Below are 72,089 nucleotides of genomic sequence, written 5' to 3'. Positions count from 1 at the left end.
CCACCTCCCCGCAGCTGCCACTGTGTGTGTACGGGTGGTATGCAGACTGCCCGCACACACTTACTGATAGACAGACAGACATATCTGTGCAGCACAACCAATATGATATGTCTGTGAACTACATGGTTCACAGACATATCGTCTATACACACTGGCTGACGGCCAGTAGATGAATTGGCCAATCAATTGATCGGCCAATATATCGGCCAGTGTGTACCCAGCATAACATTGTTATTAATCATCTCTACACTGGGAATATTATAATCCTCATCCTCAACACCCTCATCAGTGTTAACATCATCATCATATCTACTGTATAACCTGTATGGTCAGCTACGTCCTACCATCATTATCTATAACCAGTATGGTCAGCTACGTCCTACCATCATTATCTATAACCAGTATGGTCAGCTAGGTCCTACCATCATTATCTATAACCAGTATGGTCAGCTAGGTCCTACCATCATTATCTATAACCAGTATGGTCAGCTACGTCCTACCATCATTATCTATAACCAGTATGGTCAGCTAGGTCCTACCATCATTATCTATAACCAGTATGGTCAGCTAGGTCCTACCATCATTATCTATATCCTGTATGGTCAGCTCGGTCCTACCATCATTATCTATAACCTGTATGGTCAGCTAGGTGCTACCATCATTATCTTTAACCTGTGTGGTCAGCTGGGTCCTACCATCATTATCTACAGTGGCGGGCTGGGCCGGGAGGCAGGGTGCCATGTGCCTCCCGGGCCGCAGCACCATGCGGGCCGTGGGCAGTCTGTGTCACTGTGACACAGACTGCACCGCGGGTGTAGCGCTGACCGGACGGAGTTCAGAAAGCGCTGCACAGCTCAAACACACAGCCGCCGGAGCCGGCAGCTGAGTGTTTGCTTTAGCAGCTGATGAGAGTCAGACAGACTCATCGGCTGCTGCTCCCACTGCCAGAGCCGGACATCTTCCAGCTCCCGCAGTGGGTAATGGGAGTGACGCGTCACTCCCATAATGCAAAGCGGCGGACGGAGGAGCTGATCTCGGCGGCGGGACCAGGAGCAGGAGCGGGTGTCAGGTAAGTGTGTTTTTTTTTTTTATTATGTCTCTACTGTGGGGGGGACGGACTCCTGGGAGCACTACAAGGGGGGGACTCTTGGGGGCACTACAATGGGGGGAATCCTGGGAGCACTACAAGGGGGGGACTCCTGGGGGCACTACAATGGGGGGAATCCTGGGAGCACTACAAGGGGGGGACTCCTGGGGGCACTACAATGGGGGGACTACTGGGGGCACTACAAGGGGGGGACTACTGGGGGCACTACAAGGGGGGGACTCCTGGGGGCACTACAATGGGGGGACTACTGGGAGCACTACAAGGGGGGGAATACTACTGGGGCACTACAAGGGGGGGACTCCTGGGAGCACTACAAGGGGGGACTCTTGGGGGCACTACAAGGGGGGATCTCTTGGGGCCACTACAAGGGGGGGACTCCTGGGAGCACTACAAGGGGGGGACTCCTGGGGGCACTACAAGGGGGGGACTACTGGGGGCACTGCAAGGGAGGGACTCCTTAGGGCACTACAAGGGGGGGACTCCTGGGGGCACTACATTGCATAGGTGGGAGGGGACTACTACTAGGGGCACTACATAGGGGGGAGGGGACTACCACTGGGGGCACTGCATCGAGGGACCACTGCTGGGGGCTCTATATAAAGGGCAATAGTGGGAGTACTGCATAGGGGGAAGACTACAACTGGGGCCACTATTTAAGGGGCACTGCATAAGGGTTACCACTACTGGGGGCACTATATAAGGGGCTTACTACTGGGGGCACAAGGGGCACTGCATAGGGGGGATCACTACTGGGGGCACTACTGGAGGCCTGCATAAGGGTGTCCTCCTGTGGCACAGGGTGGCACTGCATATGAGCACTACGACAGGGGGCTGCCCCATATCTTTATTTTTACCTTACATTAATCTCATATGGACCCGCCTCCTCCCTAGAACACTTGAGGGGGGGGGGCGCCATAGCACGCACGTTCTTTCGGGCACCATGGCAACACACTACTCCTCTGCCAGGGCCGCCTGCATGCATTTGCCCCCCAGGCTAAAAGTTGCCAGCCAGCCCCTGGTTCTGTCCCAGCCACATGCAGAGGACAGCCTTGCACTGCAGCACTTACCTATGTCCTCCCCCAGCCTCATACAGAGGACAGCTTTGCACTGCAGCACTTACCTATGTCCTCCCCCAGCCTCATACAGAGGACAGCCTTGTACTGCAGCACTTACCTATGTCCTCTACCAGCCTCATACAGAGGACAGCCTTGTACTGCAGCACTTACCTATGTCCTGTCCCAGCCTCATACAGAGGACAGCCTTGTACTGCAGCACTTACCTATGTCCTGTCCCAGCCTCATACAGAGGACAGCCTTGTACTGCAGCACTTACCTATGTCCTCTCCCAGCCTCATACAGAGGACAGCCTTGTACTGCAGCACTTACCTATGTCCTGTCCCAGTCTCATACAGAGGACAGCCTTGTACTGCAGCACTTACCTATGTCCTCCCCCAGCCTCATGCAGAGGACAGCCTTGTACTGCAGCACTTACCTATGTCCTGTCCCAGCCTCATACAGAGGACAGCCTTGTACTGCAGCACTGACCTATGTCCTGTCCCAGCCTCATGCAGAGGACAGCCTTGTACTGCAGCACTTACCTATGTCCTGTCCCAGCCTCATGCAGAGGACAGCCTTGTACTGCAGCACTTACCTATGTCCTGTCCCAGCCTCATGCAGAGGACAGCCTTGTACTGCAGCACTTACCTATGTCCTGTCCCAGCCTCATGCAGAGGACAGCCTTGTACTGCAGCACTTACCTATGTCCTTTCCCATCCCAGCCTCATACAGAGGATAGCCTTGTACTGCAGCACTTACCTATGTCCTGCACCAGCCTCATGCAGAGGATAGCATTGTACTGCACCACTTACCTATGTCCTGCCCCAGCCTCATGCAGAGGACAGCCTTGTACTGCAGCACTTACCTATGTCCTCTCCCAGCCTCATGCAGAGGACAGCCTTGTACTGCAGCACTTACCTATGTCCTGTCCCATCCCAGCCTCATACAGAGGACAGCCTTGTACTGCAGCACTTACCTATGTCCTGCACCAGCCTCATGCAGAGAATAGCCTTGTACTGCAGCACTTACCTATGTCCTGCCCCAGCCTCATGCAGAGGACAGCCTTGTACTGCAGCACTTACCTATGTCCTGTCCCAGCCTCATGCAGAGGACAGCCTTGTACTGCAGCACTTACTTAAGTCCTGTCCCAGCCTCATACAGAGGACAGCCTTGTACTGCAGCACTTACCTATGTCCTGTCCCAGCCTCATTCAGAGGACAGCCTTGTACTGCAGCACTTACCTATGTCCTATACCAGCCTCATACTGAGGATAGCCTTGTACTGCAGCACTTACCTATGTCCTGTCCCAGCCTCATACAGAGGATAGCCTTGTACTGCAGCACTTACCTATGACCTGCCCCACCCTCATGCAGAGGACAGCCTTGTACTGCAGCACTTACCTATGTCCTGTCTCAGCCTCATGCAGAGGACAGCCTTGTACTGCAGCACTTACCTATGTCCTGTCCCAGCCTCATGCAGAGGACAGCCTTGTACTGCAGCACTTACCTATGTCCTGTCCCAGCCTCATGCAGAGGACAGCCTTGTACTGCAGCACTTACCTATGTCCTCTCCCAGCCTCATGCAGAGGACAGCCTTGTACTGCAGCACTTACCTATGTCCACTCCCAGCCTCATGCAGAGGACAACCTTGTACTGCAGCACTTACCTATGTCCTGTCCCAGCCTCATGCAGAGGACAGCCTTGTAATGCAGCAATTAGCTATGTCCTGTCCCAGCCTCATAGAGAGGACATCCTTGTAATGCAGCACTTACCTATGTCCTACCCCAGCCTCATGCAGAGGACAACCTTGTACTGCAACACTTACCTATGTCCTGTCCCAGCCTCATGCAGAGGACAGACTTGTAATGCAGCACTTACCTATGTCCTGCCTCAGCCTCATACAGAGGACAGCCTTGTAATGCAGCACTTACCTATGTCCTGCCCCAGCCTCATGCAGAGGACAGCCTTGTAATGCAGCACTTACCTATGTCCTGTCCCAGCCTCATGCAGAGGACAGCCTTGTAATGCAGCACTTACCTATGTCCTGCCTCAGCCTCATACAGAGGACAGCCTTGTAATGCAGCACTTACCTATGTCCTGTCCCAGTCTCATACAGAGGACAGCCTTGTACTGCAGCACTTACCTATGTCCTCCCCCAGCCTCATGCAGAGGACAGCCTTGTACTGCAGCACTTACCTATGTCCTGTCCCAGCCTCATACAGAGGACAGCCTTGTACTGCAGCACTGACCTATGTCCTGTCCCAGCCTCATGCAGAGGACAGCCTTGTACTGCAGCACTTACCTATGTCCTGTCCCAGCCTCATGCAGAGGACAGCCTTGTACTGCAGCACTTACCTATGTCCTGTCCCAGCCTCATGCAGAGGACAGCCTTGTACTGCAGCACTTACCTATGTCCTGTCCCAGCCTCATGCAGAGGACAGCCTTGTACTGCAGCACTTACCTATGTCCTTTCCCATCCCAGCCTCATACAGAGGATAGCCTTGTACTGCAGCACTTACCTATGTCCTGCACCAGCCTCATGCAGAGGATAGCATTGTACTGCACCACTTACCTATGTCCTGCCCCAGCCTCATGCAGAGGACAGCCTTGTACTGCAGCACTTACCTATGTCCTCTCCCAGCCTCATGCAGAGGACAGCCTTGTACTGCAGCACTTACCTATGTCCTGTCCCATCCCAGCCTCATACAGAGGACAGCCTTGTACTGCAGCACTTACCTATGTCCTGCACCAGCCTCATGCAGAGAATAGCCTTGTACTGCAGCACTTACCTATGTCCTGCCCCAGCCTCATGCAGAGGACAGCCTTGTACTGCAGCACTTACCTATGTCCTGTCCCAGCCTCATGCAGAGGACAGCCTTGTACTGCAGCACTTACTTAAGTCCTGTCCCAGCCTCATACAGAGGACAGCCTTGTACTGCAGCACTTACCTATGTCCTGTCCCAGCCTCATTCAGAGGACAGCCTTGTACTGCAGCACTTACCTATGTCCTATACCAGCCTCATACTGAGGATAGCCTTGTACTGCAGCACTTACCTATGTCCTGTCCCAGCCTCATACAGAGGATAGCCTTGTACTGCAGCACTTACCTATGACCTGCCCCACCCTCATGCAGAGGACAGCCTTGTACTGCAGCACTTACCTATGTCCTGTCTCAGCCTCATGCAGAGGACAGCCTTGTACTGCAGCACTTACCTATGTCCTGTCCCAGCCTCATGCAGAGGACAGCCTTGTACTGCAGCACTTACCTATGTCCTGTCCCAGCCTCATGCAGAGGACAGCCTTGTACTGCAGCACTTACCTATGTCCTCTCCCAGCCTCATGCAGAGGACAGCCTTGTACTGCAGCACTTACCTATGTCCACTCCCAGCCTCATGCAGAGGACAACCTTGTACTGCAGCACTTACCTATGTCCTGTCCCAGCCTCATGCAGAGGACAGCCTTGTAATGCAGCAATTAGCTATGTCCTGTCCCAGCCTCATAGAGAGGACATCCTTGTAATGCAGCACTTACCTATGTCCTACCCCAGCCTCATGCAGAGGACAACCTTGTACTGCAACACTTACCTATGTCCTGTCCCAGCCTCATGCAGAGGACAGCCTTGTAATGCAGCACTTACCTATGTCCTGCCTCAGCCTCATACAGAGGACAGCCTTGTAATGCAGCACTTACCTATGTCCTGCCCCAGCCTCATGCAGAGGACAGCCTTGTAATGCAGCACTTACCTATGTCCTGCCTCAGCCTCATACAGAGGACAGCCTTGTACTTCAGCACTTACCTATGTCCTGTCCCAGCCTCATGCAGAGGACAGCCTTGTACTGCAGCACTTACCTTTGTCCTGTCCCAGCCTCATGCAGAGGACAGCCTTTTACTGCAGCACATACCTATGTCCTCCCCCAGCCTCATGCAGAGGACAGCCTTGTACTGCAGCACGTACCTATGTCCTGTCCCAGCCTCATACAGAGGACAGCCTTGTACTGCAGCACTTAGCTATGTCCTCCCCCAGCCTCATGCAGAGGACAGCCTTGTAATGCAGCACTTACCTATGTCCTGCCTCAGCCTCATACAGAGGACAGCCTTGTACTGCAGCACTTACCTATGTCCTCCCCCAGCCTCATACAGAGGATAGCCTTGTACTGCAGCACTTACCTATGTCCTGCACCAGCCTCATGCAGAGGATAGCATTGTACTGCACCACTTACCTATGTCCTGCCCCAGCCTCATGCAGAGGACAGCCTTGTACTGCAGCACTTACCTATGTCCTCTCCCAGCCTCATGCAGAGGACAGCCTTGTACTGCAGCACTTACCTATGTCCTGTCCCATCCCAGCCTCATACAGAGGACAGCCTTGTACTGCAGCACTTACCTATGTCCTGCACCAGCCTCATGCAGAGAATAGCCTTGTACTGCAGCACTTACCTATGTCCTGCCCCTGCCTCATGCAGAGGACAGCCTTGTACTGCAGAACTTACCTATGTCCTGCACCAGCCTCATGCAGAGAATAGCCTTGTACTGCAGCACTTACCTATGTCCTGCCCCAGCCTCATGCAGAAGACAGCCTTGTACTGCAGCACTTACCTATGTCCTGTCCCAGCCTCATGCAGAGGACAGCCTTGTAATGCAGCAATTAGCTATGTCCTGTCCCAGCCTCATAGAGAGGACATCCTTGTAATGCAGCACTTACCTATGTCCTACCCCAGCCTCATGCAGAGGACAACCTTGTACTGCAACACTTACCTATGTCCTGTCCCAGCCTCATGCAGAGGACAGCCTTGTAATGCAGCACTTACCTATGTCCTGCCTCAGCCTCATGCAGAGGACAGCCTTGCACTGCAGCACTTACCTATGTCCCGTCCCAGCCTCATGCAGAGGACAGCCTTGTAATGCAGCACTTACCTATGTCCTGCCCCAGCCTCATGCAGAGGACAGCCTTGTAATGCAGCACTTACCTATGTCCTGCCCCAGCCTCATGCAGAGGACAGCCTTGTAATGCAGCACTTACCTATGTCCTGCCTCAGCCTCATACAGAGGACAGCCTTGTACTTCAGCACTTACCTATGTCCTGCCCCAGCCTCATGCAGAGGACAGCCTTGTACTGCAGCACTTACCTATGTCCTGTCCCAGCCTCATGCAGAGGACAGCCTTGTACTGCAGCACTTACCTATGTCCTGTCCCAGCCTCATGCAGAGGACAGCCTTGTACTGCAGCACTTACCTATGTCCTGCCTCAGCCTCATACAGAGGACAGCCTTGTACTGCAGCACTTACCTATGTCCTGTCCCAGCCTCATGCAGAGGACAGCCTTGTACTGCAGCACTTACCTATGTCCTGCCTTCGCCTCATACAGAGGACAGCCTTGTACTTCAGCACTTACCTATGTCCTGTCCCAGCCTCATGCAGAGGACAGCCTTGTACTGCAGCACTTACCTTTGTCCTCCCCCAGCCTCATGCAGAGAACAGCCTTGTACTGCAGCACTTACCTATGTCCTGTCCCAGCCTCATACAGAGGACAGCCTTGTACTGCAGCACTTACCTATGTCCTCCCCCAGCCTCATGCAGAGGACAGCCTTGTAATGCAGCACTTACCTATGTCCTGTCCCAGCCTCATGCAGAGGACAGCCTTGTACTGCAGCACTTACCTATGTCCTGTCCCATCCCAGCCACATACAGAGGACAGCCTTGTACTGCAGCACTTACCTATGTCCTCCCCCAGCCTCATACAGAGGACAGCCTTGTAATGCAGCACTTACCTATGTCCTCCCCCATCCTCATACAGAGGACAGCCTTGTACTGCAGCACTTACCTATGTCCTCCCCCAGCCTCATACAGAGGACAGCCTTGTACTGCAGCACTTACCTATGTCCTGTCCCAGCCTCATGCAGAGGACAGCCTTGTACTGCAGTACATACCTATGTTCTGTCCCCGCCTCATGCAGAGGACAGCCTTGTACTGCACCACTTACCTATGTCCTGTCCCAGCCTCATACAGAGGACAGCCTTGTACTGCAGCACTTATGTCTTGTCCCAGCCTCATGCAGAGGACAGCCTTGTACTGCAGCACTTACCTATGTCCTGTCCCAGCCTCATTCAGAGGACAGCCTTGCACTGCAGCACTTTCCTATGTCCTCTCCCAGCCTCATGCAGAGGACAGCCTTGTACTGCAGCACTTACCTATGTCCTGCACCAGCCTCATGCAGAGGATAGCCTTGTACTGCAGCACTTACCTATGTCCTGCCCCAGCCTCATGCAGAGGACAGCATTGTACTGCAGCACTTACCTATGTCCTGCCCCAGCCTCATGCAGAGGACAGCCTTGTACTGCAGCACTTACCTATGTCCTGTCCCAGCCTCATACAGAGGACAGCCTTGTACTGCAGCACTTACCTATGTCCTGTCCCAGCCTCATACAGAGGACAGCCTTGTACTGCAGCACTTACCTATGTCCTGTCCCAGCCTCATGCAGAGGACAGTCTTGTACTGCAGCACTTACCTATGTCCTGTCCCAGACTCATTCAGAGGACAGCCTTGTACTGCAGCACTTACCTATGTCCTGTACCAGCCTCATACAGAGGACAGCCTTGTACTGCAGCACTTAACTATGTCCTGTCCCAGCCTCATGCAGAGGACAGCCTTGTACTGCAGCACTTACCTATGTCCTGTCCCAGCCTCTTACAGAGGACAGCCTTATACTGCAGCACTTACCTATGTCCTCCCCCAGCCTCATGCAGAGGACAGCCTTGTAATGCAGCACTTACCTATGTCCTGTCCCAGCCTCATGCAGAGGACAGCCTTGTACTGCAGCACTTACCTATGTCCTGTCCCAGCCTCATACAGAGGACAGCCTTGTACTGCAGCACTTACCTATGTCCTGTCCCAGCCTCATACAGAGGACAGCCTTGTACTGCAGCACTTACCTATGTCCTCTCCCAGCCTCATACAGAGGACAGCCTTGTACTGCAGCACTTACCTATGTCCTGTCCCAGCCTCATTCAGAGGACAGCCTTGTACTACAGCACTTACCTATGTCCTATACCAGCCTCATACAGAGGACAGCCTTGTACTGCAGCACTTACCTATGTCCTGTCCCAGCCTCATACAGAGGATAGCCTTGTACTGCAGCACTTACCTATGTCCTGCCCCTGCCTCATGCAGAGGACAGCCTTGTACTGCAGCACTTACCTATGTCCTGTCTCAGCCTCATACAGAGGACAGCCCTGTACTGCAGCACTTACCTATGTCCTGTCCCAGCCTCATGCAGAGGACAGCCTTGTATTGCAGCACTTACCTATGTCCTGTCCCAGCCTCATGCAGAGGACAGCCTTGTACTGCAGCACTTACCTATGTCCTCTCCCAGCCTCATGCAGAGGACAGCCTTGTACTGCAGCACTTACCTATGTCCACTCCCAGCCTCATGCAGAGGACAGCCTTGTACTGCAGCACTTACCTATGTCCTGTCCCAGCCTCATGCAGAGGACAGCCTTGTAATGCAGCACTTACCTATGTCCTGTCCCAGCCTCATATAGAGGACATCCTTGTAATGCAGCACTTACCTATGTCCTACCCCAGCCACATGCAGAGGACAACCTTGTACTGCAACACTTACCTATGTCCTGTCCCAGCCTCATGCAGAGGACAGCCTTGTAATGCAGCACTTACCTATGTCCTGCCTCAGCCTCATACAGAGGACAGCCTTGCACTGCAGCACTTACCTATGTCCCGTCCCAGCCTCATGCAGAGGACAGCCTTGTAATGCAGCACTTACCTATGTCCTGCCCCAGCCTCATGCAGAGGACAGCCTTGTAATGCAGCACTTACCTATGTCCTGCCCCAGCCTCATGCAGAGGACAGCCTTGTAATGCAGCACTTACCTATGTCCTGCCTCAGCCTCATACAGAGGACAGCCTTGTACTTCAGCACTTACCTATGTCCTGTCCCAGCCTCATGCAGAGGACAGCCTTGTACTGCAGCACTTACCTTTGTCCTGTCCCAGCCTCATGCAGAGGACAGCCTTGTACTGCAGCACTTACCTATGTCCTGTCCCAGCCTCATACAGAGGACAGCCTTGTAATGCAGCACTTACCTATGTCCTCTCCCAGCCTCATGCAGAGGACAACCTTGTACTGCAGCACTTACCTATGTCCTGCCTCATCCTCATACAGAGGACAGCCTTGTACAGCAGCACTTACCTATGTCCTGTCCCATCCCAGCCACATACAGAAGACAGCCTTGTACTGCAGCACTTACCTATGTCCTCCCCCAGCCTCATACAGAGGACAGCCTTGTACTGCAGCACTTACCTATGTCCTGTCCCAGCCTCATGCAGAGGACAGCCTTGTAATGCAGCACTTACCTATGTCCTGTCCCAGCCTCATACAGAGGACAGCCTTGTACTGCAGCACTGACCTATGTCCTCCCCCAGCCTCATACAGAGGACAGCCTTGTACTGCAGCACTTACCTATGTCCTGTCCCAGCCTCATACAGAGGACAGCCTTGTACTGCAGCACTTACCTATGTCCTGTCCCAGCCTCATGCAGAGGACAGCCTTGTAATGCAGCACTTACCTATGTCCTCCCCCAGCCTCATACAGAAGACAGCCTTGTACTGCAGCACTTATCTATGTCCTCCCCCAGCCTCATACAGAGGACAGCCTTGTACTGCAGCACTTACCTATGTCCTGTCCCAGCCTCATGCAGAGGACAGCCTTGTACTGCAGCACTTACCTATGTCCTGTCCCAGCCTCATACAGAGGATAGCCTTGTACTGCAGCACTGACCTATGTCCTGTCCCAGCCTCATGCAGAGGACAGCCTTGTACTGCAGCACTTACCTATGTCCTGTCCCAGCCTCATGCAGAGGACAGCCTTGTACTGCAGCACTTACCTATGTCCTGTCCCAGCCTCATGCAGAGGACAGCCTTGTACTGCAGCACTTACCTATGTCCTGTCCCAGCCTCATGCAGAGGACAGCCTTGTACTGCAGCACTTACCTATGTCCTGTCCCATCCCAGCCTCATACAGAGGATAGCCTTGTACTGCAGCACTTACCTATGTCCTGCACCAGCCTCATGCAGAGAATAGCCTTGTACTGCAGCACTTACCTATGTCCTGCCCCAGCCTCATGCAGAGGACAGCCTTGTACTGCAGCACTTACCTATGTCCTGTCCCAGCCTCATGCAGAGGACAGCCTTGTACTGCAGCACTTACTTAAGTCCTGTCCCAGCCTCATACAGAGGACAGCCTTGTACTGCAGCACTTACCTATGTCCTGTCCCAGCCTCATTCAGAGGACAGCCTTGTACTGCAGCACTTACCTATGTCCTGTCCCAGCCTCATACAGAGGACAGCCTTGTACTGCAGCACTTACCTATGTCCTGCACCAGCCTCATGCAGAGAATAGCCTTGTACTGCAGCACTTACCTATGTCCTGCCCCAGCCTCATGCAGAGGACAGCCTTGTACTGCAGCACTTACCTATGTCCTGTCTCAGCCTCATGCAGAGGACAGCCTTGTACTGCAGCACTTACCTATGTCCTGTCCCAGCCTCATGCAGAGGACAGCCTTGTACTGCAGCACTTACCTATGTCCTGTCCCAGCCTCATGCAGAGGACAGCCTTGTACTGCAGCACTTACCTATGTCCTCTCCCAGCCTCATGCAGAGGACAGCCTTGTACTGCAGCACTTACCTATGTCCACTCCCAGCCTCATGCAGAGGACAACCTTGTACTGCAGCACTTACCTATGTCCTGTCCCAGCCTCATGCAGAGGACAGCCTTGTAATGCAGCAATTAGCTATGTCCTGTCCCAGCCTCATAGAGAGGACATCCTTGTAATGCAGCACTTACCTATGTCCTACCCCAGCCTCATGCAGAGGACAACCTTGTACTGCAACACTTACCTATGTCCTGTCCCAGCCTCATGCAGAGGACAGCCTTGTAATGCAGCACTTACCTATGTCCTGCCTCAGCCTCATACAGAGGACAGCCTTGTAATGCAGCACTTACCTATGTCCTGCCCAAGCCTCATGCAGAGGACAGCCTTGTAATGCAGCACTTACCTATGTCCTGCCTCAGCCTCATACAGAGGACAGCCTTGTACTTCAGCACTTACCTATGTCCTGTCCCAGCCTCATGCAGAGGACAGCCTTGTACTGCAGCACTTACCTTTGTCCTGTCCCAGCCTCATGCAGAGGACAGCCTTTTACTGCAGCACATACCTATGTCCTCCCCCAGCCTCATGCAGAGGACAGCCTTGTACTGCAGCACGTACCTATGTCCTGTCCCAGCCTCATACAGAGGACAGCCTTGTACTGCAGCACTTAGCTATGTCCTCCCCCAGCCTCATGCAGAGGACAGCCTTGTAATGCAGCACTTACCTATGTCCTGCCTCAGCCTCATACAGAGGACAGCCTTGTACTGCAGCACTTACCTATGTCCTCCCCCAGCCTCATACGGAGGATAGCCTTGTACTGCAGCACTTACCTATGTCCTGCACCAGCCTCATGCAGAGGATAGCATTGTACTGCACCACTTACCTATGTCCTGCCCCAGCCTCATGCAGAGGACAGCCTTGTACTGCAGCACTTACCTATGTCCTCTCCCAGCCTCATGCAGAGGACAGCCTTGTACTGCAGCACTTACCTATGTCCTGTCCCATCCCAGCCTCATACAGAGGACAGCCTTGTACTGCAGCACTTACCTATGTCCTGCACCAGCCTCATGCAGAGAATAGCCTTGTACTGCAGCACTTACCTATGTCCTGCCCCTGCCTCATGCAGAGGACAGCCTTGTACTGCAGCACTTACCTATGTCCTGCCCCAGCCTCATGCAGAGGACAGCCTTGTACTGCAGCACTTACCTATGTCCTGTCCCAGCCTCATGCAGAGGACAGCCTTGTACTGCAGCACTTACCTAAGTCCTGTCCCAGCCTCATACAGAGGACAGCCTTGTACTGCAGCACTTACCTATGTCCTGTCCCAGCCTCATTCAGAGGACAGCCTTGTACTGCAGCACTTACCTATGTCCTATACCAGCCTCATACAGAGGACAGCCTTGTACTGCAGAACTTACCTATGTCCTGTCCCAGCCTCATACAGAGGATCGCCTTGTACTGTAGCACTTACCTATGTCCTGCCCCAGCCTCATGCAGAGGACAGCCTTGTACTGCAGCACTCACCTATATCCTGTCTCAGCCTCATACAGAGGACAGCCCTGTACTGCAGCACTTACCTATGTCCTGTCCCAGCCTCATGCAGAGGACAGCCTTGTACTGCAGCACTTACCTATGTCCTGTCCCAGCCTCATGCAGAGGACAGCCTTGTACTGCAGCACTTACCTATGTCCTCTCCCAGCCTCATGCAGAGGACAGCCTTGTACTGCAGCACTTACCTATGTCCACTCCCAGCCTCATGCAGAGGACAGCCTTGTACTGCAGCACTTACCTATGTCCTGTCCCAGCCTCATGCAGAGGACAGCCTTGTAATGCAGCACTTACCTATGTCCTGTCCCTGCCTCATACAGAGGACATCCTTGTAATGCAGCACTTACCTATGTCCTACCCCTGCCTCATGCAGAGGACAACCTTGTACTGCAACACTTACCTATGTCCTGTCCCAGCCTCATGCAGAGGACAGCCTTGCACTGCAGCACTTACCTATGTCCCGTCCCAGCCTCATGCAGAGGACAGCCTTGTAATGCAGCACTTACCTATGTCCTGCCCCAGCCTCATGCAGAGGACAGCCTTGTAATGCAGCACTTACCTATGTCCTGCCCCAGCCTCATGCAGAGGACAACCTTGTAATGCAGCACTTACCTATGTCCTCCCTCAGCCTCATACAGAGGACAGCCTTGTACTTCAGCACTTACCTATGTCCTGTCCCAGCCTCATGCAGAGGACAGCCTTGTACTGCAGCACTTACCTTTGTCCTGTCCCAGCCTCATGCAGAGGACAGCCTTGTACTGCAGCACATACCTATGTCCTCCCCCAGCCTCATGCAGAGGACAGCCTTGTACTGCAGCACTTACCTATGTCCTGTCCCAGCCTCATACAGAGGACAGCCTTGTACTGCAGCACTTAGCTATGTCCTCCCCCAGCCTCATGCAGAGGACAGCCTTGTAATGCAGCACATACCTATTTCCTCCCCCAGCCTCATGCAGAGGACAGCCTTGTAATGCAGCACATACCTATGTCCTCCCCCAGCCTCATGCAGAGGACAGCCTTGTACTGCAGCACTTACCTATGTCCTGTCCCAGCCTCATACAGAGGACAGCCTTGTACTGCAGCACTTAGCTATGTCCTCCCCCAGCCTCATGCAGAGGACAGCCTTGTAATGCAGCACTTACCTATGTTCTGTCCCATCCCAGCCACATACAGAAGACAGCCTTGTACTGCAGCACTTACCTATGTCCTGTCCCATCCCAGCCACATACAGAGGACAGCCTTGTACTGCAGCACTTACCTATGTCCTGTCCCAGCCTCATGCAGAGGACAGCCTTGTACTGCAGCACTTACCTATGTCCTGTCCCAGCCTCATGCAGAGGACAGCCTTGTACTGCAGCACTTACCTATGTCCTCTCCCAGCCTCATGCAAAGGACAGCCTTGTACTGCAGCACTTGCCTATGTCCACTCCCAGCCTCATGCAGAGGACAGCCATGTACTGCAGCACTTACCTATGACCTGTCCCAGCCTCATGCAGAGGACAGCCTTGTAATGCAGCACTTACCTATGTCCTGTCCCAGCCTCATACAGAGGACATCCTTGTAATGCAGCACTTACCTATGTCCTACCCCAGCCTCATGCAGAGGACAACCTTGTACTGCAACACTTACCTATGTCTTGTCCCAGCCTCATTCAGAGGACAGCCTTGTAATGCAGCACTTACCTATGTCCTGCCTCAGCCTCATGCAGAGGACAGCCTTGCACTGCAGCACTTACCTATGTCCCGTCCCAGCCTCATGCAGAGGACAGCCTTGTAATGCAGCACTTACCTATGTCCTGCCCCAGCCTCATGCAGAGGACAGCCTTGTAATGCAGCACTTACCTATGTCCTGCCCCAGCCTCATGCAGAGGACAGCCTTGTAATGCAGCACTTACCTATGTCCTGCCTCAGCCTCATACAGAGGACAGCCTTGTACTTCAGCACTTACCTATGTCCTGCCCCAGCCTCATGCAGAGGACAGCCTTGTACTGCAGCACTTACCTATGTCCTGTCCCAGCCTCATGCAGAGGACAGCCTTGTACTGCAGCACTTACCTATGTCCTGTCCCAGCCTCATGCAGAGGACAGCCTTGTACTGCAGCACTTACCTATGTCCTGTCCCAGCCTCATGCAGAGGACAGCCTTGTACTGCAGCACTTACCTATGTCCTGCCTCAGCCTCATACAGAGGACAGCCTTGTACTGCAGCACTTACCTATGTCCTGTCCCAGCCTCATGCAGAGGACAGCCTTGTACTGCAGCACTTACCTATGTCCTGCCTTCGCCTCATACAGAGGACAGCCTTGTACTTCAGCACTTACCTATGTCCTGTCCCAGCCTCATGCAGAGGACAGCCTTGTACTGCAGCACTTACCTTTGTCCTCCCCCAGCCTCATGCAGAGAACAGCCTTGTACTGCAGCACTTACCTATGTCCTGTCCCAGCCTCATACAGAGGACAGCCTTGTACTGCAGCACTTACCTATGTCCTCCCCCAGCCTCATGCAGAGGACAGCCTTGTAATGCAGCACTTACCTATGTCCTGTCCCAGCCTCATGCAGAGGACAGCCTTGTACTGCAGCACTTACCTATGTCCTGTACCATCCCAGCCACATACAGAGGACAGCCTTGTACTGCAGCACTTACCTATGTCCTCCCCCAGCCTCATACAGAGGACAGCCTTGTAATGCAGCACTTACCTATGTCCTCCCCCATCCTCATACAGAGGACAGCCTTGTACTGCAGCACTTACCTATGTCCTCCCCCAGCCTCATACAGAGGACAACCTTGTACTGCAGCACTTACCTATGTCCTGTCCCAGCCTCATACAGAGGACAGCCTTGTACTGCAGCACTTACCTATGTCCTCTCCCAGCCTCATGCAGAGGACAGCCTTGTACTGCAGTACATACCTATGTCCTGTCCCATCCCAGCCACATACAGAGGACAGCCTTGTACTGCAGCACTTACCTATGTCCTCCCCAGCCTCATGCAGAGGACAGCCTTGTACTGCAGCACTTACCTATGTTCTGTCCCCGCCTCATGCAGAGGACAGCCTTGTACTGCAGCACTTACCTATGTCCTGTCCCAGCCTCATACAGAGGACAGCCTTGTACTGCAGCACTTACTTATGTCTTGTCCCAGCCTCATGCAGAGGACAGCCTTGTACTGCAGCACTTACCTATGTCCTGTCCCAGCCTCATTCAGAGGACAGCCTTGCACTGCAGCACTTACCTATGTCCTCTCCCAGCCTCATGCAGAGGACAGCCTTGTACTGCAGCACTTACCTATGTCCTGCACCAGCCTCATGCAGAGGATAGCCTTGTACTGCAGCACTTACCTATGTCCTGCCCCAGCCTCATGCAGAGGACAGCATTGTACTGCAGCACTTACCTATGTCCTGCCCCAGCCTCATGCAGAGGACAGCCTTGTACTGCAGCACTTACCTATGTCCTGTCCCAGCCTCATACAGAGGACAGCCTTGTACTGCAGCACTTACCTATGTCCTGTCCCAGCCTCATACAGAGGACAGCCTTGTACTGCAGCACTTACCTATGTCCTGTCCCAGCCTCATGCAGAGGACAGTCTTGTACTGCAGCACTTACCTATGTCCTGTCCCAGACTCATTCAGAGGACAGCCTTGTACTGCAGCACTTACCTATGTCCTGTACCAGCCTCATACAGAGGACAGCCTTGTACTGCAGCACTTAACTATGTCCTGTCCCAGCCTCATGCAGAGGACAGCCTTGTACTGCAGCACTTACCTATGTCCTGTCCCAGCCTCTTACAGAGGACAGCCTTATACTGCAGCACTTACCTATGTCCTCCCCCAGCCTCATGCAGAGGACAGCCTTGTAATGCAGCACTTACCTATGTCCTGTCCCAGCCTCATGCAGAGGACAGCCTTGTACTGCAGCACTTACCTATGTCCTGTCCCAGCCTCATACAGAGGACAGCCTTGTACTGCAGCACTTACCTATGTCCTGTCCCAGCCTCATACAGAGGACAGCCTTGTACTGCAGCACTTACCTATGTCCTCTCCCAGCCTCATACAGAGGACAGCCTTGTACTGCAGCACTTACCTATGTCCTGTCCCAGCCTCATTCAGAGGACAGCCTTGTACTACAGCACTTACCTATGTCCTATACCAGCCTCATACAGAGGACAGCCTTGTACTGCAGCACTTACCTATGTCCTGTCCCAGCCTCATACAGAGGATAGCCTTGTACTGCAGCACTTACCTATGTCCTGCCCCTGCCTCATGCAGAGGACAGCCTTGTACTGCAGCACTTACCTATGTCCTGTCTCAGCCTCATACAGAGGACAGCCCTGTACTGCAGCACTTACCTATGTCCTGTCCCAGCCTCATGCAGAGGACAGCCTTGTATTGCAGCACTTACCTATGTCCTGTCCCAGCCTCATGCAGAGGACAGCCTTGTACTGCAGCACTTACCTATGTCCTCTCCCAGCCTCATGCAGAGGACAGCCTTGTACTGCAGCACTTACCTATGTCCACTCCCAGCCTCATGCAGAGGACAGCCTTGTACTGCAGCACTTACCTATGTCCTGTCCCAGCCTCATGCAGAGGACAGCCTTGTAATGCAGCACTTACCTATGTCCTGTCCCAGCCTCATATAGAGGACATCCTTGTAATGCAGCACTTACCTATGTCCTACCCCAGCCACATGCAGAGGACAACCTTGTACTGCAACACTTACCTATGTCCTGTCCCAGCCTCATGCAGAGGACAGCCTTGTAATGCAGCACTTACCTATGTCCTGCCTCAGCCTCATACAGAGGACAGCCTTGCACTGCAGCACTTACCTATGTCCCGTCCCAGCCTCATGCAGAGGACAGCCTTGTAATGCAGCACTTACCTATGTCCTGCCCCAGCCTCATGCAGAGGACAGCCTTGTAATGCAGCACTTACCTATGTCCTGCCCCAGCCTCATGCAGAGGACAGCCTTGTAATGCAGCACTTACCTATGTCCTGCCTCAGCCTCATACAGAGGACAGCCTTGTACTTCAGCACTTACCTATGTCCTGTCCCAGCCTCATGCAGAGGACAGCCTTGTACTGCAGCACTTACCTTTGTCCTGTCCCAGCCTCATGCAGAGGACAGCCTTGTACTGCAGCACTTACCTATGTCCTGTCCCAGCCTCATACAGAGGACAGCCTTGTAATGCAGCACTTACCTATGTCCTCTCCCAGCCTCATGCAGAGGACAACCTTGTACTGCAGCACTTACCTATGTCCTGCCTCAGCCTCATACATAGGACAGCCTTGTACAGCAGCACTTACCTATGTCCTGTCCCATCCCAGCCACATACAGAAGACAGCCTTGTACTGCAGCACTTACCTATGTCCTCCCCCAGCCTCATACAGAGGACAGCCTTGTACTGCAGCACTTACCTATGTCCTGTCCCAGCCTCATGCAGAGGAGAGCCTTGTACTGCAGCACTTACCTATGTCCTGTCCCAGCCTCATGCAGAGGACAGCCTTGTACTGCAGCACTTACCTATGTCCTCCCCCAGCCTCATGCAGAGGACAGCCTTGTACTGCAGCACTTACCTATGTCCACTCCCAGCCTCATGCAGAGGACAGCCTTGTACTGCAGCACTTACCTATGTCCTGTCCCAGCCTCATGCAGAGGACAGCCTTGTAATGCAGCACTTACCTATGTCCTATACCAGCCTCATACAGAGGACAGCCTTGTACTGCAGCACATACCTATGTCCTGTCCCAGCCTCATACAGAGGACAGCCTTGTACTGCAGCACTTACCTATGTCCTCCCCCAGCCTCATGCAGAGGACAGCCTTGTAATGCAGCACTTACCTATGTCCTGTCCCAGCCTCATGCAGAGGACAGCCTTGTACTGCAGCACTTACCTATGTCCTGTCCCATCCCAGCCACATACAGAGGACAGCCTTGTACTGCAGCACTTACCTATGTCCTCCCCCAGCCTCATACAGAGGACAGCCTTGTACTGCAGCACTTACCTATGTCCTGTCCCAGCCTCATACAGAGGACAGCCTTGTACTGCAGCACTTACCTATGTCCTCTCCCAGCCTCATGCAGAGGACAGCCTTGTACTGCAGTACATACCTATGTCCTGTCCCATCCCAGCCACATACAGAGGACAGCCTTGTACAGCAGCACTTACCTATGTCCTCCCCCAGCCTCATGCAGAGGATAGCCTTGTACTGCAGCACTTACCTATGTCCGGTCCCCGTCTCATGCAGAGGACAGCCTTGTACTGCAGCACTTACCTATGTCCTGTCCCAGCCTCATACAGAGGACAGCCTTGTACTGCAGCACTTACATATGTCTTGTCCCAGCCTCATGCAGAGGACAGCCTTGTACTGCAGCACTTACCTATGTCCTGTCCCAGCCTCTTACAGAGGACAGCCTTGCACTGCAGCACTTACCTATGTCCTCTCCCAGCCTCATGCAGAGGACAGCCTTGTACTGCAGCACTTACCTATGTCCTGCACCAGCCTCATGCAGAGGATAGCCTTGTACTGCAGCACTTACCTATGTCCTGCCCCAGCCTCATGCAGAGGACAGCATTGTACTGCAGCACTTACCTATGTCCTGCCCCAGCCTCATGCAGAGGACAGCCTTGTACTGCAGCACTTACCTATGTCCTGTCCCAGCCTCATACAGAGGACAGCCTTGTACTGCAGCACTTACCTATGTCCTGTCCCAGCCTCATGCAGAGGACAGCCTTGTACTGCAGCACTTACCTTTGTCCTGTCCCAGCCTCATTCAGAGGACAGCCTTGTACTGCAGCACTTACCTATGTCCTGTCCCAGCCTCATACAGAGGACAGCCTTGTACTGCAGCACTTAACTATGACCTGTCCCAGCCTCATGCAGAGGACAGCCTTGTACTGCAGCACTTACCTATGTCCTGTCCCAGCCTCATGCAGAGGACAGCCTTGTAATGCAGCACTTACCTATGTCCTGTCCCAGCCTCATATAGAGGACATCCTTGTAATGCAGCACTTACCTATGTCCTACCCCAGCCACATGCAGAGGACAACCTTGTACTGCAACACTTACCTATGTCCTGTCCCAGCCTCATGCAGAGGACAGCCTTGTAATGCAGCACTTACCTATGTCCTGCCTCAGCCTCATACAGAGGACAGCCTTGCACTGCAGCACTTACCTATGTCCCGTCCCAGCCTCATGCAGAGGACAGCCTTGTAATGCAGCACTTACCTATGTCCTGCCCCAGCCTCATGCAGAGGACAGCCTTGTAATGCAGCACTTACCTATGTCCTGCCCCAGCCTCATGCAGAGGACAGCCTTGTAATGCAGCACTTACCTATGTCCTGCCTCAGCCTCATACAGAGGACAGCCTTGTACTTCAGCACTTACCTATGTCCTGTCCCAGCCTCATGCAGAGGACAGCCTTGTACTGCAGCACTTACCTTTGTCCTGTCCCAGCCTCATGCAGAGGACATCCTTGTACTGCAGCACTTACCTATGTCCTCTCCCAGCCTCATGCAGAGGACAGCCTTGTACTGCAGCACTTACCTATGTCCTGTCCCAGCCTCATACATAGGACAGCCTTGTAATGCAGCACTTACCTATGTCCTCTCCCAGCCTCATGCAGAGGACAACCTTGTACTGCAGCACTTACCTATGTCCTGCCTCAGCCTCATACATAGGACAGCCTTGTACAGCAGCACTTACCTATGTCCTGTCCCATCCCAGCCACATACAGAAGACAGCCTTGTACTGCAGCACTTACCTATGTCCTCCCCCAGCCTCATACAGAGGACAGCCTTGTACTGCAGCACTTACCTATGTCCTGTCCCAGCCTCATGCAGAGGACAGCCTTGTACTGCAGCACTTACCTATGTCCTGTCCCAGCCTCATGCAGAGGACAGCCTTGTACTGCAGCACTTACCTATGTCCTCCCCCAGTCTCATACAGAGGACAGCCTTGTACTGCAGCACTTACCTATGTCCACTCCCAGCCTCATGCAGAGGACAGCCTTGTACTGCAGCACTTACCTATGTCCTGTCCCAGCCTCATGCAGAGGACAGCCTTGTAATGCAGCACTTACCTATGTCCTATACCAGCCTCATACAGAGGACAGCCTTGTACTGCAGCACTTACCTATGTCCTGTCCCAGCCTCATACAGAGGACAGCCTTGTACTGCAGCACTTACCTATGTCCTCCCCCAGCCTCATGCAGAGGACAGCCTTGTAATGCAGCACTTACCTATGTCCTGTCCCAGCCTCATGCAGAGGACAGCCTTGTACTGCAGCACTTACCTATGTCCTGTCCCATCCCAGCCACATACAGAGGACAGCCTTGTACTGCAGCACTTACCTATGTCCTCCCCCAGCCTCATACAGAGGACAGCCTTGTACTGCAGCACTTACCTATGTCCTGTCCCAGCCTCATACAGAGGACAGCCTTGTACTGCAGCACTTACCTATGTCCTCTCCCAGCCTCATGCAGAGGACAGCCTTGTACTGCAGTACATACCTATGTCCTGTCCCATCCCAGCCACATACAGAGGACAGCCTTGTACAGCAGCACTTACCTATGTCCTCCCCCAGCCTCATACAGAGGACAGCCTTGTACTGCAGCACTTACCTATGTCCGGTCCCCATCTCATGCAGAGGACAGCCTTGTACTGCAGCACTTACCTATGTCCTGTCCCAGCCTCATACAGAGGACAGCCTTGTACTGCAGCACTTACATATGTCTTGTCCCAGCCTCATGCAGAGGACAGCCTTGTACTGCAGCACTTACCTATGTCCTGTCCCAGCCTCTTACAGAGGACAGCCTTGCACTGCAGCACTTACCTATGTCCTCTCCCAGCCTCATGCAGAGGACAGCCTTGTACTGCAGCACTTACCTATGTCCTGCACCAGCCTCATGCAGAGGATAGCCTTGTACTGCAGCACTTACCTATGTCCTGCCCCAGCCTCATGCAGAGGACAGCATTGTACTGCAGCACTTACCTATGTCCTGCCCCAGCCTCATGCAGAGGACAGCCTTGTACTGCAGCACTTACCTATGTCCTGTCCCAGCCTCATACAGAGGACAGCCTTGTACTGCAGCACTTACCTATGTCCTGTCCCATCCCAGCCACATACAGAAGACAGCCTTGTACTGCAGCACTTACCTATGTCCTGTCCCATCCCAGCCACATACAGAAGACAGCCTTGTACTGCAGCACTTACCTATGTCCTCCCCCAGCCTCATACAGAGGACAGCCTTGTACTGCAGCACTTACCTATGTCCTGTCCCAGCCTCATGCAGAGGACAGCCTTGTACTGCAGCACTTACCTATGTCCTGTCCCAGCCTCATGCAGAGGACAGCCTTGTACTGCAGCACTTACCTATGTCCTCTCCCAGCCTCATGCAAAGGACAGCCTTGTACTGCAGCACTTACCTATGTCCACTCCCAGCCTCATGCAGAGGACAGCCATGTACTGCAGCACTTACCTATGTCCTGTCCCAGCCTCATGCAGAGGACAGCCTTGTAATGCAGCACTTACATATGTCCTGTCCCAGCCTCATACAGAGGACATCCTTGTAATGCAGCACTTACCTATGTCCTGCCCCAGCCTCATGCAGAGGACAACCTTGTACTGCAACACTTACCTATGTCTTGTCCCAGCCTCATTCAGAGGACAGCCTTGTAATGCAGCACTTACCTATGTCCTGCCTCAGCCTCATGCAGAGGACAGCCTTGCACTGCAGCACTTACCTATGTCCCGTCCCAGCCTCATGCAGAGGACAGCCTTGTAATGCAGCACTTACCTATGTCCTCTCCCAGCCTCATGCAGAGGACAGCCTTGTACTGCAGCACTTACCTATGTCCACTCCCAGCCTCATGCAGAGGACAGCCTTGTACTGCAGCACTTACCTATGTCCTGTCTCAGCCTCATACAGAGGACAGCCCTGTACTGCAGCACTTACCTATGTCCTGACCCAGCCTCATGCAGAGGACAGCCTTGTATTGCAGCACTTACCTATGTCCTGTCCCAGCCTCATGCAGAGGACAGTCTTGTACTGCAGCACTTACCTATGTCCTCTCCCAGCCTCATGCAGAGGACAGCCTTGTACTGCAGCACTTACCTATGTCCACTCCCAGCCTCATGCAGAGGACAGCCTTGTACTGCAGCACTTACCTATGTCCTGTCCCAGCCTCATGCAGAGGACAGCCTTGTAATGCAGCACTTACCTATGTCCTGTCCCAGCCTCATATAGAGGACATCCTTGTAATGCAGCACTTACCTATGTCCTACCCCAGCCACATGCAGAGGACAACCTTGTACTGCAACACTTACCTATGTCCTGTCCCAGCCTCATGCAGAGGACAGCCTTGTAATGCAGCACTTACCTATGTCCTGCCTCAGCCTCATACAGAGGACAGCCTTGCACTGCAGCACTTACCTATGTCCCGTCCCAGCCTCATGCAGAGGACAGCCTTGTAATGCAGCACTTACCTATGTCCTGCCCCAGCCTCATGCAGAGGACAGCCTTGTAATGCAGCACTTACCTATGTCCTGCCCCAGCCTCATGCAGAGGACAGCCTTGTAATGCAGCACTTACCTATGTCCTGCCTCAGCCTCATACAGAGGACAGCCTTGTACTTCAGCACTTACCTATGTCCTGTCCCAGCCTCATGCAGAGGACAGCCTTGTACTGCAGCACTTACCTTTGTCCTGTCCCAGCCTCATGCAGAGGACAGCCTTGTACTGCAGCACTTACCTATGTCCTGTCCCAGCCTCATACAGAGGACAGCCTTGTAATGCAGCACTTACCTATGTCCTCTCCCAGCCTCATGCAGAGGACAACCTTGTACTGCAGCACTTACCTATGTCCTGCCTCAGCCTCATACAGAGGACAGCCTTGTACAGCAGCACTTACCTATGTCCTGTCCCATCCCAGCCACATACAGAAGACAGCCTTGTACTGCAGCACTTACCTATGTCCTCCCCCAGCCTCATACAGAGGACAGCCTTGTACTGCAGCACTTACCTATGTCCTGTCCCAGCCTCATGCAGAGGACAGCCTTGTACTGCAGCACTTACCTATGTCCTGTCCCAGCCTCATGCAGAGGACAGCCTTGTACTGCAGCACTTACCTATGTCCTCCCCCAGCCTCATGCAGAGGACAGCCTTGTACTGCAGCACTTACCTATGTCCACTCCCAGCCTCATGCAGAGGACAGCCTTGTACTGCAGCACTTACCTATGTTCTGTCCCAGCCTCATGCAGAGGACAGCCTTGTAATGCAGCACTTACCTATGTCCTGTCCCAGCCTCATACAGAGGACAGCCTTGTACTGCAGCACTTACCTATGTCCTGTCCCAGCCTCATACAGAGGACAGCCTTGTACTGCAGCACTTACCTATGTCCTCCCCCAGCCTCATGCAGAGGACAGCCTTGTAATGCAGCACTTACCTATGTCCTGTCCCAGCCTCATGCAGAGGACAGCCTTGTACTGCAGCACTTACCTATGTCCTGTCCCATCCCAGCCACATACAGAGGACAGCCTTGTACTGCAGCACTTACCTATGTCCTCCCCCAGCCTCATACAGAGGACAGCCTTGTAATGCAGCACTTACCTATGTCCTCCCCCAGCCTCATACAGAGGACAGCCTTGTACTGCAGCACTTACCTATGTCCTCCCCCAGCCTCATACAGAGGACAGCCTTGTACTGCAGCACTTACCTATGTCCTGTCCCAGCCTCATACAGAGGACAGCCTTGTACTGCAGCACTTACCTATGTCCTCTCCCAGCCTCATGCAGAGGACAGCCTTGTACTGCAGTACATACCTATGTCCTGTCCCATCCCAGCCACATACAGAGGACAGCCTTGTACAGCAGCACTTACCTATGTCCTCCCCCAGCCTCATGCAGAGGATAGCCTTGTACTGCAGCACTTACCTATGTCCGGTCCCCGCCTCATGCAGAGGACAGCCTTGTACTGCAGCACTTACCTATGTCCTGTCCCAGCCTCATACAGAGGACAGCCTTGTACTGCAGCACTTACATATGTCTTGTCCCAGCCTCATGCAGAGGACAGCCTTGTACTGCAGCACTTACCTATGTCCTGTCCCAGCCTCTTACAGAGGACAGCCTTGCACTGCAGCACTTACCTATGTCCTCTCCCAGCCTCATGCAGAGGACAGCCTTGTACTGCAGCACTTACCTATGTCCTGCACCAGCCTCATGCAGAGGATAGCCTTGTACTGCAGCACTTACCTATGTCCTGCCCCAGCCTCATGCAGAGGACAGCCTTGTACTGCAGCACTTACCTATGTCCTGTCCCAGCCTCATGCAGAGGACAGCCTTGTAATGTAGCAATTAGCTATGTCCTGTCCCAGCCTCATAGAGAGGACATCCTTGTAATGCAGCACTTACCTATGTCCTCTCCCTGCCTCATGCAGAGGACAGCCTTGTACTGCAGCACTTACCTATGTCCACTCCCAGCCTCATGCAGAGGACAACCTTGTACTGCAGCACTTACCTATGTCCTGTCCCAGCCTCATACAGAGGACAGCCTTGCACTGCAGCACTTACCTATGTCCCGTCCCAGCCTCATGCAGAGGACAGCCTTGTAATGCAGCACTTACCTATGTCCTGCCCCAGCCTCATGCAGAGGACAGCCTTGTAATGCAGCACTTACCTATGTCCTGCCTCAGCCTCATACAGAGGACAGCCTTGTACTTCAGCACTTACCTATGTCCTGTCCCAGCCTCATGCAGAGGACAGCCTTTTACTGCAGCACATACCTATGTCCTCCCCCAGCCTCATGCAGAGGACAGCCTTGTAATGCAGCACTTACCTATGTCCTGTCCCAGCCTCATGCAGAGGACAGCCTTGTACTGCAGCACGTACCTATGTCCTGTCCCAGCCTCATACAGAGGACAGCCTTGTACTGCAGCACTTAGCTATGTCCTCCCCCAGCCTCATGCAGAGGACAGCCTTGTAATGCAGTACTTACCTATGTCCTGCCTCAGCCTCATACAGAGGACAGCCTTGTACTGCAGCACTTACCTATGTCCTGTCCCATCCCAGCCACATACAGAAGACAGCCTTGTACTGCAGCACTTACCTATGTCCTGTCCCATCCCAGCCACATACAGAAGACAGCCTTGTACTGCAGCACTTACCTATGTCCTCCCCCAGCCTCATACAGAGGACAGCCTTGTACTGCAGCACTTACCTATGTCCTGTCCCAGCCTCATGCAGAGGACAGCCTTGTACTGCAGCACTTACCTATGTCCTGTCCCAGCCTCATGCAGAGGACAGCCTTGTACTGCAGCACTTACCTATGTCCTCTCCCAGCCTCATGCAAAGGACAGCCTTGTACTGCAGCACTTACCTATGTCCACTCCCAGCCTCATGCAGAGGACAGCCATGTACTGCAGCACTTACCTATGTCCTGTCCCAGCCTCATGCAGAGGACAGCCTTGTAATGCAGCACTTACATATGTCCTGTCCCAGCCTCATACAGAGGACATCCTTGTAATGCAGCACTTACCTATGTCCTGCCCCAGCCTCATGCAGAGGACAACCTTGTACTGCAACACTTACCTATGTCTTGTCCCAGCCTCATTCAGAGGACAGCCTTGTAATGCAGCACTTACCTATGTCCTGCCTCAGCCTCATGCAGAGGACAGCCTTGCACTGCAGCACTTACCTATGTCCCGTCCCAGCCTCATGCAGAGGACAGCCTTGTAATGCAGCACTTACCTATGTCCTCTCCCAGCCTCATGCAGAGGACAGCCTTGTACTGCAGCACTTACCTATGTCCACTCCCAGCCTCATGCAGAGGACAGCCTTGTACTGCAGCACTTACCTATGTCCTGTCCCAGCCTCATGCAGAGGACAGCCTTGTAATGCAGCACTTACCTATGTCCTGTCTCAGCCTCATACAGAGGACAGCCCTGTACTGCAGCACCTACCTATGTCCTGTCCCAGCCTCATGCAGAGGACAGCCTTGTACTGCAGCACTTATCTATGTCCTATCCCAGCCTCATGCAGAGGACAGCCTTGTACTGCAGCACTTACCTATGTCCTCTCCCAGCCTCATGCAGAGGACAGCCTTGTACTGCAGCACTTACCTATGTCCACTCCCAGCCTCATGCAGAGGACAGCCTTGTACTGCAGCACTTACCTATGTCCTGTCCCAGCCTCATGCAGAGGACAGCCTTGTAATGCAGCACTTACCTATGTCCTGTCCCTGCCTCATACAGAGGACATCCTTGTAATGCAGCACTTACCTATGTCCTACCCCTGCCTCATGCAGAGGACAACCTTGTACTGCAACACTTACCTATGTCCTGTCCCAGCCTCATGCAGAGGACAGCCTTGTAATGCAGCACTTACCTATGTCCTGCCTCAGCCTCATACAGAGGACAGCCTTGCACTGCAGCACTTACCTATGTCACGTCCCAGCCTCATGCAGAGGACAGCCTTGTAATGCAGCACTTACCTATGTCCTGCCCCAGCCTCATGCAGAGGACAGCCTTGTAATGCAGCACTTACCTATGTCCTGCCCCAGCCTCATGCAGAGGACAGCCTTGTAATGCAGCACTTACCTATGTCCTCCCTCAGCCTCATACAGAGGACAGCCTTGTACTTCAGCACTTACCTATGTCCTGTCCCAGCCTCATGCAGAGGACAGCCTTGTACTGCAGCACTTACCTTTGTCCTGTCCCAGCCTCATGTAGAGGACAGCCTTGTACTGCAGCACATACCTATGTCCTCCCCCAGCCTCATGCAGAGGACAGCCTTGTACTGCAGCACTTACCTATGTCCTGTCCCAGCCTCATACAGAGGACAGCCTTGTACTGCAGCACTTAGCTATGTCCTCCCCCAGCCTCATGCAGAGGACAGCCTTGTAATGCAGCACATACCTATGTCCTCCCCCAGCCTCATGCAGAGGACAGCCTTGTAATGCAGCACATACCTATGTCCTCCCCCAGCCTCATGCAGAGGACAGCCTTGTACTGCAGCACTTACCTATGTCCTGTCCCAGCCTCATACAGAGGACAGCCTTGTACTGCAGCACTTAGCTATGTCCTCCCCCAGCCTCATGCAGAGGACAGCCTTGTAATGCAGCACTTACCTATGTCCTGTCCCATCCCAGCCACATACAGAAGACAGCCTTGTACTGCAGCACTTACCTATGTCCTGTCCCATCCCAGCCACATACAGAAGACAGGCTTGTACTGCAGCACTTACCTATGTCCTCCCCCAGCCTCATACAGAGGACAGCCTTGTACTGCAGCACTTACCTATGTACTGTCCCAGCCTCATGCAGAGGACAGCCTTGTACTGCAGCACTTACCTATGTCCACTCCCAGCCTCATGCAGAGGACAGCCTTGTACTGCAGCACTTACCTATGTCCTGTCCCAGCCTCATGCAGAGGACAGCCTTGTACTGCAGCACTTACCTATGTCCTGTCCCAGCCTCATACAGAGGACAGCCTTGTAATGCAGCACTTACCTATGTCCTGTCCCAGCCTCATATAGAGGACATCCTTGTAATGCAGCACTTACCTATGTCCTACCCCAGCCACATGCAGAGGACAACCTTGTACTGCAACACTTACCTATGTCCTGTCCCAGCCTCATGCAGAGGACAGCCTTGTAATGCAGCACTTACCTATGTCCTGCCTCAGCCTCATACAGAGGACAGCCTTGCACTGCAGCACTTACCTATGTCCCGTCCCAGCCTCATGCAGAGGACAGCCTTGTAATGCAGCACTTACCTATGTCCTGCCCCAGCCTCATGCAGAGGACAGCCTTGTAATGCAGCACTTACCTATGTCCTGCCCCAGCCTCATGCAGAGGACAGCCTTGTAATGCAGCACTTACCTATGTCCTGCCTCAGCCTCATACAGAGGACAGCCTTGTACTTCAGCACTTACCTATGTCCTGTCCCAGCCTCATGCAGAGGACAGCCTTGTACTGCAGCACTTACCTTTGTCCTGTCCCAGCCTCATGCAGAGGACAGCCTTGTACTGCAGCACTTACCTATGTCCTGTCCCAGCCTCATACAGAGGACAGCCTTGTAATGCAGCACTTACCTATGTCCTCTCCCAGCCTCATGCAGAGGACAACCTTGTACTGCAGCACTTACCTATGTCCTGCCTCAGCCTCATACAGAGGACAGCCTTGTACAGCAGCACTTACCTATGTCCTGTCCCATCCCAGCCACATACAGAAGACAGCCTTGTACTGCAGCACTTACCTATGTCCTCCCCCAGCCTCATACAGAGGACAGCCTTGTACTGCAGCACTTACCTATGTCCTGTCCCAGCCTCATGCAGAGGACAGCCTTGTACTGCAGCACTTACCTATGTCCTGTCCCAGCCTCATGCAGAGGACAGCCTTGTACTGCAGCACTTACCTATGTCCTCCCCCAGCCTCATGCAGAGGACAGCCTTGTACTGCAGCACTTACCTATGTCCACTCCCAGCCTCATGCAGAGGACAGCCTTGTACTGCAGCACTTACCTATGTTCTGTCCCAGCCTCATGCAGAGGACAGCCTTGTAATGCAGCACTTACCTATGTCCTGTCCCAGCCTCATACAGAGGACAGCCTTGTACTGCAGCACTTACCTATGTCCTGTCCCAGCCTCATACAGAGGACAGCCTTGTACTGCAGCACTTACCTATGTCCTCCCCCAGCCTCATGCAGAGGACAGCCTTGTAATGCAGCACTTACCTATGTCCTGTCCCAGCCTCATGCAGAGGACAGCCTTGTACTGCAGCACTTACCTATGTCCTGTCCCATCCCAGCCACATACAGAGGACAGCCTTGTACTGCAGCACTTACCTATGTCCTCCCCCAGCCTCATACAGAGGACAGCCTTGTAATGCAGCACTTACCTATGTCCTCCCCCAGCCTCATACAGAGGACAGCCTTGTACTGCAGCACTTACCTATGTCCTCCCCCAGCCTCATACAGAGGACAGCCTTGTACTGCAGCACTTACCTATGTCCTCTCCCAGCCTCATGCAGAGGACAGCCTTGTACTGCAGCACTTACCTATGTCCTCCCCCAGCCTCATACAGAGGACAGCCTTGTACTGCAGCACTTACCTATGTCCTCTCCCAGCCTCATACAGAGGACAGCCTTGTACTGCAGCACTTACCTATGTCCTCTCCCAGCCTCATGCAGAGGACAGCCTTGTACTGCAGTACATACCTATGTCCTGTCCCATCCCAGCCACATACAGAGGACAGCCTTGTACAGCAGCACTTACCTATGTCCTCCCCCAGCCTCATGCAGAGGATAGCCTTGTACTGCAGCACTTACCTATGTCCGGTCCCCGCCTCATGCAGAGGACAGCCTTGTACTGCAGCACTTACCTATGTCCTGTCCCAGCCTCATACAGAGGACAGCCTTGTACTGCAGCACTTACATATGTCTTGTCCCAGCCTCATGCAGAGGACAGCCTTGTACTGCAGCACTTACCTATGTCCTGTCCCAGCCTCTTACAGAGGACAGCCTTGCACTGCAGCACTTACCTATGTCCTCTCCCAGCCTCATGCAGAGGACAGCCTTGTACTGCAGCACTTACCTATGTCCTGCACCAGCCTCATGCAGAGGATAGCCTTGTACTGCAGCACTTACCTATGTCCTGCCCCAGCCTCATGCAGAGGACAGCCTTGTACTGCAGCACTTACCTATGTCCTGTCCCAGCCTCATGCAGAGGACAGCCTTGTAATGCAGCAATTAGCTATGTCCTGTCCCAGCCTCATAGAGAGGACATCCTTGTAATGCAGCACTTACCTATGTCCTCTCCCTGCCTCATGCAGAGGACAGCCTTGTACTGCAGCACTTACCTATGTCCACTCCCAGCCTCATGCAGAGGACAACCTTGTACTGCAGCACTTACCTATGTCCTGTCCCAGCCTCATACAGAGGACAGCCTTGCACTGCAGCACTTACCTATGTCCCGTCCCAGCCTCATGCAGAGGACAGCCTTGTAATGCAGCACTTACCTATGTCCTGCCCCAGCCTCATGCAGAGGACAGCCTTGTAATGCAGCACTTACCTATGTCCTGCCTCAGCCTCATACAGAGGACAGCCTTGTACTTCAGCACTTACCTATGTCCTGTCCCAGCCTCATGCAGAGGACAGCCTTGTACTGCAGCACTTACCTTTGTCCTGTCCCAGCCTCATGCAGAGGACAGCCTTTTACTGCAGCACATACCTATGTCCTGTCCCAGCCTCATGCAGAGGACAGCCTTGTAATGCAGCACTTACCTATGTCCTGTCCCAGCCTCATGCAGAGGACAGCCTTGTACTGCAGCACGTACCTATGTCCTGTCCCAGCCTCATACAGAGGACAGCCTTGTACTGCAGCACTTAGCTATGTCCTCCCCCAGCCTCATGCAGAGGACAGCCTTGTAATGCAGTACTTACCTATGTCCTGCCTCAGCCTCATACAGAGGACAGCCTTGTACTGCAGCACTTACCTATGTCCTGTCCCATCCCAGCCACATACAGAAGACAGCCTTGTACTGCAGCACTTACCTATGTCCTCTCCCAGCCTCATGCAAAGGACAGCCTTGTACTGCAGCACTTACCTATGTCCACTCCCAGCCTCATGCAGAGGACAGCCATGTACTGCAGCACTTACCTATGTCCTGTCCCAGCCTCATGCAGAGGACAGCCTTGTAATGCAGCACTTACATATGTCCTGTCCCAGCCTCATACAGAGGACATCCTTGTAATGCAGCACTTACCTATGTCCTGCCTCAGCCTCATGCAGAGGACAACCTTGTACTGCAACACTTACCTATGTCTTGTCCCAGCCTCATTCAGAGGACAGCCTTGTAATGCAGCACTTACCTATGTCCTGCCTCAGCCTCATGCAGAGGACAGCCTTGCACTGCAGCACTTACCTATGTCCCGTCCCAGCCTCATGCAGAGGACAGCCTTGTAATGCAGCACTTACCTATGTCCTCTCCCAGCCTCATGCAGAGGACAGCCTTGTACTGCAGCACTTACCTATGTCCACTCCCAGCCTCATGCAGAGGACAGCCTTGTACTGCAGCACTTACCTATGTCCTGTCCCAGCCTCATGCAGAGGACAGCCTTGTAATGCAGCACTTACCTATGTCCTGTCTCAGCCTCATACAGAGGACAGCCCTGTACTGCAGCACTTACCTATGTCCTGTCCCAGCCTCATGCAGAGGACAGCCTTGTACTGCAGCACTTATCTATGTCCTATCCCAGCCTCATGCAGAGGACAGCCTTGTACTGCAGCACTTACCTATGTCCTCTCCCAGCCTCATGCAGAGGACAGCCTTGTACTGCAGCACTTACCTATGTCCACTCCCAGCCTCATGCAGAGGACAGCCTTGTACTGCAGCACTTACCTATGTCCTGTCCCAGCCTCATGCAGAGGACAGCCTTGTAATGCAGCACTTTCCTATGTCCTGTCCCTGCCTCATACAGAGGACATCCTTGTAATGCAGCACTTACCTATGTCCTACCCCTGCCTCATGCAGAGGACAACCTTGTACTGCAACACTTACCTATGTCCTGTCCCAGCCTCATGCAGAGGACAGCCTTGTAATGCAGCACTTACCTATGTCCTGCCTCAGCCTCATACAGAGGACAGCCTTGCACTGCAGCACTTACCTATGTCACGTCCCAGCCTCATGCAGAGGACAGCCTTGTAATGCAGCACTTACCTATGTCCTGCCCCAGCCTCATGCAGAGGACAGCCTTGTAATGCAGCACTTACCTATGTCCTGCCCCAGCCTCATGCAGAGGACAGCCTTGTAATGCAGCACTTACCTATGTCCTCCCTCAGCCTCATACAGAGGACAGCCTTGTACTTCAGCACTTACCTATGTCCTGTCCCAGCCTCATGCAGAGGACAGCCTTGTACTGCAGCACTTACCTTTGTCCTGTCCCAGCCTCATGCAGAGGACAGCCTTGTACTGCAGCACATACCTATGTCCTCCCCCAGCCTCATGCAGAGGACAGCCTTGTACTGCAGCACTTACCTATGTCCTGTCCCAGCCTCATACAGAGGACAGCCTTGTACTGCAGCACTTAGCTATGTCCTCCCCCAGCCTCATGCAGAGGACAGCCTTGTAATGCAGCACATACCTATGTCCTCCCCCAGCCTCATGCAGAGGACAGCCTTGTAATGCAGCACATACCTATGTCCTCCCCCAGCCTCATGCAGAGGACAGCCTTGTACTGCAGCACTTACCTATGTCCTGTCCCAGCCTCATACAGAGGACAGCCTTGTACTGCAGCACTTAGCTATGTCCTACCCCCAGCCTCATGCAGAGGACAGCCTTGTAATGCAGCACTTACCTATGTCCTGTCCCATCCCAGCCACATACAGAAGACAGCCTTGTACTGCAGCACTTACCTATGTCCTGTCCCATCCCAGCCACATACAGAAGACAGCCTTGTACTGCAGCACTTACCTATGTCCTCCCCCAGCCTCATACAGAGGACAGCCTTGTACTGCAGCACTTACCTATGTACTGTCCCAGCCTCATGCAGAGGACAGCCTTGTACTGCAGCACTTACCTATGTCCTGTCCCAACCTCATGCAGAGGACAGCCTTGTACTGCAGCACTTACCTATGTCCTCTCCCAGCCTCATGCAAAGGACAGCCTTGTACTGCAGCACTTACCTATGTGCACTCCCAGCCTCATGCAGAGGACAGCCATGTACTGCAGCACTTACCTATGTCCTGTCCCAGCCTCATGCAGAGGACAGCCTTGTAATGCAGCACTTACATATGTCCTGTCCCAGCCTCATACAGAGGACATCCTTGTAATGCAGCACTTACCTATGTCCTACCCCAGCCTCATGCAGAGGACAACCTTGTACTGCAACACTTACCTATGTCTTGTCCCAGCCTCATTCAGAGGACAGCCTTGTAATGCAGCACTTACCTATGTCCTGCCTCAGCCTCATGCAGAGGACAGCCTTGCACTGCAGCACTTACCTATGTCCCGTCCCAGCCTCATGCAGAGGACAGCCTTGTAATGCAGCACTTACCTATGTCCTGCCCCAGCCTCATGCAGAGGACAGCCTTGTAAGGCAGCACTTACCTATGTCCTGCCCCAGCCTCATGCAGAGGACAGCCTTGTAATGCAGCACTTACCTATGTCCTGCCTCAGCCTCATACAGAGGACAGCCTTGTACTTCAGCACTTACCTATGTCCTGTCCCAGCCTCATGCAGAGGACAGCCTTGTACTGCAGCACTTACCTATGTCCTGTCCCAGCCTCATGCAGAGGACAGCCTTGTACTGCAGCACTTACCTTTGTCCTCCCCCAGCCTCATGCAGAGAACAGCCTTGTACTGCAGCACTTACCTATGTCCCATCCCAGCCACATACAGAGGACAGCCTTGTACTGCAGCACTTACCTATGTCCTCCCCCAGCCTCATACAGAGGACAGCCTTGTAATGCAGCACTTACCTATGTCCTCCCCCATCCTCATACAGAGGACAGCCTTGTACTGCAGCACTTACCTATGTCCTCCCCCAGCCTCATACAGAGGACAGCCTTGTACTGCAGCACTTACCTATGTCCTGTCCCAGCCTCATACAGAGGACAGCCTTGTACTGCAGCACTTACCTATGTCCTCTCCCAGCCTCATGCAGAGGACAGCCTTGTACTGCAGTACATACCTATGTCCTGTCCCATCCCAGCCACATACAGAGGACAGCCTTGTACTGCAGCACTTACCTATGTCCTCCCCCAGCCTCATGCAGAGGATAGCCTTGTACTGCAGCACTTACCTATGTTCTGTCCCCGCCTCATGCAGAGGACAGCCTTGTACTGCAGCACTTACCTATGTCCTGTCCCAGCCTCATACAGAGGACAGCCTTGTACTGCAGCACTTACTTATGTCTTGTCCCAGCCTCATGCAGAGGACAGCCTTGTACTGCAGCACTTACCTATGTCCTGTCCCAGCCTCATTCAGAGGACAGCCTTGCACTGCAGCACTTACCTATGTCCTCTCCCAGCCTCATGCAGAGGACAGCCTTGTACTGCAGCACTTACCTATGTCCTGCACCAGCCTCATGCAGAGGATAGCCTTGTACTGCAGCACTTACCTATGTCCTGCCCAGCCTCATGCAGAGGACAGCATTGTACTGCAGCACTTACCTATGTCCTGCCCCAGCCTCATGCAGAGGACAGCCTTGTACTACAGCACTTACCTATGTCCTGTCCCAGCCTCATACAGAGGACAGCCTTGTACTGCAGCACTTACCTATGTCCTGTCCCAGCCTCATACAGAGGACAGCCTTGTACTGCAGCACTTACCTATGTCCTGTCCCAGCCTCATGCAGAGGACAGTCTTGTACTGCAGCACTTACCTATGTCCTGTCCCAGACTCATTCAGAGGACAGCCTTGTACTGCAGCACTTACCTATGTCCTGTACCAGCCTCATACAGAGGACAGCCTTGTACTGCAGCACTTAACTATGTCCTGTCCCAGCCTCATGCAGAGGACAGCCTTGTACTGCAGCACTTACCTATGTCCTGTCCCAGCCTCTTACAGAGGACAGCCTTATACTGCAGCACTTACCTATGTCCTCCCCCTGCCTCATGCAGAGGACAGCCTTGTAATGCAGCACTTACCTATGTCCTGTCCCAGCCTCATGCAGAGGACAGCCTTGTACTGCAGCACTTACCTATGTCCTGTCCCAGCCTCATACAGAGGACAGCCTTGTACTGCAGCACTTACCTATGTCCTGTCCCAGCCTCATACAGAGGACAGCCTTGTACTGCAGCACTTACCTATGTCCTCTCCCAGCCTCATACAGAGGACAGCCTTGTACTGCAGCACTTACCTATGTCCTGTCCCAGCCTCATTCAGAGGACAGCCTTGTACTACAGCACTTACCTATGTCCTATACCAGCCTCATACAGAGGACAGCCTTGTACTGCAGCACTTACCTATGTCCTGTCCCAGCCTCATACAGAGGATAGCCTTGTACTGCAGCACTTACCTATGTCCTGCCCCTGCCTCATGCAGAGGACAGCCTTGTACTGCAGCACTTACCTATGTCCTGTCTCAGCCTCATACAGAGGACAGCCCTGTACTGCAGCACTTACCTATGTCCTGTCCCAGCCTCATGCAGAGGACAGCCTTGTATTGCAGCACTTACCTATGTCCTGTCCCAGCCTCATGCAGAGGACAGCCTTGTACTGCAGCACTTACCTATGTCCTCTCCCAGCCTCATGCAGAGGACAGCCTTGTACTGCAGCACTTACCTATGTCCACTCCCAGCCTCATGCAGAGGACAGCCTTGTACTGCAGCACTTACCTATGTCCTGTCCCAGCCTCATGCAGAGGACAGCCTTATAATGCAGCACTTACCTATGTCCTGTCCCAGCCTCATATAGAGGACATCCTTGTAATGCAGCACTTACCTATGTCCTACCCCAGCCACATGCAGAGGACAACCTTGTACTGCAACACTTACCTATGTCCTGTCCCAGCCTCATGCAGAGGACAGCCTTGTAATGCAGCACTTACCTATGTCCTGCCTCAGCCTCATACAGAGGACAGCCTTGCACTGCAGCACTTACCTATGTCCCGTCCCAGCCTCATGCAGAGGACAGCCTTGTAATGCAGCACTTACCTATGTCCTGCCCCAGCCTCATGCAGAGGACAGCCTTGTAATGCAGCACTTACCTATGTCCTGCCCCAGCCTCATGCAGAGGACAGCCTTGTAATGCAGCACTTACCTATGTCCTGCCTCAGCCTCATACAGAGGACAGCCTTGTACTTCAGCACTTACCTATGTCCTGTCCCAGCCTCATGCAGAGGACAGCCTTGTACTGCAGCACTTACCTTTGTCCTATCCCAGCCTCATGCAGAGGACAGCCTTGTACTGCAGCACTTACCTATGTCCTGTCCCAGCCTCATACAGAGGACAGCCTTGTAATGCAGCACTTACCTATGTCCTCTCCCAGCCTCATGCAGAGGACAACCTTGTACTGCAGCACTTACCTATGTCCTGCCTCAGCCTCATACATAGGACAGCCTTGTACAGCAGCACTTACCTATGTCCTGTCCCATCCCAGCCACATACAGAAGACAGCCTTGTACTGCAGCACTTACCTATGTCCTCCCCCAGCCTCATACAGAGGACAGCCTTGTACTGCAGCACTTACCTATGTCCTGTCCCAGCCTCATGCAGAGGAGAGCCTTGTACTGCAGCACTTACCTATGTCCTGTCCCAGCCTCATGCAGAGGACAGCCTTATACTGCAGCACTTACCTATGTCCTCCCCCAGCCTCATGCAGAGGACAGCCTTGTACTGCAGCACTTACCTATGTCCACTCCCAGCCTCATGCAGAGGACAGCCTTGTACTGCAGCACTTACCTATGTCCTGTCCCAGCCTCATGCAGAGGACAGCCTTGTAATGCAGCACTTACCTATGTCCTATACCAGCCTCATACAGAGGACAGCCTTGTACTGCAGCACTTACCTATGTCCTGTCCCAGCCTCATACAGAGGACAGCCTTGTACTGCAGCACTTACCTATGTCCTCCCCCAGCCTCATGCAGAGGACAGCCTTGTAATGCAGCACTTACCTATGTCCTGTCCCAGCCTCATGCAGAGGACAGCCTTGTACTGCAGCACTTACCTATGTCCTGTCCCATCCCAGCCACATACAGAGGACAGCCTTGTACTGCAGCACTTACCTATGTCCTCCCCCAGCCTCATACAGAGGACAGCCTTGTACTGCAGCACTTACCTATGTCCTGTCCCAGCCTCATACAGAGGACAGCCTTGTACTGCAGCACTTACCTATGTCCTCTCCCAGCCTCATGCAGAGGACAGCCTTGTACTGCAGTACATACCTATGTCCTGTCCCATCCCAGCCACATACAGAGGACAGCCTTGTACAGCAGCACTTACCTATGTCCTCCCCCAGCCTCATGCAGAGGATAGCCTTGTACTGCAGCACTTACCTATGTCCGGTCCCCGTCTCATGCAGAGGACAGCCTTGTACTGCAGCACTTACCTATGTCCTGTCCCAGCCTCATACAGAGGACAGCCTTGTACTGCAGCACTTACATATGTCTTGTCCCAGCCTCATGCAGAGGACAGCCTTGTACTGCAGCACTTACCTATGTCCTGTCCCAGCCTCATGCAGAGGACAGCCTTGTACTGCAGCACTTACCTATGTCCTGCCTTCGCCTCATACAGAGGACAGCCTTGTACTTCAGCACTTACCTATGTCCTGTCCCAGCCTCATGCAGAGGACAGCCTTGTACTGCAGCACTTACCTTTGTCCTCCCCCAGCCTCATGCAGAGAACAGCCTTGTACTGCAGCACTTACCTATGTCCTGTCCCAGCCTCATACAGAGGACAGCCTTGTACTGCAGCACTTACCTATGTCCTCCCCCAGCCTCATGCAGAGGACAGCCTTGTAATGCAGCACTTACCTATGTCCTGTCCCAGCCTCATGCAGAGGACAGCCTTGTACTGCAGCACTTACCTATGTCCTGTACCATCCCAGCCACATACAGAGGACAGCCTTGTACTGCAGCACTTACCTATGTCCTCCCCCAGCCTCATACAGAGGACAGCCTTGTAATGCAGCACTTACCTATGTCCTCCCCCATCCTCATACAGAGGACAGCCTTGTACTGCAGCACTTACCTATGTCCTCCCCCAGCCTCATACAGAGGACAGCCTTGTACTGCAGCACTTACCTATGTCCTGTCCCAGCCTCATACAGAGGACAGCCTTGTACTGCAGCACTTACCTATGTCCTCTCCCAGCCTCATGCAGAGGACAGCCTTGTACTGCAGTACATACCTATGTCCTGTCCCATCCCAGCCACATACAGAGGACAGCCTTGTACTGCAGCACTTACCTATGTCCTCCCCAGCCTCATGCAGAGGATAGCCTTGTACTGCAGCACTTACCTATGTTCTGTCCCCGCCTCATGCAGAGGACAGCCTTGTACTGCAGCACTTACCTATGTCCTGTCCCAGCCTCATACAGAGGACAGCCTTGTACTGCAGCACTTACTTATGTCTTGTCCCAGCCTCATGCAGAGGACAGCCTTGTACTGCAGCACTTACCTATGTCCTGTCCCAGCCTCATTCAGAGGACAGCCTTGCACTGCAGCACTTACCTATGTCCTCTCCCAGCCTCATGCAGAGGACAGCCTTGTACTGCAGCACTTACCTATGTCCTGCACCAGCCTCATGCAGAGGATAGCCTTGTACTGCAGCACTTACCTATGTCCTGCCCCAGCCTCATGCAGAGGACAGCATTGTACTGCAGCACTTACCTATGTCCTGCCCCAGCCTCATGCAGAGGACAGCCTTGTACTACAGCACTTACCTATGTCCTGTCCCAGCCTCATACAGAGGACAGCCTTGTACTGCAGCACTTACCTATGTCCTGTCCCAGCCTCATACAGAGGACAGCCTTGTACTGCAGCACTTACCTATGTCCTGTCCCAGCCTCATGCAGAGGACAGTCTTGTACTGCAGCACTTACCTATGTCCTGTCCCAGACTCATTCAGAGGACAGCCTTGTACTGCAGCACTTACCTATGTCCTGTACCAGCCTCATACAGAGGACAGCCTTGTACTGCAGCACTTAACTATGTCCTGTCCCAGCCTCATGCAGAGGACAGCCTTGTACTGCAGCACTTACCTATGTCCTGTCCCAGCCTCTTACAGAGGACAGCCTTATACTGCAGCACTTACCTATGTCCTCCCCCAGCCTCATGCAGAGGACAGCCTTGTAATGCAGCACTTACCTATGTCCTGTCCCAGCCTCATGCAGAGGACAGCCTTGTACTGCAGCACTTACCTATGTCCTGTCCCAGCCTCATACAGAGGACAGCCTTGTACTGCAGCACTTACCTATGTCCTGTCCCAGCCTCATACAGAGGACAGCCTTGTACTGCAGCACTTACCTATGTCCTCTCCCAGCCTCATACAGAGGACAGCCTTGTACTGCAGCACTTACCTATGTCCTGTCCCAGCCTCATTCAGAGGACAGCCTTGTACTACAGCACTTACCTATGTCCTATACCAGCCTCATACAGAGGACAGCCTTGTACTGCAGCACTTACCTATGTCCTGTCCCAGCCTCATACAGAGGATAGCCTTGTACTGCAGCACTTACCTATGTCCTGCCCCTGCCTCATGCAGAGGACAGCCTTGTACTGCAGCACTTACCTATGTCCTGTCTCAGCCTCATACAGAGGACAGCCCTGTACTGCAGCACTTACCTATGTCCTGTCCCAGCCTCATGCAGAGGACAGCCTTGTATTGCAGCACTTACCTATGTCCTGTCCCAGCCTCATGCAGAGGACAGCCTTGTACTGCAGCACTTACCTATGTCCTCTCCCAGCCTCATGCAGAGGACAGCCTTGTACTGCAGCACTTACCTATGTCCACTCCCAGCCTCATGCAGAGGACAGCCTTGTACTGCAGCACTTACCTATGTCCTGTCCCAGCCTCATGCAGAGGACAGCCTTGTAATGCAGCACTTACCTATGTCCTGTCCCAGCCTCATATAGAGGACATCCTTGTAATGCAGCACTTACCTATGTCCTACCCCAGCCACATGCAGAGGACAACCTTGTACTGCAACACTTACCTATGTCCTGTCCCAGCCTCATGCAGAGGACAGCCTTGTAATGCAGCACTTACCTATGTCCTGCCTCAGCCTCATACAGAGGACAGCCTTGCACTGCAGCACTTACCTATGTCCCGTCCCAGCCTCATGCAGAGGACAGCCTTGTAATGCAGCACTTACCTATGTCCTGCCCCAGCCTCATGCAGAGGACAGCCTTGTAATGCAGCACTTACCTATGTCCTGCCCCAGCCTCATGCAGAGGACAGCCTTGTAATGCAGCACTTACCTATGTCCTGCCTCAGCCTCATACAGAGGACAGCCTTGTACTTCAGCACTTACCTATGTCCTGTCCCAGCCTCATGCAGAGGACAGCCTTGTACTGCAGCGCTTACCTTTGTCCTGTCCCAGCCTCATGCAGAGGACAGCCTTGTACTGCAGCACTTACCTATGTCCTGTCCCAGCCTCATACAGAGGACAGCCTTGTAATGCAGCACTTACCTATGTCCTCTCCCAGCCTCATGCAGAGGACAACCTTGTACTGCAGCACTTACCTATGTCCTGCCTCAGCCTCATACATAGGACAGCCTTGTACAGCAGCACTTACCTATGTCCTGTCCCATCCCAGCCACATACAGAAGACAGCCTTGTACTGCAGCACTTACCTATGTCCTCCCCCAGCCTCATACAGAGGACAGCCTTGTACTGCAGCACTTACCTATGTCCTGTCCCAGCCTCATGCAGAGGAGAGCCTTGTACTGCAGCACTTACCTATGTCCTGTCCCAGCCTCATGCAGAGGACAGCCTTGTACTGCAGCACTTACCTATGTCCTCCCCCAGCCTCATGCAGAGGACAGCCTTGTACTGCAGCACTTACCTATGTCCACTCCCAGCCTCATGCAGAGGACAGCCTTGTACTGCAGCACTTACCTATGTCCTGTCCCAGCCTCATGCAGAGGACAGCCTTGTAATGCAGCACTTACCTATGTCCTATACCAGCCTCATACAGAGGACAGCCTTGTACTGCAGCACTTACCTATGTCCTGTCCCAGCCTCATACAGAGGACAGCCTTGTACTGCAGCACTTACCTATGTCCTCCCCCAGCCTCATGCAGAGGACAGCCTTGTAATGCAGCACTTACCTATGTCCTGTCCCAGCCTCATGCAGAGGACAGCCTTGTACTGCAGCACTTACCTATGTCCTGTCCCATCCCAGCCACATACAGAGGACAGCCTTGTACTGCAGCACTTACCTATGTCCTCCCCCAGCCTAATACAGAGGACAGCCTTGTACTGCAGCACTTACCTATGTCCTGTCCCAGCCTCATACAGAGGACAGCCTTGTACTGCAGCACTTACCTATGTCCTCTCCCAGCCTCATGCAGAGGACAGCCTTGTACTGCAGTACATACCTATGTCCTGTCCCATCCCAGCCACATACAGAGGACAGCCTTGTACAGCAGCACTTACCTATGTCCTCCCCCAGCCTCATGCAGAGGATAGCCTTGTACTGCAGCACTTACCTATGTCCGGTCCCCGTCTCATGCAGAGGACAGCCTTGTACTGCAGCACTTACCTATGTCCTGTCCCAGCCTCATACAGAGGACAGCCTTGTACTGCAGCACTTACATATGTCTTGTCCCAGCCTCATGCAGAGGACAGCCTTGTACTGCAGCACTTACCTATGTCCTGTCCCAGCCTCTTACAGAGGACAGCCTTGCACTGCAGCACTTACCTATGTCCTCTCCCAGCCTCATGCAGAGGACAGCCTTGTACTGCAGCACTTACCTATGTCCTGCACCAGCCTCATGCAGAGGATAGCCTTGTACTGCAGCACTTACCTATGTCCTGCCCCAGCCTCATGCAGAGGACAGCATTGTACTGCAGCACTTACCTATGTCCTGCCCCAGCCTCATGCAGAGGACAGCCTTGTACTGCAGCACTTACCTATGTCCTGTCCCAGCCTCATACAGAGGACAGCCTTGTACTGCAGCACTTACCTATGTCCTGTCCCAGCCTCATGCAGAGGACAGCCTTGTACTGCAGCACTTACCTTTGTCCTGTCCCAGCCTCATTCAGAGGACAGCCTTGTACTGCAGCACTTACCTATGTCCTGTCCCAGCCTCATACAGAGGACAGCCTTGTACTGCAGCACTTAACTATGACCTGTCCCAGCCTCATGCAGAGGACAGCCTTGTACTGCAGCACTTACCTATGTCCTGTCCCAGCCTCATGCAGAGGACAGCCTTGTAATGCAGCACTTACCTATGTCCTGTCCCAGCCTCATATAGAGGACATCCTTGTAATGCAGCACTTACCTATGTCCTACCCCAGCCACATGCAGAGGACAACCTTGTACTGCAACACTTACCTATGTCCTGTCCCAGCCTCATGCAGAGGACAGCCTTGTAATGCAGCACTTACCTATGTCCTGCCTCAGCCTCATACAGAGGACAGCCTTGCACTGCAGCACTTACCTATGTCCCGTCCCAGCCTCATGCAGAGGACAGCCTTGTAATGCAGCACTTACCTATGTCCTGCCCCAGCCTCATGCAGAGGACAGCCTTGTAATGCAGCACTTACCTATGTCCTGCCCCAGCCTCATGCAGAGGACAGCCTTGTAATGCAGCACTTACCTATGTCCTGCCTCAGCCTCATACAGAGGACAGCCTTGTACTTCAGCACTTACCTATGTCCTGTCCCAGCCTCATGCAGAGGACAGCCTTGTACTGCAGCACTTACCTTTGTCCTGTCCCAGCCTCATGCAGAGGACATCCTTGTACTGCAGCACTTACCTATGTCCTCTCCCAGCCTCATGCAGAGGACAGCCTTGTACTGCAGCACTTACCTATGTCCTGTCCCAGCCTCATACAGAGGACAGCCTTGTAATGCAGCACTTACCTATGTCCTCTCCCAGCCTCATGCAGAGGACAACCTTGTACTGCAGCACTTACCTATGTCCTGCCTCAGCCTCATGCAGAGGACAGCCTTGTACTGCAGCACTTACCTATGTCCACTCCCAGCCTCATGCAGAGGACAGCCTTGTACTGCAGCACTTACCTATGTCCTGTCCCAGCCTCATGCAGAGGACAGCCTTGTAATGCAGCACTTACCTATGTCCTGTCCCAGCCTCATATAGAGGACATCCTTGTAATGCAGCACTTACCTATGTCCTACCCCAGCCACATGCAGAGGACAACCTTGTACTGCAGCACTTACCTATGTCCTGTCCCAGCCTCATACAGAGGACAGCCTTGTAATGCAGCACTTACCTATGTCCTCTCCCAGCCTCATGCAGAGGACAACCTTGTACTGCAGCACTTACCTATGTCCTGCCTCAGCCTCATACATAGGACAGCCTTGTACAGCAGCACTTACCTATGTCCTGTCCCATCCCAGCCACATACAGAAGACAGCCTTGTACTGCAGCACTTACCTATGTCCTCCCCCAGCCTCATACAGAGGACAGCCTTGTACTGCAGCACTTACCTATGTCCTGTCCCAGCCTCATGCAGAGGACAGCCTTGTACTGCAGCACTTACCTATGTCCTGTCCCAGCCTCATGCAGAGGACAGCCTTGTACTGCAGCACTTACCTATGTCCTCCCCCAGCCTCATGCAGAGGACAGCCTTGTACTGCAGCACTTACCTATGTCCACTCCCAGCCTCATGCAGAGGACAGCCTTGTACTGCAGCACTTACCTATGTCCTGTCCCAGCCTCATGCAGAGGACAGCCTTGTAATGCAGCACTTACCTATGTCCTATACCAGCCTCATACAGAGGACAGCCTTGTACTGCAGCACTTACCTATGTCCTGTCCCAGCCTCATACAGAGGACAGCCTTGTACTGCAGCACTTACCTATGTCCTCCCCCAGCCTCATGCAGAGGACAGCCTTGTAATGCAGCACTTACCTATGTCCTGTCCCAGCCTCATGCAGAGGACAGCCTTGTACTGCAGCACTTACCTATGTCCTGTCCCATCCCAGCCACATACAGAGGACAGCCTTGTACTGCAGCACTTACCTATGTCCTCCCCCAGCCTCATACAGAGGACAGCCTTGTACTGCAGCACTTACCTATGTCCTGTCCCAGCCTCATACAGAGGACAGCCTTGTACTGCAGCACTTACCTATGTCCTCTCCCAGCCTCATGCAGAGGACAGCCTTGTACTGCAGTACATACCTATGTCCTGTCCCATCCCAGCCACATACAGAGGACAGCCTTGTACAGCAGCACTTACCTATGTCCTCCCCCAGCCTCATACAGAGGACAGCCTTGTACTGCAGCACTTACCTATGTCCGGTCCCCGTCTCATGCAGAGGACAGCCTTGTACTGCAGCACTTACCTATGTCCTGTCCCAGCCTCATACAGAGGACAGCCTTGTACTGCAGCACTTACATATGTCTTGTCCCAGCCTCATGCAGAGGACAGCCTTGTACTGCAGCACTTACCTATGTCCTGTCCCAGCCTCTTACAGAGGACAGCCTTGCACTGCAGCACTTACCTATGTCCTCTCCCAGCCTCATGCAGAGGACAGCCTTGTACTGCAGCACTTACCTATGTCCTGCACCAGCCTCATGCAGAGGATAGCCTTGTACTGCAGCACTTACCTATGTCCTGCCCCAGCCTCATGCAGAGGACAGCATTGTACTGCAGCACTTACCTATGTCCTGCCCCAGCCTCATGCAGAGGACAGCCTTGTACTGCAGCACTTACCTATGTCCTGTCCCAGCCTCATACAGAGGACAGCCTTGTACTGCAGCACTTACCTATGTCCTGTCCCAGCCTCATGCAGAGGACAGTCTTGTACTGCAGCACTTACCTTTGTCCTGTCCCAGCCTCATTCAGAGGACAGCCTTGTACTGCAGCACTTACCTATGTCCTGTCCCAGCCTCATACAGAGGACAGCCTTGTACTGCAGCACTTAACTATGACCTGTCCCAGCCTCATGCAGAGGACAGCCTTGTACTGCAGCACTTACCTATGTCCTGTCCCAGCCTCATACAGAGGACAGCCTTGTACTGCAGCACTTACCTATGTCCTCTCCCAGCCTCATGCAGAGGACAGCCTTGTACTGCAGCACTTACCTATGTCCTGTCCCAGCCTCATACAGAGGACAGCCTTGTAATGCAGCACTTACCTATGTCCTGTCCCAGCCTCATACAGAGGACAGCCTTGTACTGCAGCACTTACCTATGTCCTCCAACAGCCTCATACAGAGGACAGCCTTGTAATGCAGCACTTACCTATGTCCTGCCTCAGCCTCATACAGAGGACAGCCTTGTACTGCAGCACTTACCTATGTCCTGTCCCAGCCTCATACAGAGGACAGCCTTGTACTGCAGCACTTACCTATGTCCTGTCCCAGCCACATACAGAGGACAGCCTTGTACTGCAGCACTTACCTATGTCCTGTCCCATCCCAGCCTCATGCAGAGGACAGCCTTGTACTGCAGCACTTACCTTTGTCCTGTCCCAGCCACATACAGAGGACAGCCTTGTACTGCAGCACTTACCTATGTCCTGTCCCATCCCAGCCTCATACAGAGGACAGCCTTGTACTGCAGCACTTACCTATGTCCTGTCCCAGCATCATACAGAGTACAGCCTTGTACTGCAGCACTTACCTATGTCCTCTCCCAGCCTCATACAGAGGACAGCCTTGTACTGCAGCACTTACCTATGTCCTGTCCCAGTCTCATACAGAGGACAGCCTTGTACTGCAGCACTTACCTATGTCCTCCCCCAGCCTCATGCAGAGGACAGCCTTGTACTGCAGCACTTACCTATGTCCTCTCCCAGCCTCATGCAGTGGACAGCCTTGTACTGCAGCACTTACCTATGTCCTGTCCCATCCCAGCCTCATACAGAGGACAGCCTTGTACTGCAGCACTTACCTATGTCCTGCACCAGCCTCATGCAGAGAATAGCCTTGTACTGCAGCACTTACCTATGTCCTGCCCCAGCCTCATGCAGAGGACAGCCTTGTACTGCAGCACTTACCTATGTCCTGCCCCAGCCTCATGCAGAGGACAGCCTTGTACTGCAGCACTTACCTATGTCCTGTCTTAGCCTCATGCAGAGGACAGCCTTGTACTGCAGCACTTACCTATGTCCTGTCCCAGCCTCATGCAGAGGATAGCCTTGTACTGCAGCACTTACCTATGTCCTGCCCCAGCCTCATGCAGAGGACAGCCTTGTACTGCAGCACTTACCTATGTCCTGTCCCAGCCTCATGCAGAGGACAGCCTTGTACTGCAGCACTTACCTATGTCCTCTCCCAGCCTCATACTGAGGACAGCCTTGTACTGCAGAACTTACCTATGTCCTGTCCCAGCCTCATACAGAGGATAGCCTTGTACTGCAGCACTTACCTATGTCCTGCCCCAGCCTCATGCAGAGGACAGCCTTGTACAGCAGCACTTACCTATGTCCTGTCCCAGCCTCATGCAGAGGACAGCCTTGTACTGCAGCACTTACCTATGTCCTCTCCCAGCCTCATGCAGAGGACAGCCTTGTACTGCAGCACTTACCTATGTCCACTCCCAGCCTCATGCAGAGGACAACCTTGTACTGCAGCACTTACCTATGTCCTGTCCCAGCCTCATGCAGAGGACAGCCTTGTAATGCAGCAATTAGCTATGTCCTGTCCCAGCCTCATAGAGAGGACATCCTTGTAATGCAGCACTTACCTATGTCCTCTCCCTGCCTCATGCAGAGGACAGCCTTGTACTGCAGCACTTACCTATGTCCACTCCCAGCCTCATGCAGAGGACAACCTTGTACTGCAGCACTTACCTATGTCCTGTCCCAGCCTCATACAGAGGACAGCCTTGCACTGCAGCCCTTACCTATGTCCCGTCCCAGCCTCATGCAGAGGACAGCCTTGTAATGCAGCACTTACCTATGTCCTGCCCCAGCCTCATGCAGAGGACAGCCTTGTAATGCAGCACTTACCTATGTCCTGCCTCAGCCTCATACAGAGGACAGCCTTGTACTTCAGCACTTACCTATGTCCTGTCCCAGCCTCATGCAGAGGACAGCCTTGTACTGCAGCACTTACCTTTGTCCTGTCCCAGCCTCATGCAGAGGACAGCCTTTTACTGCAGCACATACCTATGTCCTCCCCCAGCCTCATGCAGAGGACAGCCTTGTACTGCAGCACGTACCTATGTCCTGTCCCAGCCTCATACAGAGGACAGCCTTGTACTGCAGCACTTAGCTATGTCCTCCCCCAGCCTCATGCAGAGGACAGCCTTGTAATGCAGTACTTACCTATGTCCTGCCTCAGCCTCATACAGAGGACAGCCTTGTACTGCAGCACTTACCTATGTCCTGTCCCATCCCAGCCACATACAGAAGACAGCCTTGTACTGCAGCACTTACCTATGTCCTGTCCCATCCCAGCCACATACAGAAGACAGCCTTGTACTGCAGCACTTACCTATGTCCTCCCCCAGCCTCATACAGAGGACAGCCTTGTACTGCAGCACTTACCTATGTCCTGTCCCAGCCTCATGCAGAGGACAGCCTTGTACTGCAGCACTTACCTATGTCCTGTCCCAGCCTCATGCAGAGGACAGCCTTGTACTGCAGCACTTACCTATGTCCTCTCCCAGCCTCATGCAAAGGACAGCCTTGTACTGCAGCACTTACCTATGTCCACTCCCAGCCTCATGCAGAGGACAGCCATGTACTGCAGCACTTACCTATGTCCTGTCCCAGCCTCATGCAGAGGACAGCCTTGTAATGCAGCACTTACATATGTCCTGTCCCAGCCTCATACAGAGGACATCCTTGTAATGCAGCACTTACCTATGTCCTGCCCCAGCCTCATGCAGAGGACAACCTTGTACTGCAACACTTACCTATGTCTTGTCCCAGCCTCATTCAGAGGACAGCCTTGTAATGCAGCACTTACCTATGTCCTGCCTCAGCCTCATGCAGAGGACAGCCTTGCACTGCAGCACTTACCTATGTCCCGTCCCAGCCTCATGCAGAGGACAGCCTTGTAATGCAGCACTTACCTATGTCCTCTCCCAGCCTCATGCAGAGGACAGCCTTGTACTGCAGCACTTACCTATGTCCACTCCCAGCCTCATGCAGAGGACAGCCTTGTACTGCAGCACTTACCTATGTCCTGTCTCAGCCTCATACAGAGGACAGCCCTGTACTGCAGCACTTACCTATGTCCTGACCCAGCCTCATGCAGAGGACAGCCTTGTATTGCAGCACTTACCTATGTCCTGTCCCAGCCTCATGCAGAGGACAGTCTTGTACTGCAGCACTTACCTATGTCCTCTCCCAGCCTCATGCAGAGGACAGCCTTGTACTGCAGCACTTACCTATGTCCACTCCCAGCCTCATGCAGAGGACAGCCTTGTACTGCAGCACTTACCTATGTCCTGTCCCAGCCTCATGCAGAGGACAGCCTTGTAATGCAGCACTTACCTATGTCCTGTCCCAGCCTCATATAGAGGACATCCTTGTAATGCAGCACTTACCTATGTCCTACCCCAGCCACATGCAGAGGACAACCTTGTACTGCAACACTTACCTATGTCCTGTCCCAGCCTCATGCAGAGGACAGCCTTGTAATGCAGCACTTACCTATGTCCTGCCTCAGCCTCATACAGAGGACAGCCTTGCACTGCAGCACTTACCTATGTCCCGTCCCAGCCTCATGCAGAGGACAGCCTTGTAATGCAGCACTTACCTATGTCCTGCCCCAGCCTCATGCAGAGGACAGCCTTGTAATGCAGCACTTACCTATGTCCTGCCCCAGCCTCATGCAGAGGACAGCCTTGTAATGCAGCACTTACCTATGTCCTGCCTCAGCCTCATACAGAGGACAGCCTTGTACTTCAGCACTTACCTATGTCCTGTCCCAGCCTCATGCAGAGGACAGCCTTGTACTGCAGCACTTACCTTTGTCCTGTCCCAGCCTCATGCAGAGGACAGCCTTGTACTGCAGCACTTACCTATGTCCTGTCCCAGCCTCATACAGAGGACAGCCTTGTAATGCAGCACTTACCTATGTCCTCTCCCAGCCTCATGCAGAGGACAACCTTGTACTGCAGCACTTACCTATGTCCTGCCTCAGCCTCATACAGAGGACAGCCTTGTACAGCAGCACTTACCTATGTCCTGTCCCATCCCAGCCACATACAGAAGACAGCCTTGTACTGCAGCACTTACCTATGTCCTCCCCCAGCCTCATACAGAGGACAGCCTTGTACTGCAGCACTTACCTATGTCCTGTCCCAGCCTCATGCAGAGGACAGCCTTGTACTGCAGCACTTACCTATGTCCTGTCCCAGCCTCATGCAGAGGACAGCCTTGTACTGCAGCACTTACCTATGTCCTCCCCCAGCCTCATGCAGAGGACAGCCTTGTACTGCAGCACTTACCTATGTCCACTCCCAGCCTCATGCAGAGGACAGCCTTGTACTGCAGCACTTACCTATGTTCTGTCCCAGCCTCATGCAGAGGACAGCCTTGTAATGCAGCACTTACCTATGTCCTGTCCCAGCCTCATACAGAGGACAGCCTTGTACTGCAGCACTTACCTATGTCCTGTCCCAGCCTCATACAGAGGACAGCCTTGTACTGCAGCACTTACCTATGTCCTCCCCCAGCCTCATGCAGAGGACAGCCTTGTAATGCAGCACTTACCTATGTCCTGTCCCAGCCTCATGCAGAGGACAGCCTTGTACTGCAGCACTTACCTATGTCCTGTCCCATCCCAGCCACATACAGAGGACAGCCTTGTACTGCAGCACTTACCTATGTCCTCCCCCAGCCTCATACAGAGGACAGCCTTGTAATGCAGCACTTACCTATGTCCTCCCCCAGCCTCATACAGAGGACAGCCTTGTACTGCAGCACTTACCTATGTCCTCCCCCAGCCTCATACAGAGGACAGCCTTGTACTGCAGCACTTACCTATGTCCTGTCCCAGCCTCATACAGAGGACAGCCTTGTACTGCAGCACTTACCTATGTCCTCTCCCAGCCTCATGCAGAGGACAGCCTTGTACTGCAGTACATACCTATGTCCTGTCCCATCCCAGCCACATACAGAGGACAGCCTTGTACAGCAGCACTTACCTATGTCCTCCCCCAGCCTCATGCAGAGGATAGCCTTGTACTGCAGCACTTACCTATGTCCGGTCCCCGCCTCATGCAGAGGACAGCCTTGTACTGCAGCACTTACCTATGTCCTGTCCCAGCCTCATACAGAGGACAGCCTTGTACTGCAGCACTTACATATGTCTTGTCCCAGCCTCATGCAGAGGACAGCCTTGTACTGCAGCACTTACCTATGTCCTGTCCCAGCCTCTTACAGAGGACAGCCTTGCACTGCAGCACTTACCTATGTCCTCTCCCAGCCTCATGCAGAGGACAGCCTTGTACTGCAGCACTTACCTATGTCCTGCCCCAGCCTCATGCAGAGGACAGCCTTGTACTGCAGCACTTACCTATGTCCTGTCCCAGCCTCATGCAGAGGACAGCCTTGTAATGCAGCAATTAGCTATGTCCTGTCCCAGCCTCATAGAGAGGACATCCTTGTAATGCAGCACTTACCTATGTCCTCTCCCTGCCTCATGCAGAGGACAGCCTTGTACTGCAGCACTTACCTATGTCCACTCCCAGCCTCATGCAGAGGACAACCTTGTACTGCAGCACTTACCTATGTCCTGTCCCAGCCTCATACAGAGGACAGCCTTGCACTGCAGCACTTACCTATGTCCCGTCCCAGCCTCATGCAGAGGACAGCCTTGTAATGCAGCACTTACCTATGTCCTGCCCCAGCCTCATGCAGAGGACAGCCTTGTAATGCAGCACTTACCTATGTCCTGCCTCAGCCTCATACAGAGGACAGCCTTGTACTTCAGCACTTACCTATGTCCTGTCCCAGCCTCATGCAGAGGACAGCCTTTTACTGCAGCACATACCTATGTCCTCCCCCAGCCTCATGCAGAGGACAGCCTTGTAATGCAGCACTTACCTATGTCCTGTCCCAGCCTCATGCAGAGGACAGCCTTGTACTGCAGCACGTACCTATGTCCTGTCCCAGCCTCATACAGAGGACAGCCTTGTACTGCAGCACTTAGCTATGTCCTCCCCCAGCCTCATGCAGAGGACAGCCTTGTAATGCAGTACTTACCTATGTCCTGCCTCAGCCTCATACAGAGGACAGCCTTGTACTGCAGCACTTACCTATGTCCTGTCCCATCCCAGCCACATACAGAAGACAGCCTTGTACTGCAGCACTTACCTATGTCCTGTCCCATCCCAGCCACATACAGAAGACAGCCTTGTACTGCAGCACTTACCTATGTCCTCCCCCAGCCTCATACAGAGGACAGCCTTGTACTGCAGCACTTACCTATGTCCTGTCCCAGCCTCATGCAGAGGACAGCCTTGTACTGCAGCACTTACCTATGTCCTGTCCCAGCCTCATGCAGAGGACAGCCTTGTACTGCAGCACTTACCTATGTCCTCTCCCAGCCTCATGCAAAGGACAGCCTTGTACTGCAGCACTTACCTATGTCCACTCCCAGCCTCATGCAGAGGACAGCCATGTACTGCAGCACTTACCTATGTCCTGTCCCAGCCTCATGCAGAGGACAGCCTTGTAATGCAGCACTTACATATGTCCTGTCCCAGCCTCATACAGAGGACATCCTTGTAATGCAGCACTTACCTATGTCCTGCCCCAGCCTCATGCAGAGGACAACCTTGTACTGCAACACTTACCTATGTCTTGTCCCAGCCTCATTCAGAGGACAGCCTTGTAATGCAGCACTTACCTATGTCCTGCCTCAGCCTCATGCAGAGGACAGCCTTGCACTGCAGCACTTACCTATGTCCCGTCCCAGCCTCATGCAGAGGACAGCCTTGTAATGCAGCACTTACCTATGTCCTCTCCCAGCCTCATGCAGAGGACAGCCTTGTACTGCAGCACTTACCTATGTCCACTCCCAGCCTCATGCAGAGGACAGCCTTGTACTGCAGCACTTACCTATGTCCTGTCCCAGCCTCATGCAGAGCACAGCCTTGTAATGCAGCACTTACCTATGTCCTGTCTCAGCCTCATACAGAGGACAGCCCTGTACTGCAGCACTTACCTATGTCCTGTCCCAGCCTCATGCAGAGGACAGCCTTGTACTGCAGCACTTATCTATGTCCTATCCCAGCCTCATGCAGAGGACAGCCTTGTACTGCAGCACTTACCTATGTCCTCTCCCAGCCTCATGCAGAGGACAGCCTTGTACTGCAGCACTTACCTATGTCCACTCCCAGCCTCATGCAGAGGACAGCCTTGTACTGCAGCACTTACCTATGTCCTGTCCCAGCCTCATGCAGAGGACAGCCTTGTAATGCAGCACTTACCTATGTCCTGTCCCTGCCTCATACAGAGGACATCCTTGTAATGCAGCACTTACCTATGTCCTACCCCTGCCTCATGCAGAGGACAACCTTGTACTGCAACACTTACCTATGTCCTGTCCCAGCCTCATGCAGAGGACAGCCTTGTAATGCAGCACTTACCTATGTCCTGCCTCAGCCTCATACAGAGGACAGCCTTGCACTGCAGCACTTACCTATGTCACGTCCCAGCCTCATGCAGAGGACAGCCTTGTAATGCAGCACTTACCTATGTCCTGCCCCAGCCTCATGCAGAGGACAGCCTTGTAATGCAGCACTTACCTATGTCCTGCCCCAGCCTCATGCAGAGGACAGCCTTGTAATGCAGCACTTACCTATGTCCTCCCTCAGCCTCATACAGAGGACAGCCTTGTACTTCAGCACTTACCTATGTCCTGTCCCAGCCTCATGCAGAGGACAGCCTTGTACTGCAGCACTTACCTTTGTCCTGTCCCAGCCTCATGTAGAGGACAGCCTTGTACTGCAGCACATACCTATGTCCTCCCCCAGCCTCATGCAGAGGACAGCCTTGTACTGCAGCACTTACCTATGTCCTGTCCCAGCCTCATACAGAGGACAGCCTTGTACTGCAGCACTTAGCTATGTCCTCCCCCAGCCTCATGCAGAGGACAGCCTTGTAATGCAGCACATACCTATGTCCTCCCCCAGCCTCATGCAGAGGACAGCCTTGTAATGCAGCACATACCTATGTCCTCCCCCAGCCTCATGCAGAGGACAGCCTTGTACTGCAGCACTTACCTATGTCCTGTCCCAGCCTCATACAGAGGACAGCCTTGTACTGCAGCACTTAGCTATGTCCTCCCCCAGCCTCATGCAGAGGACAGCCTTGTAATGTAGCACTTACCTATGTCCTGTCCCATCCCAGCCACATACAGAAGACAGCCTTGTACTGCAGCACTTACCTATGTCCTGTCCCATCCCAGCCACATACAGAAGACAGGCTTGTACTGCAGCACTTACCTATGTCCTCCCCCAGCCTCATACAGAGGACAGCCTTGTACTGCAGCACTTACCTATGTACTGTCCCAGCCTCATGCAGAGGACAGCCTTGTACTGCAGCACTTACCTATGTCCACTCCCAGCCTCATGCAGAGGACAGCCTTGTACTGCAGCACTTACCTATGTCCTGTCCCAGCCTCATGCAGAGGACAGCCTTGTACTGCAGCACTTACCTATGTCCTGTCCCAGCCTCATACAGAGGACAGCCTTGTAATGCAGCACTTACCTATGTCCTGTCCCAGCCTCATATAGAGGACATCCTTGTAATGCAGCACTTACCTATGTCCTACCCCAGCCACATGCAGAGGACAACCTTGTACTGCAACACTTACCTATGTCCTGTCCCAGCCTCATGCAGAGGACAGCCTTGTAATGCAGCACTTACCTATGTCCTGCCTCAGCCTCATACAGAGGACAGCCTTGCACTGCAGCACTTACCTATGTCCCGTCCCAGCCTCATGCAGAGGACAGCCTTGTAATGCAGCACTTACCTATGTCCTGCCCCAGCCTCATGCAGAGGACAGCCTTGTAATGCAGCACTTACCTATGTCCTGCCCCAGCCTCATGCAGAGGACAGCCTTGTAATGCAGCACTTACCTATGTCCTGCCTCAGCCTCATACAGAGGACAGCCTTGTACTTCAGCACTTACCTATGTCCTGTCCCAGCCTCATGCAGAGGACAGCCTTGTACTGCAGCACTTACCTTTGTCCTGTCCCAGCCTCATGCAGAGGACAGCCTTGTACTGCAGCACTTACCTATGTCCTGTCCCAGCCTCATACAGAGGACAGCCTTGTAATGCAGCACTTACCTATGTCCTCTCCCAGCCTCATGCAGAGGACAACCTTGTACTGCAGCACTTACCTATGTCCTGCCTCAGCCTCATACAGAGGACAGCCTTGTACAGCAGCACTTACCTATGTCCTGTCCCATCCCAGCCACATACAGAAGACAGCCTTGTACTGCAGCACTTACCTATGTCCTCCCCCAGCCTCATACAGAGGACAGCCTTGTACTGCAGCACTTACCTATGTCCTGTCCCAGCCTCATGCAGAGGACAGCCTTGTACTGCAGCACTTACCTATGTCCTGTCCCAGCCTCATGCAGAGGACAGCCTTGTACTGCAGCACTTACCTATGTCCTCCCCCAGCCTCATGCAGAGGACAGCCTTGTACTGCAGCACTTACCTATGTCCACTCCCAGCCTCATGCAGAGGACAGCCTTGTACTGCAGCACTTACCTATGTTCTGTCCCAGCCTCATGCAGAGGACAGCCTTGTAATGCAGCACTTACCTATGTCCTGTCCCAGCCTCATACAGAGGACAGCCTTGTACTGCAGCACTTACCTATGTCCTGTCCCAGCCTCATACAGAGGACAGCCTTGTACTGCAGCACTTACCTATGTCCTCCCCCAGCCTCATGCAGAGGACAGCCTTGTAATGCAGCACTTACCTATGTCCTGTCCCAGCCTCATGCAGAGGACAGCCTTGTACTGCAGCACTTACCTATGTCCTGTCCCATCCCAGCCACATACAGAGGACAGCCTTGTACTGCAGCACTTACCTATGTCCTCCCCCAGCCTCATACAGAGGACAGCCTTGTAATGCAGCACTTACCTATGTCCTCCCCCAGCCTCATACAGAGGACAGCCTTGTACTGCAGCACTTACCTATGTCCTCCCCCAGCCTCATACAGAGGACAGCCTTGTACTGCAGCACTTACCTATGTCCTGTCCCAGCCTCATACAGAGGACAGCCTTGTACTGCAGCACTTACCTATGTCCTCTCCCAGCCTCATGCAGAGGACAGCCTTGTACTGCAGTACATACCTATGTCCTGTCCCATCCCAGCCACATACAGAGGACAGCCTTGTACAGCAGCACTTACCTATGTCCTCCCCCAGCCTCATGCAGAGGATAGCCTTGTACTGCAGCACTTACCTATGTCCGGTCCCCGCCTCATGCAGAGGACAGCCTTGTACTGCAGCACTTACCTATGTCCTGTCCCAGCCTCATACAGAGGACAGCCTTGTACTGCAGCACTTACATATGTCTTGTCCCAGCCTCATGCAGAGGACAGCCTTGTACTGCAGCACTTACCTATGTCCTGTCCCAGCCTCTTACAGAGGACAGCCTTGCACTGCAGCACTTACCTATGTCCTCTCCCAGCCTCATGCAGAGGACAGCCTTGTACTGCAGCACTTACCTATGTCCTGCACCAGCCTCATGCAGAGGATAGCCTTGTACTGCAGCACTTACCTATGTCCTGCCCCAGCCTCATGCAGAGGACAGCCTTGTACTGCAGCACTTACCTATGTCCTGTCCCAGCCTCATGCAGAGGACAGCCTTGTAATGCAGCAATTAGCTATGTCCTGTCCCAGCCTCATAGAGAGGACATCCTTGTAATGCAGCACTTACCTATGTCCTCTCCCTGCCTCATGCAGAGGACAGCCTTGTACTGCAGCACTTACCTATGTCCACTCCCAGCCTCATGCAGAGGACAACCTTGTACTGCAGCACTTACCTATGTCCTGTCCCAGCCTCATACAGAGGACAGCCTTGCACTGCAGCACTTACCTATGTCCCGTCCCAGCCTCATGCAGAGGACAGCCTTGTAATGCAGCACTTACCTATGTCCTGCCCCAGCCTCATGCAGAGGACAGCCTTGTAATGCAGCACTTACCTATGTCCTGCCTCAGCCTCATACAGAGGACAGCCTTGTACTTCAGCACTTACCTATGTCCTGTCCCAGCCTCATGCAGAGGACAGCCTTTTACTGCAGCACTTACCTTTGTCCTGTCCCAGCCTCATGCAGAGGACAGCCTTTTACTGCAGCACATACCTATGTCCTCCCCCAGCCTCATGCAGAGGACAGCCTTGTAATGCAGCACTTACCTATGTCCTGTCCCAGCCTCATGCAGAGGACAGCCTTGTACTGCAGCACGTACCTATGTCCTGTCCCAGCCTCATACAGAGGACAGCCTTGTACTGCAGCACTTAGCTATGTCCTCCCCCAGCCTCATGCAGAGGACAGCCTTGTAATGCAGTACTTACCTATGTCCTGCCTCAGCCTCATACAGAGGACAGCCTTGTACTGCAGCACTTACCTATGTCCTGTCCCATCCCAGCCACATACAGAAGACAGCCTTGTACTGCAGCACTTACCTATGTCCTCTCCCAGCCTCATGCAAAGGACAGCCTTGTACTGCAGCACTTACCTATGTCCACTCCCAGCCTCATGCAGAGGACAGCCATGTACTGCAGCACTTACCTATGTCCTGTCCCAGCCTCATGCAGAGGACAGCCTTGTAATGCAGCACTTACATATGTCCTGTCCCAGCCTCATACAGAGGACATCCTTGTAATGCAGCACTTACCTATGTCCTGCCTCAGCCTCATGCAGAGGACAACCTTGTACTGCAACACTTACCTATGTCTTGTCCCAGCCTCATTCAGAGGACAGCCTTGTAATGCAGCACTTACCTATGTCCTGCCTCAGCCTCATGCAGAGGACAGCCTTGCACTGCAGCACTTACCTATGTCCCGTCCCAGCCTCATGCAGAGGACAGCCTTGTAATGCAGCACTTACCTATGTCCTCTCCCAGCCTCATGCAGAGGACAGCCTTGTACTGCAGCACTTACCTATGTCCACTCCCAGCCTCATGCAGAGGACAGCCTTGTACTGCAGCACTTACCTATGTCCTGTCCCAGCCTCATGCAGAGGACAGCCTTGTAATGCAGCACTTACCTATGTCCTGTCTCAGCCTCATACAGAGGACAGCCCTGTACTGCAGCACTTACCTATGTCCTGTCCCAGCCTCATGCAGAGGACAGCCTTGTACTGCAGCACTTATCTATGTCCTATCCCAGCCTCATGCAGAGGACAGCCTTGTACTGCAGCACTTACCTATGTCCTCTCCCAGCCTCATGCAGAGGACAGCCTTGTACTGCAGCACTTACCTATGTCCACTCCCAGCCTCATGCAGAGGACAGCCTTGTACTGCAGCACTTACCTATGTCCTGTCCCAGCCTCATGCAGAGGACAGCCTTGTAATGCAGCACTTACCTATGTCCTGTCCCTGCCTCATACAGAGGACATCCTTGTAATGCAGCACTTACCTATGTCCTACCCCTGCCTCATGCAGAGGACAACCTTGTACTGCAACACTTACCTATGTCCTGTCCCAGCCTCATGCAGAGGACAGCCTTGTAATGCAGCACTTACCTATGTCCTGCCTCAGCCTCATACAGAGGACAGCCTTGCACTGCAGCACTTACCTATGTCACGTCCCAGCCTCATGCAGAGGACAGCCTTGTAATGCAGCACTTACCTATGTCCTGCCCCAGCCTCATGCAGAGGACAGCCTTGTAATGCAGCACTTACCTATGTCCTGCCCCAGCCTCATGCAGAGGACAGCCTTGTAATGCAGCACTTACCTATGTCCTCCCTCAGCCTCATACAGAGGACAGCCTTGTACTTCAGCACTTACCTATGTCCTGTCCCAGCCTCATGCAGAGGACAGCCTTGTACTGCAGCACTTACCTTTGTCCTGTCCCAGCCTCATGCAGAGGACAGCCTTGTACTGCAGCACATACCTATGTCCTCCCCCAGCCTCATGCAGAGGACAGCCTTGTACTGCAGCACTTACCTATGTCCTGTCCCAGCCTCATACAGAGGACAGCCTTGTACTGCAGCACTTAGCTATGTCCTCCCCCAGCCTCATGCAGAGGACAGCCTTGTAATGCAGCACATACCTATGTCCTCCCCCAGCCTCATGCAGAGGACAGCCTTGTAATGCAGCACATACCTATGTCCTCCCCCAGCCTCATGCAGAGGACAGCCTTGTACTGCAGCACTTACCTATGTCCTGTCCCAGCCTCATACAGAGGACAGCCTTGTACTGCAGCACTTAGCTATGTCCTCCCCCAGCCTCATGCAGAGGACAGCCTTGTAATGCAGCACTTACCTATGTCCTGTCCCATCCCAGCCACATACAGAAGACAGCCTTGTACTGCAGCACTTACCTATGTCCTGTCCCATCCCAGCCACATACAGAAGACAGCCTTGTACTGCAGCACTTACCTATGTCCTCCCCCAGCCTCATACAGAGGACAGCCTTGTACTGCAGCACTTACCTATGTACTGTCCCAGCCTCATGCAGAGGACAGCCTTGTACTGCAGCACTTACCTATGTCCTCTCCCAGCCTCATGCAAAGGACAGCCTTGTACTGCAGCACTTACCTATGTGCACTCCCAGCCTCATGCAGAGGACAGCCATGTACTGCAGCACTTACCTATGTCCTGTCCCAGCCTCATGCAGAGGACAGCCTTGTAATGCAGCACTTACATATGTCCTGTCCCAGCCTCATACAGAGGACATCCTTGTAATGCAGCACTTACCTATGTCCTACCCCAGCCTCATGCAGAGGACAACCTTGTACTGCAACACTTACCTATGTCTTGTCCCAGCCTCATTCAGAGGACAGCCTTGTAATGCAGCACTTACCTATGTCCTGCCTCAGCCTCATGCAGAGGACAGCCTTGCACTGCAGCACTTACCTATGTCCCGTCCCAGCCTCATGCAGAGGACAGCCTTGTAATGCAGCACTTACCTATGTCCTGCCCCAGCCTCATGCAGAGGACAGCCTTGTAATGCAGCACTTACCTATGTCCTGCCCCAGCCTCATGCAGAGGACAGCCTTGTAATGCAGCACTTACCTATGTCCTGCCTCAGCCTCATACAGAGGACAGCCTTGTACTTCAGCACTTACCTATGTCCTGTCCCAGCCTCATGCAGAGGACAGCCTTGTACTGCAGCACTTACCTATGTCCTGTCCCAGCCTCATGCAGAGGACAGCCTTGTACTGCAGCACTTACCTTTGTCCTCCCCCAGCCTCATGCAGAGAACAGCCTTGTACTGCAGCACTTACCTATGTCCCATCCCAGCCACATACAGAGGACAGCCTTGTACTGCAGCACTTACCTATGTCCTCCCCCAGCCTCATACAGAGGACAGCCTTGTAATGCAGCACTTACCTATGTCCTGTCCCAGCCTCATACAGAGGACAGCCTTGTACTGCAGCACTTACCTATGTCCTCTCCCAGCCTCATGCAGAGGACAGCCTTGTACTGCAGTACATACCTATGTCCTGTCCCATCCCAGCCACATACAGAGGACAGCCTTGTACTGCAGCACTTACCTATGTCCTCCCCCAGCCTCATGCAGAGGATAGCCTTGTACTGCAGCACTTACCTATGTTCTGTCCCCGCCTCATGCAGAGGACAGCCTTGTACTGCAGCACTTACCTATGTCCTGTCCCAGCCTCATACAGAGGACAGCCTTGTACTGCAGCACTTACTTATGTCTTGTCCCAGCCTCATGCAGAGGACAGCCTTGTACTGCAGCACTTACCTATGTCCTGTCCCAGCCTCATTCAGAGGACAGCCTTGCACTGCAGCACTTACCTATGTCCTCTCCCAGCCTCATGCAGAGGACAGCCTTGTACTGCAGCACTTACCTATGTCCTGCACCAGCCTCATGCAGAGGATAGCCTTGTACTGCAGCACTTACCTATGTCCTACCCCAGCCTCATGCAGAGGACAACCTTGTACTGCAACACTTACCTATGTCCTGTCCCAGCCTCATGCAGAGGACAGCCTTGTAATGCAGCACTTACCTATGTCCTGCCTCAGCCTCATACAGAGGACAGCCTTGCACTGCAGCACTTACCTATGTCCCGTCCCAGCCTCATGCAGAGGACAGCCTTGTAATGCAGCACTTACCTATGTCCTGCCCCAGCCTCATGCAGAGGACAGCCTTGTAATGCAGCACTTACCTATGTCCTGCCCCAGCCTCATGCAGAAGACAGCCTTGTAATGCAGCACTTACCTATGTCCTGCCTCAGCCTCATGCAGAGGACAGCCTTGTACTGCAGCACTTACCTATGTCCACTCCCAGCCTCATGCAGAGGACAGCCTTGTACTGCTGCACTTACCTATGTCCTGTCCCAGCCTCATGCAGAGGACAGCCTTGTAATGCAGCACTTACCTATGTCCTGTCCCAGCCTCATACAGAGGACAGCCTTGTACTGCAGCACTTACCTATGTCCTGTCCCAGCCTCATACAGAGGACAGCCTTGTACTGCAGCACTTACCTATGTCCTCCCCCAGCCTCATGCAGAGGACAGCCTTGTAATGCAGCACTTACCTATGTCCTGTCCCAGCCTCATGCAGAGGACAGCCTTGTACTGCAGCACTTACCTATGTCCTGTCCCATCCCAGCCACATACAGAGGACAGCCTTGTACTGCAGCACTTACCTATGTCCTCCCCCAGCCTCATACAGAGGACAGCCTTGTAGTGCAGCACTTACCTATGTCCTCCCCCAGCCTCATACAGAGGACAGCCTTGTACTGCAGCACTTACCTATATCCTCCCCCAGCCTCATACAGAGGACAGCCTTGTACTGCAGCACTTACCTATGTCCTGTCCGAGCCTCATACAGAGGACAGCCTTGTACTGCAGCACTTACCTATGTCCTCTCCCAGCCTCATGCAGAGGACAGCCTTGTACTGCAGTACATACCTATGTCCTGTCCCATCCCAGCCACATACAGAGGACAGCCTTGTACAGCAGCACTTACCTATGTCCTCCCCCAGCCTCATGCAGAGGACAGCCTTGTACTGCAGCACTTACCTATGTCCGGTCCCCGCCTCATGCAGAGGACAGCCTTGTACTGCAGCACTTACCTATGTCCTGTCCCAGCCTCATACAGAGGACAGCCTTGTACTGCAGCACTTACATATGTCTTGTCCCAGCCTCATGCAGAGGACAGCCTTGTACTGCAGCACTTACCTATGTCCTGTCCCAGCCTCTTACAGAGGACAGCCTTGTACTGCAGCACTTACCTATGTCCTCTCCCAGCCTCATGCAGAGGACAGCCTTGTACTGCAGCACTTACCTATGTCCTGCACCAGCCTCATGCAGAGGACAGCCTTGTACTGCAGCACTTACCTATGTCCTGCCCCAGCCTCATGCAGAGGACAGCATTGTACTGCAGCACTTACCTATGTCCTGCCCCAGCCTCATGCAGAGGACAGCCTTGTACTGCAGCACTTACCTATGTCCTGTCCCAGCCTCATACAGACAGCCTTGTACTGCAGCACTTACCTATGTCCTGTCCCAGCCTCATGCAGAGGACAGCCTTGTACTGCAGCACTTACCTATGTCCTGTCCCAGCCTCATGCAGAGGACAGCCTTGTACTGCAGCACTTACCTATGTCCTGTCCCAGCCTCATGCAGAGGACAGCCTTGTACTGCAGCACTTACCTATGTCCTCTCCCAGCCTCATGCAGAGGACAGCCTTGTACTGCAGCACTTACCTATGTCCTGTCCCAGCCTCATACAGAGGACAGCATTGTACTGCAGCACTTACCTATGTCCTGCCCCAGCCTCATGCAGAGGACAGCCTTGTACTGCAGCACTTACCTATGTCCTGTCCCAGCCTCATACAGAGGACAGCCTTATACTGCAGCACTTACCTATGTCCTATACCAGCCTCATACAGAGGACAGCCTTGTACTGCAGCACTTACCTATGTCCTCTCCCAGCCTCATGCAGAGGACAGCCTTGTACTGCAGCACTTACCTATGTCCACTCCCAGCCTCATGCAGAGGACAGCCTTGTACTGCAGCACTTACATATGTCTTGTCCCAGCCTCATGCAGAGGACAGCCTTGTACTGCAGCACTTACCTATGTCCTGTCCCAGCCTCTTACAGAGGACAGCCTTGCACTGCAGCACTTACCTATGTCCTCTCCCAGCCTCATGCAGAGGACAGCCTTGTACTGCAGCACTTACCTATGTCCTGCACCAGCCTCATGCAGAGGACAGCCTTGTACTGCAGCACTTACCTATGTCCTGCCCCAGCCTCATGCAGAGGACAGCATTGTACTGCAGCACTTACCTATGTCCTGCCCCAGCCTCATGCAGAGGACAGCCTTGTACTGCAGCACTTACCTATGTCCTGTCCCAGCCTCATACAGAGGACAGCCTTGTACTGCAGCACTTACCTATGTCCTGTCCCAGCCTCATGCAGAGGACAGCCTTGTACTGCAGCACTTACCTATGTCCTGTCCCAGCCTCATGCAGAGGACAGCCTTGTACTGCAGCACTTAACTATGTCCTGTCCCAGCCTCATTCAGAGGACAGCCTTGTACTGCAGCACTTACCTATGTCCTGTCCCAGCCTCATACAGAGGACAGCCTTGTACTGCAGCACTTAACTATGTCCTGTCCCAGCCTCATGCAGAGGACAGCCTTGTAATGCAGCACTTACCTATGTCCTGTCCCAGCCTCATGCAGAGGACAGCCTTGTACTGCAGCACTTACCTATGTCCTGTCCCAGCCTCATACAGAGGACAGCCTTGTACTGCAGCACTTACCTATGTCCTGTCCCATCCCAGCCATATAGAGAGGACAGCCTTGTACTGCAGCACTTACCTATGTCCTGTCCCAGCCTCATTCAGAGGACAGCCTTGTACTGCAGCACTTACCTATGTCCTCCCCCAGCCTCATACAGAGGACAGCCTTGTAATGCACCACTTACCTATGTCCTGCCTCAGCCTCATACAGAGGACAGCCTTGTACTGCAGCACTTACCTATGTCCTGTCCCATCCCAGCCACATACAGAGGACAGCCTTGTACTGCAGCACTTACCTATGTCCTGTCCCATCCCAGCCTCATGCAGAGGACAGCCTTATACTGCAGCACTTACCTATGTCCTGCCCCAGCCTCATGCAGAGGACAGCATTGTACTGCAGCACTTACCTATGTCCTGCCCCAGCCTCATGCAGAGGACAGCCTTGTACTGCAGCACTTACCTATGTCCTGTCCCAGCCTCATACAGAGGACAGCCTTGTACTGCAGCACTTACCTATGTCCTGTCCCAGCCTCATGCAGAGGACAGCCTTGTACTGCAGCACTTACCTATGTCCTGTCCCAGCCTCATGCAGAGGACAGCCTTGTACTGCAGCACTTACCTATGTCCTGTCCCAGCCTCATTCAGAGGACAGCCTTGTAATGCAGCACTTACCTATGTCCTGTCCCAGCCTCATACAGAGGACAGCCTTGTACTGCAGCACTTAACTATGTCCTGTCCCAGCCTCATGCAGAGGACAGCCTTGTAATGCAGCACTTACCTATGTCCTGTCCCAGCCTCATGCAGAGGACAGCCTTGTACTGCAGCACTTACCTATGTCCTGTCCCAGACTCATACAGAGGACAGCCTTGTACTGCAGCACTTACCTATGTCCTGTCCCATCCCAGCCATATAGAGAGGACAGCCTTGTACTGCAGCACTTACCTATGTCCTGTCCCAGCCTCATTCAGAGGACAGCCTTGTACTGCAGCACTTACCTATGTCCTCCCCCAGCCTCATACAGAGGACAGCCTTGTAATGCACCACTTACCTATGTCCTGCCTCAGCCTCATACAGAGGACAGCCTTGTACTGCAGCACTTACCTATGTCCTGTCCCATCCCAGCCACATACAGAGGACAGCCTTGTACTGCAGCACTTACCTATGTCCTGTCCCATCCCAGCCTCATGCAGAGGACAGCCTTATACTGCAGCACTTACCTATGTCCTATACCAGCCTCATACAGAGGACAGCCTTGTACTGCAGCATTTACCTATGTCCTCTCCCAGCCTCATGCAGAGGACAGCCTTGTACTGCAGCACTTACCTATGTCCTGCCCCAGCCTCATACAGAGGACAGCCTTGTACTGCAGCACTTACCTATGTCCTCTCCCAGCCTCATGCAGAGGACAGCCTTGTACTGCAGCACTTACCTATGTCCACTCCCAGCCTCATGCAGAGGACAGCCTTGTACTGCAGCACTTACCTATGTCCTATACCAGCCTCATGCAGAGGACAGCCTTGTACTGCAGCACTTACCTATGTCCACTCCCAGCCTCATGCAGAGGACAGCCTTGTAATGCAGCACTTACCTATGTCCTGTCCCAGCCTCATGCAGAGGACAGCCTTGTACTGCAGTACATACCTATGTCCTGTCCCATCCCAGCCTCATACAGAGGACAGCCTTGTACAGCAGCACTTACCTATGTCCTGTCCCATCCCAGCCACATACAGAAGACAGCCTTGTACTGCAGCACTTACCTATGTCCTCCCCCAGCCTCATACAGAGGACAGCCTTGTACTGCTTCACTTACCTATGTCCTGTCCCAGCCTCATGCAGAGGACAGCCTTGTACTGCAGCACTTACCTATGTCCTGTCCCAGCCTCATGCAGAGGACAGCCTTGTACTGCAGCACTTACCTATGTCCTCTCCCAGCCTCATACAGAGGACAGCCTTGTACTGCAGCACTTACCTATGTCCACTCCCAGCCTCATGCAGAGGACAGCCTTGTACTGCAGCACTTACCTATGTCCTGTCCCAGCCTCATGCAGAGGACAGCCTTGTAATGCAGCACTTACCTATGTCCTGTCCCAGCCTCATACAGAGGACAGCCTTGTACTGCAGCACTTACCTATGTCCTGTCCCAGCCTCATACAGAGGACAGCCTTGTACTGCAGCACTTACCTATGTCCTCCCCCAGCCTCATGCAGAGGACAGCCTTGTAATGCAGCACTTACCTATGTCCTGTCCCAGCCTCATGCAGAGGACAGCCTTGTACTGCAGCACTTACCTATGTCCTGTCCCATCCCAGCCACATACAGAGGACAGCCTTGTACTGCAGCACTTACCTATGTCCTCCCCCAGCCTCATACAGAGGACAGCCTTGTAATGCAGCACTTACCTATGTCCTCCCCCAGCCTCATACAGAGGACAGCCTTGTACTGCAGCACTTACCTATGTCCTCCCCCAGCCTCATACAGAGGACAGCCTTGTACTGCAGCACTTACCTATGTCCTGTCCGAGCCTCATACAGAGGACAGCCTTGTACTGCAGCACTTACCTATGTCCTCTCCCAGCCTCATGCAGAGGACAGCCTTGTACTGCAGTACATACCTATGTCCTGTCCCATCCCAGCCACATACAGAGGACAGCCTTGTACAGCAGCACTTACCTATGTCCTCCCCCAGCCTCATGCAGAGGATAGCCTTGTACTGCAGCACTTACCTATGTCCGGTCCCCGCCTCATGCAGAGGACAGCCTTGTACTGCAGCACTTACCTATGTCCTGTCCGAGCCTCATACAGAGGACAGCCTTGTACTGCAGCACTTACCTATGTCCTCTCCCAGCCTCATGCAGAGGACAGCCTTGTACTGCAGTACATACCTATGTCCTGTCCCATCCCAGCCACATACAGAGGACAGCCTTGTACAGCAGCACTTACCTATGTCCTCCCCCAGCCTCATGCAGAGGATAGCCTTGTACTGCAGCACTTACCTATGTCCGGTCCCCGCCTCATGCAGAGGACAGCCTTGTACTGCAGCACTTACCTATGTCCTGTCCCAGCCTCATACAGAGGACAGCCTTGTACTGCAGCACTTACATATGTCTTGTCCCAGCCTCATGCAGAGGACAGCCTTGTACTGCAGCACTTACCTATTTCCTGTCCCAGCCTCTTACAGAGGACAGCCTTGCACTGCAGCACTTACCTATGTCCTCTCCCAGCCTCATGCAGAGGACAGCCTTGTACTGCAGCACTTACCTATGTCCTGCACCAGCCTCATGCAGAGGATAGCCTTGTACTGCAGCACTTACCTATGTCCTGCCCCAGCCTCATGCAGAGGACAGCATTGTACTGCAGCACTTACCTATGTCCTGCCCCAGCCTCATGCAGAGGACAGCCTTGTACTGCAGCACTTACCTATGTCCTGTCCCAGCCTCATACAGAGGACAGCCTTGTACTGCAGCACTCACCTATGTCCTGTCCCAGCCTCATGCAGAGGACAGCCTTGTACTGCAGCACTTACCTATGTCCTCCCCCAGCCTCATGCAGAGGACAGCCTTGTACTGCAGCACTTACCTATGTCCTGTCCCAGCCTCATTCAGAGGACAGCCTTGTACTGCAGCACTTACCTATGTCCTGTCCCAGCCTCATACAGAGGACAGCCTTGTACTGCAGCACTTACCTATGTCCTGTCCCAGCCTCATACAGAGGACAGCCTTGTACTGCAGCACTTAACTATGTCCTGTCCCAGCCTCATGCAGAGGACAGCCTTATACTGCAGCACTTACCTATGTCCTCCCCCAGCCTCATGCAGAGGACAGCCTTGTAATGCAGCACTTACCTATGTCCTGTCCCAGCCTCATGCAGAGGACAGCCTTGTACTGCAGCACTTACCTATGTCCTGTCCCAGCCTCATACAGAGGACAGCCTTGTACTGCAGCACTTACCTATGTCCTGTCCCATCCCAGCCATATAGAGAGGACAGCCTTGTACTGCAGCACTTACCTATGTCCTGTCCCAGCCTCATTCAGAGGACAGCCTTGTACTGCAGCACTTACCTATGTCCTCCCCCAGCCTCATACAGAGGACAGCTTTGTAATGCACCACTTACCTATGTCCTGCCTCAGCCTCATACAGAGGACAGCCTTGTACTGCAGCACTTACCTATGTCCTGTCCCATCCCAGCCACATACAGAGGACAGCCTTTTACTGCAGCACTTACCTATGTCCTGTCCCATCCCAGCCTCATGCAGAGGACAGCCTTATACTGCAGCACTTACCTATGTCCTATACTAGCCTCATACAGAGGACAGCCTTGTACTGCAGCATTTACCTATGTCCTCTCCCAGCCTCATACAGAGGACAGCCTTGCACTGCAGCACTTACCTATGTCCTGTCCCAGCCTCATACAGAGGACAGCCTTGTACTGCAGCACTTACCTATGTCCTGTCCCAGCCTCATACAGAGGACAGCCTTGTACTGCAGCACTTACCTATGTCCTGTCCCAGCCTCATGCCGAGGACAGCCTTGCACTGCAGCACTTACCTTTGTCCTCTCCCAGCCTCATACAGAGGACAGCCTTGTACTGCAGCACTTACCTATGTCCTGTCCCAGCCTCATACAGAGGACAGCCTTGTACTGCAGCACTTACCTATGTCCTGTCCCAGCCTCATACAGAGGACAGCCTTATACTGCAGCACTTACCTATGTCCTGTCCCAGCCTCATACAGAGGACAGCCTTGTACTGCAGCACTTACCTATGTCCTGTCCCAACCTCATGCAGAGGACAGCCTTGTACTGCAGCACTTACCTATGTCCTGCCCCAGCCTCATGCAGAGGACAGCCTTGTACTGCAACACTTACCTATGTCCCATCCCAGCCTCATACTGAGGACAGCCTTGTACTGCAGCACTTACCTATGTCCTGTCCCAGCCTCATACAGAGGACAGCCTTATACTGCAGCACTTACCTATGCCCTGTCCCAGCCTCATACAGAGGAAAGCCTTGTACTGCAGCACTTACCTATGTCCTGTCCCAGCCTCATACAGAGGACAGCCTTGTACTGCAGCACTTACTTATGTCTTGTCCCAGCCTCATGCAGAGGACAGCCTTGTACTGCAGCACTTACCTATGTCCTGTCCCAGCCTCATTCAGAGGACAGCCTTGCACTGCAGCACTTACCTATGTCCTCTCCCAGCCTCATGCAGAGGACAGCCTTGTACTGCAGCACTTACCTATGTCCTGCACCAGCCTCATGCAGAGGATAGCCTTGTACTGCAGCACTTACCTATGTCCTGCCCCAGCCTCATGCAGAGGACAGCATTGTACTGCAGCACTTACCTATGTCCTGCCCCAGCCTCATGCAGAGGACAGCCTTGTACTGCAGCACTTACCTATGTCCTGTCCCAGCCTCATACAGAGGACAGCCTTGTACTGCAGCACTTACCTATGTCCTGTCCCAGCCTCATACAGAGGACAGCCTTGTACTGCAGCACTTAACTATGTCCTGTCCCAGCCTCATGCAGAGGACAGCCTTATACTGCAGCACTTACCTATGTCCTCCCCCAGCCTCATGCAGAGGACAGCCTTGTAATGCAGCACTTACCTATGTCCTGTCCCAGCCTCATGCAGAGGACAGCCTTGTACTGCAGCACTTACCTATGTCCTGTCCCAGCCTCATACAGAGGACAGCCTTGTACTGCAGCACTTACCTATGTCCTGTCCCATCCCAGCCATATAGAGAGGACAGCCTTGTACTGCAGCACTTACCTATGTCCTGTCCCAGCCTCATTCAGAGGACAGCCTTGTACTGCAGCACTTACCTATGTCCTCCCCCAGCCTCATACAGAGGACAGCTTTGTAATGCACCACTTACCTATGTCCTGCCTCAGCCTCATACAGAGGACAGCCTTGTACTGCAGCACTTACCTATGTCCTGTCCCATCCCAGCCACATACAGAGGACAGCCTTTTACTGCAGCACTTACCTATGTCCTGTCCCATCCCAGCCTCATGCAGAGGACAGCCTTATACTGCAGCACTTACCTATGTCCTATACTAGCCTCATACAGAGGACAGCCTTGTACTGCAGCATTTACCTATGTCCTCTCCCAGCCTCATACAGAGGACAGCCTTGCACTGCAGCACTTACCTATGTCCTGTCCCAGCCTCATACAGAGGACAGCCTTGTACTGCAGCACTTACCTATGTCCTGTCCCAGCCTCATACAGAGGACAGCCTTGTACTGCAGCACTTACCTATGTCCTGTCCCAGCCTCATGCCGAGGACAGCCTTGCACTGCAGCACTTACCTTTGTCCTCTCCCAGCCTCATACAGAGGACAGCCTTGTACTGCAGCACTTACCTATGTCCTGTCCCAGCCTCATACAGAGGACAGCCTTGTACTGCAGCACTTACCTATGTCCTGTCCCAGCCTCATACAGAGGACAGCCTTATACTGCAGCACTTACCTATGTCCTGTCCCAGCCTCATACAGAGGACAGCCTTGTACTGCAGCACTTACCTATGTCCTGTCCCAACCTCATGCAGAGGACAGCCTTGTACTGCAGCACTTACCTATGTCCTGCCCCAGCCTCATGCAGAGGACAGCCTTGTACTGCAACACTTACCTATGTCCCATCCCAGCCTCATACTGAGGACAGCCTTGTACTGCAGCACTTACCTATGTCCTGTCCCAGCCTCATACAGAGGACAGCCTTATACTGCAGCACTTACCTATGCCCTGTCCCAGCCTCATACAGAGGAAAGCCTTGTACTGCAGCACTTACCTATGTCCTGTCCCAGCCTCATACAGAGGACAGCCTTGTACTGCAGCACTTACTTATGTCTTGTCCCAGCCTCATGCAGAGGACAGCCTTGTACTGCAGCACTTACCTATGTCCTGTCCCAGCCTCATTCAGAGGACAGCCTTGCACTGCAGCACTTACCTATGTCCTCTCCCAGCCTCATGCAGAGGACAGCCTTGTACTGCAGCACTTACCTATGTCCTGCACCAGCCTCATGCAGAGGATAGCCTTGTACTGCAGCACTTACCTATGTCCTGCCCCAGCCTCATGCAGAGGACAGCATTGTACTGCAGCACTTACCTATGTCCTGCCCCAGCCTCATGCAGAGGACAGCCTTGTACTGCAGCACTTACCTATGTCCTGTCCCAGCCTCATACAGAGGACAGCCTTGTACTGCAGCACTTACCTATGTCCTGTCCCAGCCTCATACAGAGGACAGCCTTGTACTGCAGCACTTACCTATGTCCTGTCCCAGCCTCATGCAGAGGACAGCCTTGTACTGCAGCACTTACCTATGTCCTGTCCCAGACTCATTCAGAGGACAGCCTTGTACTGCAGCACTTACCTATGTCCTGTCCCAGCCTCATACAGAGGACAGCCTTGTACTGCAGCACTTAACTATGTCCTGTCCCAGCCTCATGCAGAGGACAGCCTTGTACTGCAGCACTTACCTATGTCCTGTCCCAGCCTCTTACAGAGGACAGCCTTATACTGCAGCACTTAACTATGTCCTCCCCCAGCCTCATGCAGAGGACAGCCTTGTAATGCAGCACTTACCTATGTCCTGTCCCAGCCTCATGCAGAGGACAGCCTTGTACTGCAGCACTTACCTATGTCCTGTCCCAGCCTCATGCAGAGGACAGCCTTGTAATGCAGCACTTACCTATGTCCTGCCTCAGCCTCATACAGAGGACAGCCTTGCACTGCAGCACTTACCTATGTCCCGTCCCAGCCTCATGCAGAGGACAGCCTTGTAATGCAGCACTTACCTATGTCCTGCCCCAGCCTCATGCAGAGGACAGCCTTGTAATGCAGCACTTACCTATGTCCTGCCCCAGCCTCATGCAGAGGACAGCCTTGTAATGCAGCACTTACCTATGTCCTGCCTCAGCCTCATGCAGAGGACAGCCTTGTACTGCAGCACTTACCTATGTCCACTCCCAGCCTCATGCAGAGGACAGCCTTGTACTGCAGCACTTACCTATGTCCTGTCCCAGCCTCATGCAGAGGACAGCCTTGTAATGCAGCACTTACCTATGTCCTGTCCCAGCCTCATACAGAGGACAGCCTTGTACTGCAGCACTTACCTATGTCCTGTCCCAGCCTCATACAGAGGACAGCCTTGTACTGCAGCACTTACCTATGTCCTCCCCCAGCCTCATGCAGAGGACAGCCTTGTAATGCAGCACTTACCTATGTCCTGTCCCAGCCTC

The sequence above is a fragment of the Taudactylus pleione genome, unplaced genomic scaffold, assembly GCF_031769625.1.
Source record: "Taudactylus pleione unplaced genomic scaffold, aTauple2 ptg000859l, whole genome shotgun sequence".
In the NCBI taxonomy this organism is placed as follows: domain Eukaryota; kingdom Metazoa; phylum Chordata; class Amphibia; order Anura; family Myobatrachidae; genus Taudactylus; species Taudactylus pleione.
This window is presented reverse-complemented; position numbering follows the sequence as displayed.